The sequence below is a fragment of the Eptesicus fuscus genome, chromosome 10 (assembly GCF_027574615.1).
Source record: "Eptesicus fuscus isolate TK198812 chromosome 10, DD_ASM_mEF_20220401, whole genome shotgun sequence".
Classification (NCBI taxonomy): Eukaryota; Metazoa; Chordata; class Mammalia; order Chiroptera; family Vespertilionidae; genus Eptesicus; species Eptesicus fuscus.
Window position 1 is genome coordinate 72935251 of NC_072482.1, and position 72089 is coordinate 73007339.

Below are 72089 nucleotides of genomic sequence, written 5' to 3' on the forward strand. Positions count from 1 at the left end.
TTTTTTTTTTGTTTTGTTTGTCAAATGGGGATAATACTTAACTAATAATGTATTGTCAGGATTAAATAAGAGGTTTTCTTTTTAAGCCTATCTCATGGGCTGCCATATAATAAGTATGCAATATGTGTGATTTTTATGATTATTATTAAAATATCATACTATAATTGAGAAGAGTTCTTTAAAAATAAACAGAAATAGGAATTACAATCCATCTTTGGAAATGAAATATGCTGAAGTGATATTAAATTAGTGCTACATTATTTATAATATTATTCCCCAATTTGAGGAATACGTTTTATCCAAATAACTCAAAATAATTGTTGCACAGCATCGAAACGTTCTCACAGCCCATTTTATAGGGGGCATTTACATGTCACTTGCATTTTGTCCATTATATTAGGCTTGATTACTAAGATTATGGGTCTTCAGACGGCAGGCATTGAAGATCATTCATATTAATGTACACTTCCATCAAAAGAAGATAAAGGAGAAAAGGGAGGTAAAGTTCAAAGAGGCGACTGTTAGGCGACAGGTCTGAGCAGACTTGGCTGAGAAGTGCCGCCTTAAATTACACAAGGATTTAGAGGCAGGCAGGGACCCAGCTCCTCCGGAGGTTACGGTTTTATGTGGGCACTCCATCTGCATGACATCACTTGATAAAATTATATCAAAGAGAATTGGTTTTACAGTCCCAGAGAAGTGGAATTGGGGTAGCTCCCACTGTCAAAAGTCAAACTACTTAAAAAAAAAAAAAAGTTACATTGCTAAAACTTCTGAAGACAGAATTTCCTCCAATCACAAGGAACCCAGACAAATATCACATTTCCTGGCTGCCCACTCAACTTACCACACCCCTCCCCCAGTTCCCCTTCAGCAACAGAGAAAAATCACAGTAGTGAATTAATAATCCTGTGAGGCAGACTTTCCTGTGTGATTCAGCCCCACAGCCAGAGGAGGGACAGGCAGCGAGTTCTTTAACTCTGCACACTCTGGACTGGCTTTCAATATTAGACATCCGGAGTTTTTCAAAATTAACACTGGAACAAAAGTGACTATCATACTCCATGTTCCCTTCACCCGCCCTCAGTCAAAACTTTATTTTAGACTTCTTTGGGGCATTTAAAGAAAAAAAAAAAAAACCCGAATGGGAAACACTATCTAGAAATGTAGAAATCAAACCAATATGAAAAGTGTGTTGTAGTAATTACAACCACCTATGATTGATTTTACTACAAACTAAAGGAAAAATGTGCTTTACCGTAAATGACACTGCTTCAGCTCTGTACTCAGCCCCTTCCTCTGTCTTTCCAGCATGTCTATTTAATCATGCATGACTGCAGCAAGGTGATGCAACAGTTTCAATATCACTGCCTTATCTCCGCCTGAAGGACAGACCTGTGTGACTGAGGACCTGTAGACAACCCAGCCCCTTGGGCATAAGAATAGCAGTGAGACTTTTTCCACTGTGGCCTTGCCCAGGTATCTGTAGCACCTGAACCCCCTAGGAAGTGCCCCCAAATAATCCACAGACCAAATGGGAACTCCAGGGCACTGCTGACTTTCCTGCCCTACACCTTTCTATGATAAAGGTCTAATAATAAATTCAATTTCCAGTCCCTTTGTCTACTTTCTGGGTTTTCAGAAAGCAAAATATTTGCCCAAAACCACATACACGTCCAGAGGAAATCCTGTTTGCCTATAGTGGGATCCAGGACTCTGAGATGTCCCATTGACTCTTACTTTTCAGTCATCCACTGACATTCTCAGGAAGACATCCACTAGAGGTGTTTCCAGTAGGCGGGCTTCCCACTAACAGGCAGCGTGAATTCTCCCAGACACTAGAGTGAAATCAATACCTTACCCTAAAACCTCACAGGACTCCCGAAGCTGGGGAGGCTGAATTATTATCCAGACAATTCAGGTGTATGGACAATTACAGGGAATGGTTGTCTACCAAAGCAGAGAATGAGAGAATCCCCCAAACTTGACTCTCTGAGACTACTCGAAATTCACTATTATTATTCTCCAGCACATGATAGAACATTCTAGAAAGTGCCCAAAGGCTGCTCCCTCACAAAGGAATAAAAAATCCCAGATATGAAAGGTGTTTGGACAACTGCCCTCCTCTGAGGAGGAGTGCTGGGGACATCTCACCCACTTCCTACCTACTTTGGGAAACCGCTGCCTTGGATTTTGACATCACAAATCAATATGATCCCACTCATTAAATGCATTTCACAGAAGCTACATGTAAAATACTTGAATATAGACTCTATTTTTCAGGTACAAGTATATTCCCACTGTTAACAACACTTAGCCTCGACCTTTTCTTAACAATGTTAACATGTACTTGAAGAAAAAACTGAGCTCTAACCTTTGTGCATTTGATTCTTTCCCACAGCCTTCCCTGAAATTGGGGCAGATGGACAAATAAGTCTTAGGATTTAATACTGCATTTAAAAGTAGATACTCCACAAAACTTTGCTGTTGTATATAACTTCAGTGCCTTTTGTGAGGGATGTATGCTGGTAACAAGGTACTTTTGTCGAGCAACATGAAATACAGTCTGGGTTTAAGACTTTGAAAGGAAGAGTTGGAGGGGACTATAATTGTTTATCAAATTTGTCAACATTTGCTTTTCCTTTTGGATAGTGTATTTGGTCTCATTTAAGAAATTGTTTTCTATCCTCAAAGTCAGAAAAATATTCACCCTTATTTTTTTCTCAGATTTAAAGTCTGCTTCAGACACATAAATCCTTGCTCTATCTAGAATTGATTTTTGTGTGTGGTGTGAGCCAGGACTCCAACTTCAATTTGGTCCATAATTATATCCGGGTTGCTAACTACATGTATTAAAGGTTCCTTCCTTTTCTTACTACTCAGCTATGTCACCTCCATCATGTAATAATTTTTCATGTGTGCATGTATCATATGAAGTGATACTCAATCTCACTGAGGTTGATCAAGGAAATGCAAATCAAGACTATTGAGATACCATTTTATACCCATTTAATTGGCTTCTTTATTCTGTTTCACTGAAAATTTGTTTTGTTTTTGTGCCAATACCCAACTGTGTTATTTACTATCAATTGTTTTTCTAGGATAAATCCAGCTAGCTCATGGCATATTATCTTTCTATACATGGCTAGATTCTGTTTTCTAATAGTTTGTTTTACATTTATTGATTGAGTTGGGCCTATAATTTTCCTTTCTCATTCTATTGTTATCTAATTTTGGTTGTAAGTTCCTATTGAATTCATAAATGGACTTTGGAATGTTTCTTTTCTCTATGAATTGTGGGGCTAATATGAGGGATATGTTTTAACAAAACTTATTTTAAAGATTACAAAAGGAATACACATCAATTACCAGAAATTTTAAAACTACCCAAAATTATAAAATAAAAATAATAAAAATTTATAGCATTACTATCTAGGAAGTACTGCTAAGTATATTTTGGTACTTTTCCTTCTTGAACTTTCTGTCAATTTCTTCAGGATATGATCAATTTGCTCTCCATTAATCTCTCTACGTATCTATGGATATACACATAGAGAATTATGGTCATAGCAGCATATATTCTTTCACTACTTCATTATAATTTCCCCAGGCCATTACATCTTTTTCAAAAATAGGATTCTTAGTAGCTGAATGTGAAAGGTGATTGTTAAAATTAATTCATATTAAACTCCCTCTGGGTACCATAAAACAATTTTTATTTATTTTTAGATGAGTAGTTAATGTTTAAAAATTCAGCACAATAATAGAGTAATGTATATTTTCACTTCCTGTTAAGCTTCAGACACCTGCACCTTCATTCTTAGCCCCATCCTAGTCCTGACCCAGCTGCCCTGACCAAAACGTGAAATACATCAGGTGCCCCAACATTACCTATAGACGCCATCTTGAATTTGTGTTGGGGTGGGCTCTGATATCTTCAGCCCACTGAGACCCATCCTTTCTCTTCCTTCTGGACTACATAGAACTTGCTTGGCCCATGTCACTGGGCAGTTTGTCCCAATTAAAACCCAAATTCTCCATATGGGCCTGGAGTCAGGTCATGAACTTGACCTGGGACCTTGATAACATGCTATTCTATTGCCAGATGTTTATTCATTTATTTTGTTAGTCAGTTGGTCAAGTCAACAAAAATATATTGATTGCTTATTCTATGCCAAGCTACTATGTGGGGCCATGCTACTGCCTGGACTTTGATTTGCTGCTGAGATACCACTGCAAAAGAGATAGACCCCAGTCAACTCTGCCAAATGCCTGATTCTGGAAATTACATCTTCCTGGACAGTCCTGTTTTGCTCCAAATTGGATGTCTTAGATATTGATACTATATCAAATTTACTATATCTTTTTGGACACTTACCTTGAAAATCTGGCCACCCATGTTAGGACCCACTTCTATAGCCAGATTGTCCCCAATCAGTTCTGGCTTCCTCCCTCATCCTCATCTCAGTCTCGCCAAGGCCTTGGCAAACTTTTCAGGTAAGCTTTCTTGGGTTCTGAACTTCACAATATAGTTTACCAAATTTCTTCATATATGTTTCCCCACTCTAGTTTAAATCTTAAGATAACTCTGAAATAGAGTGGGAGGCTTGTTAAATTTCTATTGAACTGAAGAGGAAATTGGGTTTAAAAAGTCAAATGACTTATTTATGTTTATATAGTTAATAAATGGCCTCTTTTACGACTTGAATGAAGACCTTTTGTCTCTGACTTCAGTGTTCTTTCCACTTGATGAGGGCTGGAGATGACTAATCTCCACTTTGAATTGACCTTCAATTCATCTCAGGAGACAGCTAACTTTCCAGCATGAAAGATTAATGTATTAGTCCTCCCAAGACAACATTTTAACCCTAAAATAATTATTCAAAAGGTATAACTATCAGATACTGTTTAAGTTAGTAGGATAAAGACCACTGGATGTGAAGGACATTTGAGAAACATCCCTTAGAGTTCTCCTGATCTCTTGTATATAAGGGCCAGCACCCATGTGAGAATATAGTTCTTACTAGGCACACATCTATCAAGCTCTGGATAGCATTTTGGCAGATCCAAGCTGACTTGGCTATTTCAGAGTAGAGAAGTTATCTCCTAATATATACACTGAGTGGCCAGATTATTATGATCTCTGAACGCATAATAATCTGGCCACTCAGTATATATATGTATATTAGAGGCTTGGTGCATGAATTCGTGCATGGGTGGGGTCCAGCCAACCTGGCCAGGGGGAGGGGACATGGGTGGTTGGCTGGCCTGCCTGCTGGTCGAACTCCTGGTCGAAGGGAACAATTTGCATATTAGCCTTTTATTATATAGGATATACACTGAGTGGCCATATTTTTATGCGTTCAGAGATCATAATAATCTGGCCACTCAGTGTATATATACAGTCATGAGCCACAAAACAACGTTTCAATCAGTGATGATGGTCCCTATGATTATAATGGAGCCAAAAAAATTCTTTTGCCCAGTGATGTTGTAGTGCAATGCATTTCTCCTGTGTTTGTGATTATGCTGATGTAAACAAATCTACTGTACTGCCAGTCATATAACAATATGACACATACAATTATGTATAGTAAAATACTTGATAATAAATGACTGTTATTGGTTTATGGATTTACGATACTATATTTTTATCATTATTTTAGTGTGTACTATTTCTACTTTCCCCCAAACAATAATTTGCTGGAGAATAGTATACCGTGTTATGCCGGCAGTAGCCTAATACATCTCATGCTTACCACTTCTCTGGATTGCATCATTTTCTCTTGGGATTGATTAAATTTCTTGTTTTTTTTCTATAGGAATGGCTATCCCATATAGCCAAGGTCTACAGTAGGCTATACCATCTAGGCTTGTGTAAATGTAATTGATGATTGCTTAACAACAAAATCAACTATCCAGCATTTCTCAGCCTGTATTTCCATTGCGAAGCAGCACGTGACTCAAGTGTAGAGGCAGTGTTAGTTGCTACCACCTTTGCTGGCTCTTCCAAGGTCTCCTTTCTATATAGGGGCCGAAGGCCTGGAAACAACATTTCTCTGGCTATCTTTCTAGCAAGATTCTTGTTTAGAGCCCTGTTCTGGGAGGAACTCACCAGAGATTTAAAAGCAAAAGAAAAGAGAAAACCATTATCCTCTGGAGACAGCTGTAGGCAGCAAATATAAGCAGACTGAAAATACAAAAATTGCATTTTCCTTTTGAAAGTCAATGGCAATTTTTCCTGAGTGTCTCTCCCCCAACAATGCTATATGTTTGTTAGCATCACATTTCTTATATTAAATCCCTCCCTGCTTAGAATTTCTAGTGTTTCTATTTCCCGACCTAAGTGTGATTGATGACAGCATTTTCACCATGGTGGTGTAATGTTGGTATCCATGTTTGTTTCTTTCTCTGGATGGCAGCTCTTGTCTTATTTATCTTTATATGCCAGTGCTTGCAATACAGAAGGTGCCCAATAAATGTTGTTAAAAAATACACAAAGTATAAATTTGAGTGGGGGAAAATGTGAGATATTTTGGAGCAAGCCAAGAAATGTATATCCTGGATAGGGAAAAAATAAATCTTCAAAATGTTAACTTTAATCCAAACTTGTTTTGTGTGGGTCAATTAGCTGATGCACATTTATAGCACTGCCTTAAGAAACTCTATGCAAAGAAAGTCTCTTTATAATAAAGTTGGACCTCTTAAAATTACAAAAATATTTATACATTATGAAAATGATTAACATGTTCCTTAAGGTCTAATTTAATGGTGACATGCCAAAACATGAAATATTGACCCCTATAGACACATTAGATCTCAAACATTGTCTCAACATTTGCTTCCAGAGAAAGTCCAAACTGTGTCAGACATTGGGTTAAGCATCTGGGACATAGAAAAAGAATTTCTCTAGTTTAGGAAATGCACATTAGTGATAAACAAGTTAACAAATAATTACAAAATTGTGACAGAAAGTGCACCACGTTTAATGGGAACACCTAGAAAAAGCAGCTCAGACTGGAGAGTGTGAAACAGAGGTATTCTTGGATTAAAAGACTCTTGGGTTGAGTCATGAGAGCTGCACAGGAGTTGATGAGGGAATATTGGTGGTTCAGGTAGTGGAAATGACAGGCAGGCTCTGGGCTGTGGGCTCATAGCATGCCTGGATTCCATGTGGGTGAGCATGTATGCAGAGTGCCACAGGGCCTTGTTGGCCATGCTAAAGTGCTCGAATTTAGCTGAAAGTCCATGGTGGGCCATTAAAAAACCAACACTATGGTTCAGTGAAATTCTGCTCAAAGTTCAGAGACCTCCAACTTCAAGTCCTTGCCTCTGAAATCCTCCAACTCTAGGGTTTTCCACGGGCCCCAAGGTGGGGAGGGGACATAATTAGATGGACATTTAAAAAGATCCCACCAGCTGCCATGTAGCGGGTGGTTTGTAGCAGTCATAATTCAAAACCAGAAGATGAGTTAGAAAGCTGGTGTGGCAGTCCAGGGAAGAAGCAATCTGGTCAGTGGGCATGGGAGCCTAGAAGAGCTAATAGATTCTAAATGAATAGACTTTAACCATTCTTCTTTTCCTATAATGAAAAAAAGTTTTTATTTAAAAAATTCTGGCTCTTTATTTAATTTTAATTTGTATTAAATAATATTTTATAGTATAATTCTCTATTTACCTAATGTTTTAGAATATATGCCTATTACATTATTATTACATCTGTTAGCAAATTCTCTGACAATCAGATATTATCCTCATGTATTTGGGCGATGGAAGATATGTTAGTATATTTGTTTCTAAATTCTGTGGTTAAATAATTGTGGTACCTTGTCCACAGACTCACAAACTATCAGGGACAAGTTTAGCTTGGGCTGGGCCAATGGGGCTGATCTTTTGCTGATCCAGAAGCCTCTGCATCAACAATTTCCATTCCTCTCATCGAAACTATGTTTTTAATTCCGAAAAAGACCGTTTCTTTTTAATGTCTATGTATTAAGTGCATTTTTTTTTGTCAGCAGTAACTTTGCATGTTTTCCCTTCCAGTCTGTCCATGGTTATTGAAAGGCTGGAGGTCTCAGCCTCAGATTAAAAAAAAAAGCCAGTTTCCTATTTTGAAAATATTCTACATTTTGAATGTGGTGTCTAAAATCAATAGTAACTTCAGACATGAATTAGAAAACATAATACTTTGAAAACAGAGGAAACAGTAGCTAATAATGTGACAATTATTTTTACTTTAAAGTGACTGCTTTAAAACCACAAACCTGATGATGTCTTTAAAAATCTCAAGAAAGTGTAGAATCTAGGCTTCTATCTAGTCATTTTAAATTTAAGTTTTCTAAAGATTATCATGTATAGTGTGAAGTGCTACCTACTTCCTATTTTCTGACTCAATGTTCTATTGGAAAATCTAACTATAAAACTGGAATTCACAGATAAGCTAGTTCAACATTCAGTCAAAATGTTAATTGATTTCACCTTTGTAAAAATGTTGGTATGAGGGGATGTGGGGACAACCTGGACCTGGAAGATTTCAGGAGCAAGAACTTGAATAAAATTGGGTCCCTAAAACTTGAGCAGAGTTTCACTGATTCATAGGACTGAAAGACATTAGAATGCCCAGATAAATATATGAGTAGTGCTTTAAAGAAGGGGAGGGGAGAGGGATCCTGGGGGTGGAGGGAGAGGGGAGAAGGATTTATTCCACTCCTTTCATTAGACCTTACAGGGTTCCAGGTTTCATAATATTAAGGAATTCATGCTTGTGCTGGCTATGATTCCCCATGCTGTAAATAATATCTTCTCTTATTTTTATTCTTGTGTAGACTGACAGCTGGATGTCATTTTTTAAATATAATAAATATTATAGTAATATTTGAAAATATTATATCAAATCTCCTAACAAACTCTAAGGATTTCCCAAATTACTACCTTTGAACTCAAGGTTCTTAGGTAGTAACTGGAGGGAGTTGTAGCTTAGAAATAGGATTTTCCTCTGGGAGTTAAGTAATAAACTAGCTCAGGAAAGGACCAAGTTGCCAGAAGAGGCAGCCTGTGGCCTAATTGAAGATATTGACATGATTACAGGAAAGTGGGCCAATCAGGAGGTAGGGATGGTGTTACAAAGACTGGGCAGAGACTCAAAGACATTCATGGTCCATCCAAGCACCACATGTGGGAGACAGCATCCTGGAGTACTCCTGCTGTATAAAGAATGAAGTCTCCATCTGTTGGAACCTGGGGACAGGCTTATCCCAATATGCAGAAAACAATGTGTCCATCACATGAAGCCAGTCACTCGCTCCCCCGTCAGATTCCAGGCTCACCAGGTATCCTGATAATAGGGCTTCCTAGAGAGTGAGCCTCTGAGGAGGGTGGTACACTGACCAAAGGATGCAAGTGTTTGTACCTCTCTGGTACTAAGTTGTTCTCATGTAAATGATCAATACAGTAGCATATCTCTGACCTTAGTCCATAGGATATTGCCTCTGGAAGATGGAGCTTTTATGCCAAAGAAGACTCACAATAAATTCCACCTCGTGGGAGTGCAGATGGCAAGCTAGTCACCTAGAGAAGGCACCTGCCCTCTTCAAGTGCCCCAGGTGCATGCTGCAATTGTGTTCTCTTTCTCTTCATTGTTTCAGGGAATCTCTGGCCATTGGTTTGGTTTGAAAGCCTTCTGGGTGACTCTAATATGTCCCCAGGGTTTAGAACCATTAATTTGGTTATTAATAGAAAAGAACGTTTTCTGGTAGGATGAGAGGGAGCAGTTCCCCAATATATTTTTAAAAACATTCAATGAGCATTTTACAGATGAGGAACCTGAGACTAAGAGACATGAGGCAACTTGCTCAAGTCTGAATAATGAACAGGCAATGGGGCCAGGGTTGGAACCTGTAATTATTTCTTTTACAAAAATACCAAGTTCTTTCCATGATATCTGGGAGAATGCAGAACAGAAGGCAGGAACTCTGTCAGATTCTGGGGAAAGGAGAGGAGATAGGGGATTGGAAGCAGAAGGGGCATTCAAAAGACTTTCTGAGAAAAGGCAAAATGGTAGAGACATTGCAGACTGGTCTCTAGCCTCTGTCTCTAAAGTGTATGCAGATCAAACCTCAGAGGGAAGGTAGGGGAGGGTGGGGGTAAGGGGGAGAAATCAACCAAAGGACTTGTATGCATGCATATAAGCCTAACCAATGGACACAGACAACAGCGGGGTGAGGGCATGAGTGGGGGGGATGGGGGAGTCATGGAGAATAAGGACACATATGTAACTCCTTAATCAATAAAGAAATTAAAAAAAAATAAAGTGTGTGCAGAGGACTCACTGGGGCGTGGCAGGAAAATGGTGGAATTTCTTTTGTTTAATTTTTATCTCTTAATTTTTGGATGTTTTATAAAGCGTAGGATACATTGATATGGTAATATGTGTATATAATTTATAAAGAAATAAACATACATATAATGGGAGTACATGCTCAAAAAAGTTTTACTAGTAGGGACACAGTGAAAAAGCATAGAGTCGATGTTTAGAGAAGATCTTCTCAGCCAGGCCTGAGTGCAATCGAATCTACCCAGGCTCCTGATCTGCAACACACACTGAAGTTCTGGCTGGAGGCAGGGCACAGGCACAGGTGCTGGTTACTGGTGTGGTGATGGGCACCCTTCATTAGAATCATTGTTTTAGAGATTCTTTTTTATCTTTATTGTTGAAAGTATTACATATGTCCCCCTCCCCCCCCCTCCCATTGACCTCTCCTAGCCTGCCCCGTCCCCACCACAGGCCTTCACCATACTATTGTCCGTGATTCTTAAAGTGTGGCCTGGAGAAGTCTGGGACTCCACAAGGTCAAAAATATGTTCATAACAACACTAACATGTATTTGCCTTTCTTGCTCTCAGTGTCTCCTGCATGTACAGTGGGGTTTTCCAGAGGCTCCATGACATAGAATGATGTCATGTCATCATTCTGGAAGTTAATGGGATGTTTGCTGTGAGTTCTGTGTCTTGAATTTTTGTGTTTTTTTTACTTTTAAGTTCTAAAATGCTAGATACAAATAGATATAATACACATAAACAAAAGCTCTATGGGGTCCTTACTAATTTTTTAAGAGTATAAAGGGGTCCTGAATCTAAAACAATGTCCTATTCTAGAGGGTGCAGAAGAGTTCAGAAGAGAGTCTAGAAGGTCATGAGACAGAGATAATATAGCGGCAGGAGACATGAATGAAGACTTTAGTTGGTTAGAATTGTAAAGAGCATTGCATACATGTTGGAAATTGGACTCCAAAGGCTTTTGCTCTCATACCATCTTTACAAACATTTTTAAGTCTTGGCCAGTATAGCTCAGTTGGTATAGCATCGTCCTGTACACCGAAAGGTTTGATTCCAGGTCAGAGCACATACTCAGGCTTCAAATCCACAGTTGGGGTGCCCTCTCTCTCTAAATCAATAAAAACATGTATATTTTTAAAAACAACATTTTGCCTGGCTCAGTGGGTGAGCATCGACCTGTGAACCAGGAGGTTGCGGTTCAATTCCTGAGCAGGGCACATGCCCAGGTTGAAGGATCGATCCCCAGTGGGGGGCGTGCAGGAGGCAGCCAATCAATGATTCTCTCTCATCATTGATATTTCTATCTCTCTCTCCCTTACTCTCTGAAATTAATAAAAATATATTTTAAAAAGTGAGGTAAATGAACTCAGGAACTTCCTATTTTCTTCTTGCATATCCTAGCTGCATGCATCAAGCTTTGGGAGCAGTAGAAGCCATTAGAAAGTTTTAATTAGAGGAGAAGCATCACCAGGTCTATGATCTACAGGCATAGGTGACTAGCACAGTTACAGAGAAAGAGTAGACTAGAAAGGGAAGATTAGTGGAAAAAAGATAGGAGGTCAAGCTAGAGCAGCAGAAGGAGAGAGGGGAAGGAATGGATTCGAGGGACATTTTGTAGATACACATCATGGAAGTTTGGATGTGGTAGGAGTGGGGAAGACATCTAGAGGTGGGTAGAAAGATGAGATAATACCCTTCCCAGAGCATGGAAAGAAGAGGGCAGGGATAAAATATCATGAGTTCAATTTTGGGTGATATTGAACTTTCACCCCTATATGGTATAAAGGTGACATTCCACAGTTTTGGAAATAAAAATCTAGACAAACTGAAACAAAGCCAATTCTTTCCAAGTCTTATTTTTTAACCCTCTTATGTCTAGGTTCCTTGCTTTTGGGGAAGTCATCAATTTCTTTGAGACTCTGAAGAAAGCTATTGATTGGCCCCACTTCATAAAAATGATGTACATACCCCAACATAAAATTGTGCATGTGTTGCCGAAACCGGTTTGGCTCAGTGGATAGAGCGTCGGCCTGCGGACTGAAAGGTCCCGGGTTCGATTCCGGTCAAGGGCATGTACCTTGGTTGCGGGCACATCCCCGGTAGGGGTTGTGCAAGAGGCAGCTGATCGATGTTACTCTATCATCGATGTTTCTAACTTTCTATCCCTCTCCCTTCCTCTCTGTAAAAAATCAATAAAATATATATTAAAAAAAAATTGTGCATGTGCTTTATAGGGTTGCCAACTCCCACAAGTCCATGCAGGACTCCAGATTGAAACCCTGCCCTAATTGGCTCTAAACCTGCCCTAGTTCCCTGTCTAGGAGCCATTCATCTGAGTCAGAGATGATTTGCTAAATATTACTCACTTCCTTTTTTTTAGAAATCCTGATGACTTATGGTCAAATGCTTATGTCCATCATGCTGACTGAAGAATTGTAATTTTTAATGCTGGGTGAGAGCTCGGAAGAATGGAGAAAAAGAGGTCAATTTGAAGTTTTGTGATTCCTCAGGGTGTGGATTCAGACAGCTCATACAGGATGGGATGCAATGGCATACACAGTGCCACCTGAAATAATAGTTCTAATTGAACCAGAATCTAGTAAGATGTGTAGAAAAACAAGTAGAATGACACCATAAGAAAACAATCAGCCAAATTCAGAATGTGGGCTGTTCTACAGAACAAAGGACCTAGTTGCCCTAACAAATGAATAGCATGAGAAATTAAAAGGAAATGCTACAGGATAAATGAGACTTAGGACACGGTAGCAACCAAATGCAATAGGGTATTTGTGGAGTGGACAATCTGAGAGATTAGAATACAGTCTGAATGATATTGAAAATAATTTAGCTAGGTGTAATAATGGTGGTTATATAAATAGAACATATTCTTTAATTAATGATGACACAGATGTGTTTGTGGGTGTGAGGACACAATCTCTGGGATTTGCTTTGAAATAATCCAGGAAAAAGAGGGGGTGAGAAATGAAAGACATTTGGCAAAATGTTGGTAATTGTTGAAACTGGATGATGGATGTATGGGGCTTCATTATACTCCACTGTCTTGTAAATTAATCTTATTCCCCCCCCGTCCCCCCCCCCCAAAAAAAAGGGGTCCAGGAGCTTTCTGGTCCTCCTGAATCAATCCTTTATTGCCTTAGGTAGAAGAATGTGTCCTTTTATAATTGCCCAGCACACGGATGCTGCCAGTTTTCCTTCTTCTCCTCCTATTTCTCTTTCCTTCCTGCCTCCCTGATCCTCCCTCTGGTTTCCTCTTTCTGCACATTATTAAGGTTTAGGGCAGGAATCCTTGGAGGAGCACAGGGCCCTAGCACCTCCTGGGAACTGGCAGTGGCAGCCCTTTCCCACTCTCATCCGGGCCCTGGAGTCCTGCGGGTAAACCGGATGTCTTACCCTCACACAGTTATTATTTTTGCAAAGTTCCCTTATTATGCATGAGTGAGAGATGTATCCCCTGCCCAGTTATTCCTTGAAATAAAGATTTTTGGGAAGTGTAGTCTTAATATTTGGGCCTTTTCCTTTCATCACATATAAACAGAAAACATCAAAATTTACTCTTAAATAATTTATCTTTTAATATTGGCTTTTGTGAAAAGTTACAATTATTTAGGAAACTTTTAATAAACCCAACTGAGTAAACAGAAATCTACTTAAACAACTAAATGTGCAAATTCCAAATGTTTTACATAACAAGTATAAATAATTCCATGTTTTCACATTAAGAATGAGAATATCAATACACAAAATATTAAAATATGAACCTTAAAAGGAATAGATGAAAACACTGAAGACTAGGGGAGCACTAGTCCAGACCAAAAAAAATGGCAGCCTTTACCTCTGGGGACAATGTGTTTCCCCTGCCATTTTTTTCTAGAACAAGTATGACAGTGACACAAAGCACATATAGAAACCACAGGCAGAGGATAGACATTTCCTCATACTCACGAACAGGAGGTCACTGCCCTATGCCCCAGAAAGGCATTCACACAGCAAATAAAACCATCACTGAAGGCCACATCTTCCCTGTGACCTTCTCCAATCCCATCCCTGTTCCTTTCCAATCTTATCTCTAAGGAGGTAGAATAGTCAGAGACAATTCTATATTGTGGCTGGGAAGTGGCTCTGGCCAGTTTCATGAAGAAGAAGCATGAGATTTTAATAAACTGACTACTGATGGCAATTCCTTCTTTCCTTGGGAAGGCAAGGGAAGTGCATCAGTGGCCGACTCCCCTGCTGCAGTCAGGAACGTGCCTGGCTCCAGAACATGTCCCACAGCAAATATCTTTATCTCAAGAAGACACTAGGGCATTTTCCCCAGAGCATAAGAAACAACTTCATTTAAATAACCTTAAAGTTTGCAGTAAAATAAATAAAGTAAACTCCAAACATAGGACCTTTGACAAGGCAGCGGGTTGAGTTCATGAAAGCTGCTGTACGTACACGCGGTGGCCCAACAACAACCAGAAAATAGGTTATTATTGTTCAGTCTTCTTACACTTGGGCCTGGAGGCACTCTGTGTGGTTCGAGGCATGACTCTGTGCTGGCTCGTTCTTTTTTCAACACAATAAAAAAGAATCCCTCATACACAAGGGTGCATTGTATGTCCACATTTTTATACACACCTCGTTTCAAGATAGCATGTTTAGAAGCGAAGACCGTGATAACCAAGAGGCACACATCTTCCCACTAAGATATTCTGATTTCTACAAGGTGCATATTGTAAGGAGCAGCTGAATGCTTTGCAGTATGAACGTCGTCTCAGCAGCCTCGGAAGCACAGTCCGAGGGAAAGGAGTGAGGCAGGGAGGGAAACACCACCAACTACTGTCACTGAAGATGTCCCTTCTCCCTGAGCTTCTCAACCTCCTCACAGAGGCCCGTGGGCTGCGAGGACTCAGCTTCCCACCTCTGAGCAGTGCCGATGGAGGCAGGTGGAGTGGCTCTGACTGCGTCTTGTCTCTTTTCTTGAAAGATGACAAAGCAGTCCTGGCGCGCATTCCAAGTCCGTCAAGTTCCTGGCCTCTGCTTGCAGGAGAGGAGGCGGAGGAGGAGCCCCAGAAGGAATCCGACACCATCTGCTCCAAGGCCACCTGGGACTGTTCCTCGGTTACCAAACTCAAGGCCATGACCAAGAGCTTATCTTTCCTCTCCTGCTCAAAGACAACCGCGAGCCCCTGAGGCCCGGACCGACTCCAGTGGCACCAGAGTGTTTAGAGGATAGCACCATGTTGGCTAATGGCTGGGGCTGGCTCACCTGTTCGCATTAGCTGTACATCTGCTTGAACTGAAAGCACTCGTTACAGTAGCCATTGCACTTGGCGTTGCCAAAGTGATCACAGGCAGGGGCCCGGCAGCGCTGTTTGGGGGGCTCTTCGGGAACGGGCTCACCCCGGCCCACCCGCTGGCCGAGGTGCTGGCACTCCATGCAGAGTTCCTCGTTGCGACAGGCCAGGATGTTCTTGCAGGAGGCCCGGGCACACTTGGGCCTGGAGGCACTCGGTGTGGTTCGAGGCACGTCTCTGCGCTGGCTGGTTCTCTGAGGGGAAAGAGCAGAGAGAACTGTGGTTCACATTTCTCAGGGAGAGCACCAGGGGTCTTAGAGGACAGCGTGAATGCGACCAGGCTCTGGGGGTGAAGAGCATCTGCCTGAGCAATGAAACAGAGGCCCATGTGCAGCCGGTGAGCAGGAGCTCTCCCAGCACTGTTCCTTCAGCCCCACAAAAGCAGACCTGGCCCCAGACAGGCCTCCAATCCTAACCCGGAGGCCTGCAAATGCTGGCCAGTTCACCGCTGTTTAGGCAAATCAACTGCCATTGTTTATTTAGACAGATTCCTAAATAGGAGAAGCATCTATCAGTCCAAGTTTGCTTTTCTTCTATGCCATCCAGGAGGCACCTGGGTGCTCTGCCTCCTTCTCCCTCTCCTCTTGGTAAAGGATTATTTCAGAAAATCTGCTGACCACTTAGGTGTTTGTGCTTCTACTATAACTCCAAGAGCTCTGTGACAGCCACCTGGCTTTGGGAGGCGTTAAGAGGTTTTATTCTATGGCTAATCTTACTTGCTTTTTGAAATGAATTCTAAGATATACTATTATGTAGGCCATGCAAATCAATAGTAGTTGCTCCAGCAAGGAGAGAAGGGAGTATCTCAAAATGTCTTACCAGCTGCTCTTCAGTCCGTTTTGCTTCATGAAATCTCTGATTTTGAGCTTCAATAAAACACTTCTGGCAGTACCCTTCAAACACGGTGCTTCCGAGGGTGCCACACTCCCGCCCCAGGCAGGGGACTGCGTTCTGGAACCTGGAGGCTGTGGCACTTGCTTTCCCCGAGGCAGCAACAAAATCTGGAAGAGAGTTGATACCAGTCAGTACCACATGTGGGCCACCAAACAGAGAAACGATGACTTGAGAGAAAGAAACAGTGTCCAAATACAGAGTAGGCCAGCCTTCCATAGTTACATGAGAGCAGCCTTTTATAAATTCAACAAACTTTTAAGAGAATGATAATGCTGTCATTGAAACATTTTTGACTTTACAAATCTCTCACTTTGAACTTGCCCACTGGTCAGGGACAGTAACAGAACAGAGACACACTCACTGCCCATCCTTCTTTCTAATTAGCAGATGGTTTCTTACAATGTCAGTAGAGACGTCCCTGTCTCCAGCTGCTACTCTTCAGATTCGGAGTTTCCTCTGTTATACCAAAGTTTCAAGAAAAGTCTAGTTTAAACTCTACCTTATAAACACAACACTGACCAACCTGTGAAAGCTAATTCTATACACTCTCCCTACAGGATGCACTTGGAACATGGCATTCCATGCCTTCTGCTTCTGTGGGTGGCTGGCAGAGCCAGCGTGACGGTCCCTCTGTGTAACATTCTACCCCACTGCCCAGAGGGCCTCCTTTCTTGAAGTTCGAGAACAAAACCCTTCTACGTAGGGGTTTCAAAACAGGGGTTAGAAAAACCCAGCATTTCACTCACGTTTATTTTCTCTGTACTCGATGAAACACAGCGTGCAAAAGCCCTGGTTTTCGGGAGTCCCAAAATACATGCAGCCAGCTTTCCTGCACTTGCTCGTCCCCGTCCTGTCCCCAGGAGCGCGTGTGGCCTGAGAAGAGCAGCCAGAGGGGGCCTCGTTCCCAGCTCTGTGGCAAGAATGGGGGGAGAGACTCTGGATGAGCTGTGCTGGGTCGGACTTGGACCTCTGATGACAGGAAGGAGGGATGCTGGAGCTGAGGGTTGAGGCGGGCTCTGCCGTAGTCCTTTTGAAGCAAGTGCTGCAGATCCCATTAAATGTCCTGGTGACGTCCTGGAGGCAGGCTCGGCACTTACCGGGGTCTAAATGCCTCGTGCTGGCCGAGGTGTGGCCTGCATTCAGTTGCCGGGCATTGTGGCAGCGCTCACAGAATCCGTTGTGCTGCACGTTCAGCGTGAAAGGGCAGCCGGGGCTCCTGCACTTCATGGCCGTGGTCTCACTGAATAGGAAGAGGCTGGGTGCTGTCGGAGGGGCCGAATGAGGCCCCCCAGCTGGCTCCTCGGGGCTCCAGGCCGTGGGCTCGTAGGCCTCGCCCCGAGAGGCTCCAAGCACCACGTCCGGGCCTGGCTTGGGGTTCAGCTTGGGGGATTTGTGCTGGTTCTTTTGCCGCCTCTCTGCGCATTCATGGCATAGAGGCTGGGTGTTCACGGACATGAAGAAAGGACAGTTGGGTGTTTCACATTTTACATCCATGAGAGAGAGCTGGGGCATGGAGGGCTCCAAAGCGTGCTGGGCGTGCAGCTCTCTCCGCCCCTGCTCCGTGTTCTCCTGCCACTTCTTGTACTCGTGCTGGACAAGTTCAAAGTAATCATCGACCAGGTTTATTTCCTTTGGTAAGTTAGCTTCATCCAACCTAAAGACCGAAAGGAGAAATATGAGACTTCATACACATGCAAACACACACACGCACACACACACACACACACACACACACACACACACACACACACTCTTGTACGGCAATATAAGAGCAAACCTAGAATGTGGATTCTAGAACCAGACATTGAGATGCAAGCCTATCGTGAAGACTTCGCACATTACACAGTCCAACATTACACAGTCCAGTACTTAATGACTTCAGGAATCACAGTCTTCTTGAATCAGTGTATCCAGAATTGTGGATAACTCTAAAGAAAGGGCTCCTCCAGGGCTGCTGCTACACTTAATGGCTCTATGCCTCTTCTAAAAAGTCACGTTTTCTTTCTAACATCTCAGAGATCAAATTTCTAGTGAACGATTACTCAGGTGTTCTTTTGGGACTAGTCTACTTTATGGTACAAATGACTTTGCCACTCTGTGTTCTGTACTTTGCTGTTATTAATTTTAAACTGGCGCCTGGTCTCTGCTGGAATGAACGGCCATGAGCCGTACCCAGAGGCAGACAAACCCCTAGGCGTTATGTATGACTCTCTGTAATCTGTTACTCTCCACTTTGGGAAACACATTCTCTTGGGTCTTTGGAGGTCAACTCTTGTGCACTTCAGTTCTAAGAAGTAGGCACCACTTCAAGATAAAGCCAGTGTTTGGCATTTAGATACCTGTACGGCGTGCACTCGGAGTGTCCCCTCCCTTTTCCTTGTGGTGAAATCACGTGGCTGCTACATAAACACATTCTACTACTCAGTCTGAGTCTGGTGTGTCTGTCCTTACCGAGAAGTCAAGAAAAAAAGGCTCTTGTTTCTAAGAATTTTCACTTGCTAGTCTAGTACTAGAGGAATTAAGAAAAACAAGTATCCGTGATGTAAACAAACTTTTTTAAAAGCCACCATTCTGACTCTGAGCATCCCTATGTGTAGGAAAATCACGATAGGTAAATTACTTGTTCTCATTTGAAACCAGTTAGTAATGCCTCGGGTGAGCCTCTCTGACGCTGGCAAGCCTGAGTTTGTTTCACACTGGAGGAAACTGCATTCAAAAACTTGACTGTTGAGCTTTGGGGTGGCAGCAGCTTATGTGGCTGAATAACAAACGGTTAAAGAGGACAGAGGTTAGCGGTGAAGATAAAGTGCTTACTTTGCAGCATTAATCAAGTGGGTGGTGCCATGGTCCCAGCCTTGCACTGGGATTTCTATCACCATCAAGTACTCTTTCAAAAGCTTCTCCTTCATCTCGTTTTCAGGATCTGTCAAAAAGTGGACTTTCAAGTCTTCAAATCTTCCTCGCTCTCTGTTAACAAGTGGAACGGCTCGGATTTCTGAGGGGAAAAATAACACATAAGTCAAATATAATTCTGCTAAATGAGATGTGTGAGGCTATACACATAATGATTAAAATTTGAAAATGCAGAAAGGACACAATGATAGAGTGGAAAACTATGATCAAGCCACAAACTCAAATGGGAGAACAAACTCGGCTAAACTCTAATATAAAATGCATTGTTTCCAGGAAGCTTGCGGAATATAAAGCAGCGTGGAGGCAGCAGATCTTGCTGGCTAAATTCCCACACTTCAGAATCAGACTGACCTGAGTTCGAATCCTCACTCTGCCACTACCAAATTCGGTGACATTAGGCAAGTTATTTACCCTCTCTGAGCTTCAAGTGCCTCAATTGTAAAATAAGGCTACCAATGCTGACAACCCATAGAGATGCTGTGAGGATAAAATGAAATAAAGCAATATGCCTAAAGCACTTACAAAGTGCCTAGTGCACATTAAGCTGTTATACTAATACCAACCTGATAGACATTTACCAGCTCCATGCCAGGCACTGGATTAAGGGATCTGTGTGCCTTAATTGGTCACTTATTAATAGAAACTAGAGGCCCGGTGCATGAAATTTGTGTACAGGGAGGGGGTCCCTCAGCCTGGCCTGCACCCTCTCCAATCAGGGACTCCTTGGGGGATGTCCGACTGCTGGTTTAGGCCTGATCCCGTGGCAGTCGGACATCCCTCTCACAATCCAGGACCGCTGGCTCCTAACTGCTCGCTTGCCTGCCTGCCTGATCCCCCCGTAACTGCCCCCCTGCTGGCATAGTCACCCTCCAACTGCCCCCCTGCCGGCTTGGTCGCCCCCTAACTGTCCGGAAGGAAGTCAGACGTCCGGAAGATGTCCTGTCACCCAGTCTAATTAGCATATTATCCTTTCATTAGTATAGATGATAGTAGTAAGATATATACATGTATCTCCTACTTGCAACTAACATGCTGAAAGTAATCCTGAAGCCATACACAAAAGGTAAGGGAGAATCATGATTACTGCTATTGGAAACCTAGCAAAAGATAGCGTACTGTATTTAAATAAAAATACACTTCCACGAGACTAATTCAAGAAGGAGCAAAAGAGCAAACCCTGACATTCAGTTGGAACAGGGTGTACCGCTATCTACCAGTAGTTACAAATGTGAATGAATGCTCAGGTTTCTCACCAGGCCCACTGTCCTTCAAGGTCACCAGGGGTACAAAGTGTTGGCTGTCGTAGCCGAGAACAATGGGGTATCTGTAGCATTCCTGGGCGGGCCAATGGAGAGGCAAATAAATTCCGCCCACCTTCAAAGGAGCGAAATTGGAACCCGATTCCAAACTTCTCAGCATTTTGTCTGTTGAAAGAAAAAGAAAAAATAAGGCCCTCAGGTGACTCTCATCAAATTCCATTTAGCTACTGTTGCCTGTAACTTCGGCAGTGTAGATTTTTTTCCTAAGAGTAAAAGCATTAAAACTGAAAAGCACTTACATACAAATAAGCGATCTGTAGGCAACTCACCTGATATGACAATGATCGGCCTTCTGAGGATGTTGCAAAGGACAAATATGTGTACTTCTTCCAGTGAATTATACGGAAGGCCACTTCGGGCCCCTGGTGTGTCGGGGGATGCCATTTTGATAAGGTTGTCCCATTCATCAGTCCAATTCTGAAGGGAGAGGGGTCAGGAGGGGAACAATGTTTGAATGTACTCTGCATTAAAAAATCATTCTGACACACTCTATGGTTATTCATTTATATAACTCGGCTTGCTTTTCCCCTTTCTGGAAATCATCATTCAAATGATCACCCTTCCCCCCCCCCCCCATTTTGGTTTTCTTCCCTTACTATTTTCCATTACAAGGCAAGCTCAGAAGTGGGGGAGGATGACAGGGACAGCACCTGGTTTCAAAAAAATCCCTGATGAGGCATAACACTGAAGCCCCTCATCCAAATGTACGCAAAAATTCCAAACTTGTGACTGAGAATGGCGAGGTATGAATTTGACTGGCTGGCTCAGTAAAGCATGCAAAGGACAATCAAACTGAAAAACTACCAAAATGCCACAGGGAAGGCCAGGGATCAGAATGATCAACCTCAAGCTAAGAGACACACAGCTGGGAATCTGCTACCCTGGAGTCTCCCAACGGTGACAAAATCCTCAGTTGATCCCACAGGAGGTTTCCATTGACGATGTTTTGCTTAGCCAAGCTCATGTGACCTAGTAAATCATATGCTTCTGAGAGCAGGGTCGGGCCTAAGGTACTCTTTCCCCCACCAGGGAGTTCTGTCAGTGGAGGCTTAATGGGGGAATAAAACATACCCGGGTGTCATAGCAAAGCCCCGTTTCCACAAACTCCTGAGATTTCAGAGACTCCAGCTGCCAGCGGAATTTAAAGTTGCGTGTGTCTGTCTCCTTGAGAGTGCTGAAGAGTGCCTTCCTCAGGACCAAGTCCGTGTCCTGAACACCCCACATGTACTGAGAAGCAGCATGCATGAGGCAGTTTCCATCACCTGAGGACATTAAGAGAAGCAAATTCAAGCAATCCACATACAAACCCAGCAAAGCATCTCAGAATAAAGGAGTGCTCATGCTCTCCTGGGAGACCCCCTGGGGCATGGAGAAATGCAAATGGTTGATAACATTTCACAGATGATGACAGGAAAAAAAAAAAATCCTTAAAAGAGCAAAAGGAGCCAGGGACAGGTAATCACTGGACCTTGGTCCAGCCCAGCTCTGCCCTAACTCATTTAGGTGACTTGGGGGGAAATTCCTTAATCTCTCTGAGTCTTTTTCCTCTTTGTGAAATGAGGGCATTGGATTATGATCTCTCAAGTCTGGCTAAGACACTGGCAACATTTACTTGATGTTCTGGCTAATATTCCTTGATGTTCTGGCTAAGACACTGGCAATATTGCCTTCTGACTCTAGCAGAGTAGACCCAGCGCAACGTGCACAAACCAGGAAGCCACTTGTCTCCAGTCACTAGACAGGGACGGTCTGGCGATGACTCAGTGGTAAATGACTTGACCATTCCACTGTAGGCTTTGGGGCCTGGGAGTTTCCTCTCCTGGTTTGTAAAGTGGGATTGAGAACACAATTATCTACTGTCACTGGTAATTATTTCATCTACGTTTAAATGCCTTATGTGAACATGCTTGTTAGAAATTGCAGTCCTTTTCAAAAGTTAAAGGGTGCTTGGATGCCTACATTTAGAAAATAATAATAATTTAGGGCTGGCATTTTAAGAATTTTGAGCAAAAAACAGACCTAATTTTATTCCATTAATTTGTTACTTTTATGTAACAAATTTTATAGGCTAAAATCCACAATTTAAGAGACTGCATTTTTCCCCAACCTCCAAACATTTTGGAAGACTGTTTAATAATAAGAAATTTATTCCTTAATCTCTTTGGAGAGTGCACAATTGTTTTTAAAAAGAAAAATTCAACTCTTTGCTTTGTATAAGTAGGGCAATAAAGCTCTTTGACATTTTACCAAATTTTAATTACAGTCAAACTGTAAAACAACAACAACAACAACAACAACAAAACTCCTGAAATACATATCCACAGCCAGTATCCCTTCAATTTACACATTTAGAAAAACTAACTACATAAGCATTCAAACAAATGAACGAACAAGATCACTTGTGTCTTGGCAGGAGTGTGGCAACGACTTGCATTCTGTTGAAATTTCCCCTTTGCAAAATCTAGAGCAAAGATAAGGCCTTTTTTTCTTCTTGTTGTGCTTACTTTCAGTTCTTTATTGAGATGCACCAGTATAAAATTCCCTAAGTAACATCTGGAATTCCCCAGTGCTAAGTTATTTGACTAGCAATTGAGCAACAGCTATTGTACTTTTTGTTCTGGTGTGTAGACATTTAAACTGCGAAGTGCACCCTGGACTTTCCAAGTGGGTGTGGTCAGGGTGAGCTGGAATAGGGCTACTCATTATACAAGTGAAATCGCTGCAGCCAATAGACGCTGGAATTTTTCACATGAAGTTTCAACTTTATGCCACCTACTCCCTTCCTCATTCACCACAGTCTCATATCCTCAAATGCAAACTTGTGAATCACCCCCTCCCCAGACCACTGATTTTGTAGAACCCACCTATAGGACGAAGGCTGTTTAAAAAAGGTGCTAATAAAAATCAAAGAGGAAAAGTCATTGGCTTCCCCCATCCCCTAAATATCTTCCTTTTCCAGAATCTTAAGACATTTTCTTGAAATTGGAAAATAAAAGGATTCTGAGCCTAAAAATCCCTGTTTCCAGAAAAATGTTATCAAAATGCATTGGCTTTTGTAGTTTTCTTGTAGGGTGAATCCTCATTGATTTAAATGACAAATCTTTGCCAAACACATGTTTACTCTTTATATTCCATTATTTTCTTAAGGAAATAGAGCCAGTTAAACCTAAAATGTCAGTTAATGAAAATAAGGTTTTCCTCTTTCTGCCACATTTCTAATTTGGCAGAATCTCTGTTTCCAACTCTCCCCAAATTGACTCCATCTCTTTTTTTTTTTTTTTGTAACAAAAAGGGAGAGAGTTAAAACCACAAGCTGTCAGGAATATAAACCCCTTGATGATGACTTAACATAATTACCTACTTCTATGCATCACTTGATTTAATGCCAAGAACAATGGTAACACTAGCAATCCCCAGTTTTTTTTTTCTGTGTTTCTAAGAATCTATGCTTCAAAAATACAAGCAAGATGTTGAGATGATGTACAAGACCCTCCAGAAGCAAAGCAGAAAAACCCACAACCTCAGTCACACCAAGTTACCCCAGCCAAAAATGGCCAAGGCTAATGTATCAATTAAGTTACTTAAGTTAATGTTCCTATCCTCTCATCGTCCACCAGGATTTTCTGCATGTGGATGAATGTATTATTTGATTGGGATGGTTTAGGACTGTCTCTGACCTAAGGACCTGAGATTCCTGCCCTTACCTAAACAATAAGCATTTAATTGATCTTGGACCGTTTAGTGTAATAATTAGCTACGTCCATAAAGTGGAATTTTGTATCTGCATGAAACAGTATGGTTGGATGTTTCTGGGATGTGCACACTCTTGCTCAAAGGAAATAATTTAAAAAACCAAACAGTAAAGCTCAGAGCAGGAAACAGCTACGAATGGTAAAGGGCCATTGTGCAGATGGGCAGAGACTGTAAGAAATTCAGTACTATCCCTAAAAATAATGAAGCAGAGGTCCAAAATCAGTGTTAAAAATCTCAAATACCTTTCTAGTTCATATCATGGGATGATAAGCAACAGAACCTAGCTAAGGGAAGAGCAGACAACAGAGCCCCTTTTGTCCTCAACAGCCATTCATTGGTTAACCCATAAAAGGCCATCAAGCCAAGAAGTGTAAGACCATCATCATAAACGTTCTCTAATGACAGTGGGAAACAATAGTAATACCAGTTTTCACACCATGCTTTCCTCTTGAACTAAAGCCTTTTAATACTTCCATTACTGGCCAGGGAAGTGAATTCTACAGATGATTAAACAGTCACAAAAATTAGATGTGTAAGTCACCTAACAAGGGCCTGGTGTTTAGAAATGCACTCCCCAAGCCTTATTGCACTCTGCTGTCTAATTTACACAACTAGAAAATATCCTTAATAAAAATATTCACAAAACAAGCTTGCTTTCATCACATGCCCCCACAGAGTTCCTATACTAAGGTGTCAAAGGCCTCAAGAGATTTGTGTTTGGGCTAGTGCTATTAAAATGTAATGAATGGGGACGCAGCACTGTGGAAGCCACATACACACACACACACACACACACACACACACACACACACACACACACACCAGACAAAAGCATGTCTTACCATTCGTCTTCAAAGCTACAAGTTTCCTGACTTCTCGACACCAGTTGAGCTTCTTCTGACTTTCCAGGGAGGCCTGGATGTTTCTGTCTATGAGAGCTTTGTGGATGATCTCCCGAAATTGTGGACAAAACTGGCAAGTTCTAAACATTTCCAGCGTGTACCGGTGCATGGATTTTAAATGATGAATGATTCCATTGGTAGGTTTAAATATATCTTCTGGAGTTCTCTCTCTGATCTTCACAGCTTTCCGCATATTGCTCAAATACAAAGCTTGAGGAAGGAGTTGCTCAGCCATCATGTTCTTCCACAGCACCTGAAGGGGAGGAAGAAAACCCATTCCGTTAGCCCGACTTTGATACTATTCCTATATACCTGCCCGCAGGAATCCCCAGCATTTGATCTTGTCATTACCCTAATCTGTAGGCAAAAGATCTTAGTCACCTCTACTCCCAGGATACTAGCTGGCCTCAAAGATTAACTCACACTGGACTGTTTTAAATTACATCACTTTTAAAGATTAGTCTAAACAAGAGAAGGAAGGCGGAGAGTGGGTACTGTGAAGGAGGAGGAGGAGGTGGAGGAGGAGGAGGAGGAGGGGAATAACCCTGTATTGGAAAGACAGTAAATATTTTGTGAAAAATCCTGCAATTTTATGCTATCCCCTAGGCATCTGACTGGAGTTTCCTCTTTAGCCCCAAAGAGAAATATTTCAAAGAGTTTATTTATAAATTTATTATAATGTTTATAGAGGTAAAACTGAATGTTGTATAACCAACACAAAAGCCTATGTCCAGCAAGATGCTTTGTAATTTTAAGAGCAAATGATCAGCAAGCAGTCTTTCCAAACCTGATTACAGAACTTTAAACATCAGAATAAGAAATGAAATAACAACAACAGTAGGATAATAAATTCTACACTTCGAAGAGCAGACACTGGAGCTCAATTACTTCAATGCAACTGCCAACCAAATTTCATTCTCTTCCTCCAGGTACCAACGCTCAGATACATTTCCCACCCTGTCTTCACCCTAAAATCTTCAAACCTAATCAACAGGTGGAAGGAAATGAACAGCTGGAAGCAGATGAGGAAAGACATTACAGCCAGGTGGCCACTCAGGACATATGAAAGAGGAAGAGGGCAATACCCAGCATCCACAACCCATGCCAACAGTGTGGGATGGCGTGAACTGACGCAAGGTGGGATCTTGCAGCGTGGAGAGCTAGCTCTCACTCACTGGCCCTTAGTAGGGTGCCTCTAATTTCCAAGAGGAAGACAAACATGGTTTCAGAGAATGAAGATATTCCCTGGCAAGTTTCATAGTGATTGTGAATCCTACTCCTGCATCAGACTATTTGCCAGGCCTCTAGTAGATAAAGAAATTAAATCGATGTAAGAGGGAAAAGAAACCTAGATATTACGGAAGCCACTCCTGCGAAGCCATCGATAAGGGGGTCTAAATTCTGTGGTCCGTTCAAAAAAGAGATTTGGACTAGATGACCCCAAGGTTGCTTCAGAGGAGTTTTCTGGTGGTAGTTTTGCATCAGAATTCCTAATCTGATTGCCAGAGGAGGCCTGGGCGAAGTCACTCTCTGGGTCAGATAGCGATCTGTCCTCTGATGCCAACTGTTCTCTGCAGGTAGAAGTGGGCAGCATTACAGCAGGACTACAGACACCACGAAGGTACAAAAACATCACGAGGACTTCCCCTTTGTGGCATGGCAAAAGTCTCTTTTAGGATGTCATTTAGCCACCTGTCCATCACTCAACAAGCACTGTCCGCTCCGCTCATCTGCTAAAGGTCGTACTTGATTGCTGGGGTTAAAAACCAAAGACAACCTTACCGCCCCCTCTTGAAATCACACGGCCACCTTAGTCTGCAGCGAAGGCGACAGAAGCACAGGTCCTGCTCAGGTCCCACACGGTCCAGGGGCAGAACTGTGCCTAGAAGCCAGGTCTCCCAACACCTGCCCCTTGCTGTTCACACACCATCATGCCTGTGACTGCAATGCCTGCTGCTTCAGATGGAAACAGACGGGCAACAGGAAGATTTTAAAAAAGCTAGATGGAGCCCCTTTTTGCTTTTCTGACTCTTCTGTTATTTTCTTCTGAACCTAAAGCTCTTGCAAATAGTGAGAGCTGTAAACCATATGCAAGACTTGCAAATGTTAATATTGGCTAGCCCAGTGTCATCTCATTCATAGGTGTAGTCTTGCACAGCCCGCAGGATTGCCTCCTTAAATCAAAACCCACTGTCCAAGTTCCCAGTACGTGGACGTCTCCACGCTAAAGATCAAAGAATAAGTTTTTCTGACCTATGACTATACTGTCCTCATAGGCAAAGACATACAATATTACCTTCAACATTTCTATTATCTCACCTTTTATCAACAAATACCTCATGGAATTTTTGGAAAGTACCCCTCCAAATATTCAAAAAAATTGTACCAAGAATTGCAAGAACGAAAGAAGCACTTTAGATGACCAGAAAGGAGCCGTGATTGACTGCTCAATACCCGGGGCCATGAGGGCCCAATGAATGAAGAGTGTGGTTCTCCCAAAATGCTACCCGAGACACTTGACCAGGCCCGCGTTCCAAGGCAGAGAGAACTGAAAACAAAGCGGTCTCCAAGAGAGCTGAGCTCCTTCCTTACTTAATACCACTGCTTTCCTGAGAGGCCAGGTGGCAGGATGTGGAACGACCCCGGTTGACAAAGACTGTCTGACTGTGGGGTAGAGGCTGGGGCAGGGGCCTGCAGAGGGTTCTAAACTGGAGCCCCCCAAACGCAGGCCACGTCTACATGCACACTTGCCTTACAATGATGCAATTGAAAAAGATGGACCTCCGACTCCCTTGCACAGAACTCTCTGGAGTGTCTGCACACCCTCCCTGGAAAGGTTAGCTGACTGAGCCCCCTGCCCCGCACCGGGTTTTGTTGCCCCGGATGCATCACACCCCCGATGCGCTGGCTCTGCACAATCTGGAAGAAGCCACAGCATTCTGCAGGGTCTACGTGGCCATGGGCATGCAGCCCTTGGTTCCACAAAAAAAGAAAAAGAAAAAGACACGAAAAAGAGCAAAGCAACAACGACCACCCGACCAAGTGGCCTCAGGGGCGACTCTCCATCAGTCGGCTGCAGTTCTAAGTTCTCTGCATAATCTGAAAGGCACAGCCGGCTGGAGGAATCCAGGGCTGTCACCCCAACCTCTGGCGCGGTGACCTTAACTTCCAGCATTTCAAAACCTACAATGGGCACAAACGGCCGACAAGCTGCCCTCCAGGACCGCTGCAAAACCAGTGCCCAGGCCGACCGGTCCAGCCCGCGAGTCGCTGCCGCATGCGCACCCACAGCCCCGGCCCGGAGAAAGAAGCCGGGGCCGGCAGCACGGAGACGTGGCGGTTACCTCTCCAGGGCCGCGCGATCCTCTGCCGAAGTCCCAAGTCCAGGTCAGGGCAGGCGAACGCCGCAGGCAAGGGTCGGAGCCAGGCGGAGGCGGCGCCCCATAGACAGCCGGGCTCGGGTGCGCTCACTGGCTGGGCCGGCCGGGGGTGTGGATCGCGCCCGCCGCCGCCGCCGCCGCGCTCCCAGGGCCGCTCTCGCCGCTCCGCCCCCGCGGGTTCTGAGCACCCTGCACTCGCCGCCGCAGAGGCTGCAGACTGCCAGTTCTCTGTTCTCTCTTTCTGTTTAATCGCGGAGCCCGGTGGGGATTTCCACCTTTCCACCCGGGGACTTTCCAGACACGTGACGCAGCGCGGGGAGAGCGGCTGGCGGCCGGGCTGCTGGCCGGCAGAGGGCGCAGCAGGCCAGCGGTGCCCCGCCCCGCCCCGTCCACCCGCCCCGCACCGCCCGCGGGGTGGCCCCGCCCGCCGCGGGGTGTCCCCGCGTGAGTCACCTGGGCATTTCGGAAGCGGGGGCCAACGTCACATCCATGTGGAAATCGCTGTGATGGGAACTGGAAATGAAATAGGTTCTTTTTTCTCGGCCGTTTTTCTGCAGAAAATCAACTGTGGAGAACAAGAAGGGAAATAATAAAGAAAGAAAACCCTAAAAACCACCCGGCGGACCTCAGCCTCTGGGCCCGGTTTGAAGAGCTTTGGTTGTGCACGTGATCAGCTCATAGGGGAGCCCATGATTCTAGGCCCCCCGCGGGGATTTCGAGAAAAAAGAAGCAGTCACAGCCTCCCACCCCGCTCCCAGCGTTCCTGCCAGCCCCGGACCCCAGGCTGAGGGAGGCAGGTCCCAGGTGACATCAGGCCCCGTGGCCCTGCGACCTTGAAGTTCACAGGAACAAGGCCAGTCTAGATGGATTTCCCCTTGTTCATTTCTGCACACCAGGTGCCCAGGTGGCGTCACATTCAGGTAGAACTTCAGTGTAGCAATCACTTCGAGTCCATTACTGCCCTGGCTGTGTCCCCCTCAGACCTTATTAGGAGGCTTTTTAGGTCATCACTCCAAGGAAGATAACACTACGTATTAAATAACGTGGTCACCCACTGTCTTCATCCAGAGATGTCCACTGCCCAGGTGGAATAGGTTATCAGCCACCTGGGCAGTGGATATGCCTGAGCTGTGGAGGGAAGGGCAGCCTGGTCCCCACTTGGCCCGTTTCCTCGAAAGGTTAAAACGAGAAGCAGATTGAAATATTCTGCGCCATCATCCCCTTGTAGGCTTAAGTATACCTGTCAGGCCATGTAGCTCACATTTCAAATTAGGAAAATACGCTTCTTTCTCCAGTAAGAACCTGCAGAGACTGAGAGGGGGGTGGCGCTTTTTCAGCAAAGGGAAAGCAGAGTCAGTAGTGGCCAAGGTCCCAAAGCTGGTGCTGGTGGTTTGAAACCGAGGGCTGGAATTTTTTCCAAATCCAAACCTCCTGGTACGTGTACTCTTCTTATTCACAAATGTTTTTAGCAGCCAAAACCCAAACAATGGCTAGTCAAACTAGTAATATAATAATAATCAACTGAAGGACTTGTATGCATGCGTAAAAGCACAACTAATGGACACAAGACACTGGCGGGGGGGGGATGAGGGCATGTGCGAGGGGGTAGAGGAGGCTGGGGAAAGGTCAAGGGGAGGGGAAAAGGAGATATATGTACTACTATTTGTAATACTTTAAACAATAAAATAAAATTTAAAAAGAATCTATACTAATAAAAGCCTTGGGGGTGATCAGGCCAGCAGGGGAGGGTATTTGGGGGCAATCAGGCCCGCAGAGGAGCAGTTAGGGGTCAATCAGGCCAGCAAGGAAGCAGTTAGGGGGCAATCAGGCAGGTAGGTGAGCGGTTAGGAGCCAGCAGTCCCAGATTGTGAGAAGGATGTCCAACTGCAGGATTAGGCCTGTGGAATCGGGCCTAAACCTGCAGTTGGACATCCCCCGAGGGGTCCCATATTAGAGAGGGTGCAAGCCGGGCTGAGGGACACCCTCCCCAGTGCACGAATTTCATGCACCGGGCCTCTAGTAGTAATAATAATAACAATGCTTATTGAACCTTTACTACATGCCAGTCTCTAGGCTAGGTGTTTGAAATGCATCCTACCATTTCAACCTCAAAACAACTCCATTTGCAGTTTAAAAGCTTTGCAGTGTAAAAGCTTAAGTCATTTGCTCAGTGTCTGCGCAATGAGTAAGTGGCAGAGCCATGACTGGCACTGGGCCTGTCTTACTCCAAAGTTCACACCGTTAAGTTTTAACTATTACACCATTACTCTCAGGAAAGATTCTACAAGATTGAGTCCCAGGGCCCCTGTCTGTATCCCCCAGCCTCACAAACACATGGCAATCACCTGTCACTTAGCCAAACATGGGCCCCAGGCAGGGCCAGAATGTGGGCTTGGATGGCTCTCCCTTGGTGCTCCTTTGAAACAGAAATTGCCTGCTGTCTTTCATTTCTCAGGCTGTAACCCCCTCATCTCCTCCTGTAGCATCCATGACCCCTTTTCTGGTTGGAGTCTATCCCTGACTTGATGAGCTAGGAATGTAATAGTGGGAGAAACAAGTCTGAAAGACCACGCGTATATCTGCCCCTTCCGATTGTCCCAAGGTAGGTCCTATGCCATCCTGCCTACCAGCAACTGTGACAAGGTGGTAGCAGTCAGATGCAGGAGTCGTCGGTAGCCCTCAATTTTGCTCCACCCACATTTTCCCATAATTCTTCTATTGGAACGATGATCGCTCTGAGGAGGCATACTTAGTCTTGGCCTTCCCTAGTTTTTACTGTCCTTTCCACCTTCTAAATCAGGGCTCTGGCTGAATAATTTTCCCTTTCTCATACTTAACACATGGGCAAGACCAGTAAGAATTTTCTTGGTGGTGAATCAGAAGGAAGGAGTAGAAGAGGAGGGAAGGTGTAGAAGGAGAGACTCCGTGTGTTGAAAGGAGATAGAAAATGTGGGAAGATTTGTGGAATGAATTGAAGCTGAAGAGATAAGAGTGCCCAAAAGCTTGCAAGGGACTCTAATCTCTGCCATAGATCTTATCAAGATGAACATGATTCTGCAAAGAGGAAGGAATATTTATTAACATCTATCGGACACATAGGAGAAAAAAAAGCATGACTCATGAGAGGAAAGAGGAAATCTGGTTATGTGGAGTGTTTTGGAGCGTTTCTGAGTTATGTGCTGTTTTCACCATGGTGACAGCTTTCGCATATCAGGGACCACATTGCAAAGAGCACAGGTGACCTCTTGGAATTGGGGGGCCTGTGGGCCTGTGCCTCCGCCCATGTGCTTCGCCCACACAATGAAGAAGAGGGGCCGCCCAAGACAGTGGGGAGGGGGCAGGAGAAACCCGATTAAAGAGAGGCAGATGTGACAGTTGGGAAGGGGACCAACAGTTTATGAGCCTTAAGATCAAGCGACAGCCACGGTGTAATTCTGAGAGGGTATGGATTTCAGAGCATGGCAACCTTGGATCAAACTGAGATCGAACGTTCTGCGTCCGTCGCACCATTGTTCTTTTCCCGGCATTGTGCTCTGCTGAAAAGGAAAATCCTGTGAAACACATTTTGAAGCGGCCTTATGTTAAGTGTGGCAGTTCAGTCATTGCGGGGCAGCTTCGAATCCTGCCTCAAATTTTACAACCCTTGGCTGAGCTGTGAGATTACTGAAGAGTAGTGTTTGAACCTTCCAGGCTGCTCTCGGGGCCGGTTCTGAGAAGACACTGGAAACTGTGGGCTAAAACTACAAGGAGAATTAGGAGAATTTTGTCATAGATTTCATCATCATGTGAACGCCAAATTCTCCTAAAATGCTACTCCTTACCCAGATCTTTCATCCGTGTTATCAGGAATGAATGGAGAAACCAAGACCCACTTTGGTGAAGGGACTGAACTGAGGTAACCTAATGAGTCACTTGTAACTGGAACAAAGACCCTTCACTGGAAGGGAAGGAGTTGGTTTAATGCCAAATACAGCTCCTATTATCCTACTTTGCCTGAAAGCATGGGACGCTGAAATCTAAAACTTGTCAGAAAATTCAGTCCCCCAAGAATTTTGGTTTAATTTTCTGTCAACAGTTGGCTGAAACACTTGGCAAAGTAATTTTATTTTACGTCAGGAATATAAATATTCAATTAGTGGTTTCATTTCTCTTTTTGTGGAGGCTGCTTTTAAGGATCAAACATGAAAAATGATGAAAGATCTGAAATGGGTGTTATTAGGAACCAACTGGTATGCAGTGCTGGGTTTACCAGTAAGCCTGATGTTCACTGGAATACATTAGTTCCTGTTAGTTGGAATAGTGCGGGCCATTGTGAAAATTTGCCTTCAATGCACCCCTATTCTCTTAATTTGTCCCTCAATTTCATCAGTCCAGTTCGGGGTGCTCAGAATCCTGCTTCCTTGCCTTCCCCACCCTGTCCCTCTCCGCCCCCCATCTCCGTAAAAAAAAAAAAAGATTTCCTCTTTCATTCTCTCAGGCACTTGTTTTCTGGGATTGGCTAATCTTATCTGGTAATTTATTATCATTTAAAAAAAATAGACTCAAATGTGTCATTGTGTTATATTTCTCGAGAAACATTCCCATTGAAACCAGAACTCCCTAGAGCTTAAAGGTGGAAATTCCAAGCACCTAAGCAGGCTGGGTTAGAGCTGCTAGTTCCATGATTCTGAGAATCCGTGTTTGTAGGACATACCATGGATTTAATAAAAACCTGGGAGGTGGGGAAAACAATGTGATTATATTAAATGTACACACATTCCTTCTTTTTCCTCACTGACAATAGTCTACATCTATTTTTTAAATATATTTAATGAAATTTTTACAGAGAAGAAGGGAGAGGGATAGAGAGTTAGAAACATCGATGAGAGAGAAACATCGATCAGCTGCCTCCTGCACACTCCCTGCTGGGTATGTGCCTGCAACCAAGGTACATGCCCTTGACCGGAATCAAACCTGGGACCCTTGAGTCCACAGGCTGATGCTCTATCCACTGAGCCAAACCGGTTAGGGCTAGCCTACATCTATTGATGTAATTGTATTCTTCTGTCTTCTTGTAGAGGAGGAAGGACTCTCCCTGTACCCTCTCAGGTTCAATAGCTGAGTCTCTGTAATAAACTGACACCAGGCAAATTAACAGGAGAAAAGACATAGAAATGTATTTTTAAAATAATTTTTGTAAGTTTTTCAATTATAGTTGACATACAATATTGTATTAGTTTCAGGTGCACAACATAGTGATTAGACAGTTATATAACTTACAAAGTGATCACCCTGTTAAGTCTAGTACAAACTGACACCATACATAGTTATTACAACACTTATTGACTATGTTTTCTATGCTGCATTTTATATTGCCATAACTGTTTTTATAACTGCCAATTTGTACTTCTTAATCCCGTCACCTTTTTCAAGCAGTCCTTCAACCCCCCTCCAACCTGGCAACTAAGTGTTCGTTCTCTGTATCTATAAATTTGTTTCTGTTCAAGGTATACAAATGTGTTGCTTTTCAATACTATGTGCATTATTATGCACAGGAAAAAATGAACACTCAGAACACTGGCGAGATTTGACAGCTTGTGTACTGTCCTAAATAGAGGAAAAGGAAGGGGGGACGTAGGCAACTTAGGAGACAGCAATTGATTTTTAGGAAAGAGGAAGGGGCCCTTGGAAGCACAGATGGAAGGCATGATAGTTTCCTCTCCAGTGGTAAGATTTAATCTTCCCTGGTGGGTGAAACTCCTGGGAGGGGCTTGATGACAGTTGAGTTCCTTTAGGAGGCTCTGTCTTGAGTCAGATAAGGGAAAGTCAAAGAAAGCCTCTTTTTTTTTTTTTTTTTTGGCCCACCCAACTGCTCACAGGTCTTTTCATCAGAGAGGCCTTTCTGAATACCCCCTTTCCTGCTCTTTCTGTCTTGACCACCGTTGGAAATTATTTACTAGAAGCCTGGCCTTTCAAGGAAGAACTAAAACCTATCCTCTTCAGACTATTCCAAAAAATTCAAGAGGAAGGAACACTTCCAGGCTCCTTCTATGAAGCCAGCATCACCCTAATACCAAAACCAGATAAAGACAACACAATGAAAGAGAATTACAGGCCAATATCCCTCATGAACATAGATGTCAAAATCCTCAACAAAATTCTAGCAAATCGGCTCCAGCAGTACATCAGAAAGATCATACACCATGACCAAGTAGGATTTATCCCAGGAATGCAAGGATGGTACAATATCCGCAAATCAATAAACGTGATACATCACATAAACAAATTGAGAGATAAAAATCACATAGTCATATCAATAGATGCAGAAAAAGCATTTGACAAAATCCAACACCCTTTCTTGATAAAGGCCTGGCCTGTGGGGATCAGTGGACCTCTGCACCGCCGCAGCCAGGCCGTACCCGCCAGCTCATCCATCCCTCACAGCACGAAGTAGTGCAGAAGCTGCAGGCGGCCGGGGAGGAGCCAGAGCCGGGGCTGGGCCCCACACTGCTCCCACTCATCCCAACCCGCTGCACCTGCCACCGCTTCCACTTGTGCAGGCAGGGGGAGTGTCCTCGGGAGAGTGTCCTCAAGCCTTTACAGCTGAGCTCGCTAGCAGTGAGCCCAGAGTCTGGCACCCATCTATCAGCTGAGTGGCCCTCCCACTGTGGGAGTGCACTGACCACCAGGGGGCAGCTCCTGCATTGAGCACCTACCTCCTGGTGGTCAGTGCACGTCATAGCTACCAGCCCGTCTGGTCGTCCAGTCGGCTGGTAGCTTAGGCTTTTATATATATAAATTGGTCAAATTGTATATTATTTTCTCCCAATTGAATGAAACTCCATGAGAGCAGGATTGTCTCCTCTCATTGTTCATCTCTGAATCCCTTGTACCCAGAAGTTTGCCTGGCACATAGTAGGCATTCAATAAATAAGAATTTATCAGATGAATGAAACAATTGAGTGAATGCCTGGAAAACTTTTCTAACCACAGTTCTAAGCTTGCAAAAGCACAGGCAAAGACAACTGTGCCACTTCACTCCCCGGCGCTTAAGTCTTCTTACATGAAATTTTAAACCAATTGCTGTGTTAGAAATTCTAAAATATTTTTTAAAAATGTGTGTTAAAAAAATAAGGAAATAGAGTCATTTGGGAGTTCAAACACATCAATTCAGTTTACTGAGCCTGCTCTTTCATTTTGGCTTAGTTCTTTCAGGTTCATTGTTGTGTTAATCAAGTGATTTATCTTTTTACACATAAAGAGAAGGACCAGGAAAGAAGTGCCCCCTTTTAATTTTAAGTCCCCAAACATACTACTAAGGGACTCTAACTCACTGAAGAAGAAATAGCCTGGCTCTAAATAAGAGTGTGTGTTCCTGAGATGGATTAGCCATTCCTTTTTCTCTTTCTTATGTGAACAAGTGAACACCAGTCAGGCAGAGAAGCATTGCCCCTCTGCCAGTGCATTTAAAAAAATATATATATATTTTATTGATTTTTTTTTTTTTTACAGAGAGGAGGGGAGAGGGATAGTTAGAAATATCGATAAGGAGAAACATCGATCAGCTGCCTCCTGCACACTCCCTAATGGGGATATGCCCGCAACCAAGGTACATGCCCTTGACCGGAATTGAACCTGGGACCCTTAAGTCCACAGTCCGACCCTCTATCCCCTGAGCCAAACCGGTTAGGGCTGCCAGTGCATTTATTGTGTATGTTTCTGCATGCCTATCATTCTCTTGATTACACTGAGGGTAACTGTTTTTTTCATGTGGATGTTGGGAAGTTTTAAAACGGTTGTCTATGCATTTTATTTTTTTAAAAATTCATTTGTAAATGAGCTTATCTTATGCAAAAATACTAATTTTTTGTTTGTTTTATGCTACTGAGAAAAGCTCTCATTTTCTGAACTGGTTCTGTTCTTATAAAGTCTTAAGAATTTAGCCTTATTGATCCTTATCGATTCTAGTTTTTATTAGCAAGCATTTAGAAACTTAGATGCAAGTTTGGCAATTGCATATTTTAAATATATCCGTTGGGGGCTGCCTGGATATTTTATACTTGAAATATATTTGCCGAACCTGTCTTGAAACATGTTCAGTTCTAAAGAGAACAACTAGATAGGCATCATGCTTCATTTCTAGGATGAAATGTAGTTTTCTCTTGAAATAAGTGACTTTCATGTCTTATAAAAGTGTCCCCCACAAAAAACAAAAAACAAACACAAAAAACAAACCCTCAACTTGTTATATTTCAGCTGCAAAATAAACCCTTATGAGGAAATGCCTTGATTCTTGGTGCTTTCATGTTTGATTCTTGGCTTCTCTGGTTGAACCAGTCATTCTTTGGTTGGCCTCAATGATGTCAAATATCCAAACTTGAGAAATGTGAGATTTTAGATTTAGAAAACATTTTTTTAATGAAAGAAGTTAATTCATATGTACATTCCTGGCTTTGAACTTTAGGAATATTATTGTACTACTTGGGTGGCTAAAAATTTCTTGGCCCTGGGCATTTTAACTGTAATCTCCCAGAAATGTACAACCTGTTATGTCTTATTCCCTAACTACAGTAGTTTTCTTTATAATAACTGAACTATCCATGCGAACTCTAGATGCTTCCATTTTTTCAAAGTGCCTTTTTAAAGCTAAATCAGATGATTTGAATTTAAAACTCACCAGGAGAATATAAGTAACCACCTAAGCTAATGATCATTTACTCTAAGCCCTAAAGCATCTATTTGTCTGATGCTTTCTGAATCAATATTTATATTCATTTGCTTTAAATGTAAATCTTTCAATTGTAAATTCTGATAGAAATAATTTCGAGAAACTTTAGGAGAAATGGTAGAACTATCATCAGAGCCAAAAGATTGTTTTTTTCCCTTCTTAAATTGTTCTCATTTATAAACAGAAAGATTTGGATGTACTGGTCCCCAAGAGTTATTCTAACTCCAACATTTTACCCTTCTATGGTTCCATCAAGAAAATTGTACATCAGTTCATATTCCCCAGTGGGCTCTGTTTAATGCAGAAATCCGAGTTCAGGGCCTGAATCACTGCTCGGTTCAAAGCACAGCTCTGCCACTTACTATCTAAATGACCTTGGGCAAGTTACTTCACTTCTCTGCTTTTAGTTTTGCATTTGAAAAATGGAGATAATAGGATCTGGAGTTATTAGGAGGATTCAATAACCTGATAGATGTGATGTGCATGGAGCAATGACTGGCACATAGTAATGGTAGTTATTATTATTTCTTCACTTTAGTGACAGGACAAACCTTTTTATTCTAAGGTTTGCTTGGAATTAATCATATCAAAAGGTACAACAGACTTTTCATGGTTGTTTGATATTTTATTGGGAAAGTAGTATCTTTATTTTGCAAGGGAGTGCAAACATTTCTTTATATATTTACTTATTTATTTATTTTTTTTACAAATTTGGAATTAGAGAGCTATTAAATGTTAGCACGTGATGGAACTTTAGAAACCATCAAGACTGGTGATTTTTTTTCTTTTCCCTCTTTTGAACAGTGTTTTATTTCTTATGTAAACTTTTCCCTTCAGTTTTATTGAGGTATAATTGATAAAAGTTATATATACTTAAGGTATAGTATGTAATCATTTGATATATTTATACATTGTGAAATGATTAACACACCAAGCTAATTAACACATATATTCTCTCAACAGTTATTTTGTGTAAATTTGCTGAGAACATTTAAGTTCTACTCTCAAGTATCCAAATCAGTACTATTATTTTTAAGTAAAACATTTAAATTTTGAACCATTTGAAAAATAGCCCACTAAACCAATTGTATAAGCTGAGAGTAAATATACTCTTATTTTGAATTCACTGAATGTATTTTTTCAGGATCAATGTTATTACATAGATGGCTTGATGTATTGTCTACATCATAATGAACTTTAAAAATTAAAATTGTATATATTTAATGTGTACAACGTGTTTTGGTGTGTACATATAGAGTGAAATGATTTCTATAGTCAAGCTAGTTAACATAACCATCTCCTCACAGAGTTACCATTTTGTCTGCGTGTGTGTGTGAGAGTACCTGAAATCTACTCTCCTAGCAAATTTCCAGTATACAATATAATATTAATAAGTGTAGTCATCATACTGTAGAGTAGAGCACTGGAATTATTCATCTTATATAATCCCACTTGGTACCCTTTACCAACATCTCCTTGTTTTCCCACCTCCCCACCCCAGTGCAGTCATCATGCTGTACATCAGCTCCCCAGAACTTATTCATCTTATAACTGAAACTTTGTACCCTTTGACCAATACCTTCCCCTACATAGGAATTCTAGGATCCCCTGTGGTCGATTTGAAGGTAACCTCAAGGCTATGTAGGATGGGTCAGGAAGGATGAGCCTCTATGGTCTCTAGTCTAATTCCACCAGAATGGCTTTGCTTTCTTCTACTTTATATATTCCATTTCTTGAAAAGAATTTAACACAAATTTCCTCATTTTGCAGACGAAGAAACCAAGCCTCAGCGAGGTAAGTTGACATGGTCAGGGACACAAAGCAGGTGAGTAGCAGAGCAGAAATAAAACCCAGGTTTCCTGACTGCCAATAGAGCACATTCTGTACCATGCTACCATGGAAACTTTTAAACAGAGGAAATTAAAAACAAACCAACTCAACAACCAAAACAACAACAACAACCAAAAAACCCCACAGTATCTCTGGGAAGTATCAATGCATTTTTGTCAAGCCAGGTTTTCTTCCACTTGATAAAAGCGATAAAGACGACACCGAGGGAATTAAAACGTAGACGTTAAACAAGACACTAGAAATTGGGCCTTTAGATTGTTTTGTGAAATCTTCAGAACCTTAATCAAATGTAACTTTCCTATCTATAGAAAAATGAATAATTGCTTTTCTTAAGGAAGCCTCTCAAGGGCCAAGTAATTCATACGTGTCAAGTACCATGGATTCAAGGATGAAAAATCCCCTATGGCAGTAAAGTAAGCATTGTAATTTGAGGTTTCCTGACAGGTTTTTTTTTTTCTTTCTTTTTTTTTTCCAGAAAAGAAATACTAACCTTCTTTTCTGGGCCCAGTGCCAAGTTAGGTAATTACCCTTTGCCCACTTTCTTCCCCCAGGCTGTTTTAATTAGATAAGAATTCTGCCTTTCCTTTCGTGAACTGTGAAGTTGCCACACGCCTTTCAACAACTGCTAATGCCCTAGTGTGCTGAATGCCTTTCCCTTCAGAAGGGAAAAGGTTTTGCCCTAAGTACTTGGCTTTTTTCAGGTTAAATGCTTTCCAAGGAGCAGCGGGATTAGGGGCAAATATTCATGTTTCTCAACACCAGAGCGTTCAGCTTCAGGTCTGCGCCAGAGAGAAATCAATAAGCCATACCTTCCCCGCTAGTCCCAGAAACATCTGACAGATGCTAAGAGGAAAGCTTTAATAAAATGTTCAAGAAACAATTAAGTAGATCAAAGTCTTGCAGTCAATCTTCCACCATCCACCCTATCCCTTAACTCCTTGAAAAACTGCCCAAAGAAACAATGGATCCATAAAGTCACAGAACACAAGCAGCCCATTGACCTTCCCCATTTAATCAACAACATGGTTTTTCCACGCCAGCAGAACAGCAGGGCCCAGTGCCCATTGGAGCGGGACTTCGTACTCAGAAAGAGCTGAGTTCTAGCACCTACTACCCTACTTAACACATTGCGGACGGATCACGAGAATTCTTGCTTCATATTACACAGTGTTTTACAAAGTATCATACGTTAAAAAGATATTAGCTTGTAAGAACATGTACTAAATGATTTCAAAATGCAATGGGTATTTAATTTTAAAGCGTGCCTTGAACATTTATGTAAAAACGTTTTTGTACTCGTTCAATGGAAACTTATCTGGCCACTGGGTAAAGCTAGCCAACGACTAGTCCGCAATGTGCTAATAGCAATGCTATTTTAAGCAAGTTACTCAGCTTCTCAAAGCCTCTTTCCTCAGACTTACATAGTTTTTCACTTAAAGTATTTTGGAGCTGTCCATATCAGCACATGTGATCTAATTATTTTTTAATAGCTAGACAGCATTCCATTACATAGCTGTACCATTATCTGTTGATGGTCATTTGTTGTTCCTCTGGGAGGCAATGCCTCAGTGGGAGTGGGTCATTGCACACATGGGAATACGTCTCTGTGAGATACACGCTCATAAGTGGAATTGCTGGGTAGGAAGATCTGTGCATTTGAAAGTTGAATAGATTGTGCCAAAGTGTTCTTCATCCTGGTTGCCCCTTTATACTCTCACCCGTAGTGCCCCATGGGCAGTTTCCTCATGGAAATCATTGTTAAACCATTAGGTGAAAGTGGCATCTTCTAGTTTCATGTGCATTACTCTTGTTACCACTAAGGGTAAGCATCTTTTTCTCTAACTGCTCAAGTCTTTCATGTATTTTTTCTCTTGAGTGTTGGCTTTCTTATTAAAGTATAAGAACTATCTATATACATCAAAATTAGTCCTTTGTCTGCTGTATAAATTGTAAATTATGCACACACACACACACACACACACACACACACACATTTGTCTTTTAACTTTGTTTAGCTTAGTTTGCCAAGCAGAATTTCTAACAATCTTTTTTATGGATTTTGGGGTTTCATCATATTTAAAAATGTCTTTCTTATTCTGAAAGTAAAAAATAAAAATCTCCCAATTTTCTTCTGAATGTTTGTGACTCATTTTTCACATTTAAATATTTGATCCATATAAAATTTATTTTTTAAACTGTAAAGTAGGAGTTTAATTTAATTTTATTTTATTTTTCTAGAGGGCCACCTGGTTTTCCAATGCCATTGAATAATAAATCAATCTCCAACTGAATTGATCATATCCTGAGTTTCTGTGCATATCTTAATATATTGTTGGACTTTCTACACTGTTCTATAAATTTTTTCTCTGTTGTTATGCACAGAAACATTGTTTTAATAATTCAAATGTTATGATATACTTTAATATCTGATAGAATAGCTACTAATTTTTCAATAGTTTTCTTGGCTATCTTGATTCTTTACTTTTTCACATGAAGAAACCACTTATGTAGTTCCTGCTTCTCCAACAAAATCACTTAGTGTTTTTTTCTTTTTTGGAGTGGGGGAAGAATACATTAAATTCATAATTTTTTAAGGAAAACTACATATTTATGATGTTGAACCTTTTAATTCAAGAATATGTCTTTCCATGTAACTATTTTGGTACACAAGGATGTCATAAAGTGAAGATAATATAAAGAGGGATTAGAATGGTACCTACCTCAAAGAGTTATTGTAAGGATTAAATAAAGATAAAAAAAAAAAAACAGTACCTGGCCCTTAACCATGCTCAACAAATGTAATGTATGACAAATGCACACTTTATTGCCATATCCTAAAGTACATGTGACTAATCCAATATGGTAACTCAGTCTCTCAACAATTTGAAACTTCCATGATGTGACTCATTCTTGGCTCTACCCTGAAATAGAAACTATTTTCTTACCTTTGCCATTCTTCCTACACTCCCCCACCCCACACATCCCCCTCTGTGACCAGGGACATCTGTAGCATTCCAGTTGGACATAAGCATTAAATAGATAATGACTGCCCTGCGTATCAAGGGAGGTATCACCTCCCAGGAAGAGGTGACTGGATAAGACTCACATTTCGCATTTCTCTTGACACCTGTGGACAGCGTAAAGACAATATTGCCGGATACTATTCAGATTTCAAAGCTATTTTATTTCTGTTTGAAGTAGAGAGTCTCCCTCCATAGGATAGTAGGGGACTTGATTAACATTGCTCAGTTGTCAATCAAATAGAGAGTCCAGATTACCATCTTTTGATACTCAATGCCCCATATCCATATATTTTGCATACTCTTTATGGCATACTCACTGTGTGCTCATTATTGAGCTAAATGTTTTATTTGCTTTATTACATTTAATCTTCACAAGTAGGTATCATTCATTATTCCATTTTATAGATAAAATAACTGAGGGTCAAGGTCACAGATTTAAAAATGGACAATACTATTACTGGAGCTTTGCGTGTCTCCAAAGTCTGTGCTATTAACCACAATGCTTAATTTAGCAGATATTAAATAAGTTAAACATAATCATCTGTTTGACAGCATGTCAGAGCATGCTCCTTCATCTGTAATGGTAGCATTGCCATACTAGGCATTATTAGTGTAAATCTCCTTTTTGTTAATAAAATCATTCCTCAACTGAGAGCTATAGTTCCCAGTCCTCTTGAAAATCAGCCTGAAAAAGTCCTGAGAAAATTAAATATGTTTTCAGCTGCACTTTCAGTAAACAGGATTTACATTTTCATGTGATCTGAACTGCCATAGCAACAATACCAGGGGAGTAGTATATTCAGCTATTTGTCTTAATTTTTTAATGCCTTCATTTGATAGAAAACTTATTTGTGTCACGCCTCCATATGGACTTTCCCAGGTAATCTATCCAAACTCTAAGAAGTATTTCAGCAATTATGAAAGATGATGCAGCAAATTACTTACTCCCAAGGGAAAAAGCATGTGTCCAATGAATCAGGGGAAACTGACTGCCCAGGGAAGAGTATAGTCAGGGCATTTCAGTTTGAGTCACAGAACATAAGGACTATCCCATGATCGAGAAAGGTGAATGAATAAAGCCAGAGTTCCTTTTATAGTTTCCATTGATATGATGAGCGTGGGCTTGTTTCCACTCAGGCTGGTGAGGCCTGTTGTAGTAAGGAATGAGGGATTGTCACTAAAGCAGCTAAAGGGATTCTCTGTTAGAGAGGAGGCTCCAACCAGGAGGGCATGTGGCCTGGGAACCATCACTGAGTAAGTGGGACAGACATGTGAAAGGTCAGCATCGATGAGGTTCAACTGGGAGAAAGGCCTAGAATCTGGGAGCAGCGTGATGTAGAGACCCACAGAGTTATAGCATTGGCAGGAGATGCTGGCTGGACTAGGTATCAGATTATCTCAGTTTTAGAAGAACTGGGGAGAGCAAGTCTTGGACTGTCTTGGAAGAAGTGGAGTATTTGGTGTTTTAGCAAGACAGATATTCAGGGAGAGGACCGACTCAATGGGGTCTATATGGAAGGCTGGTTCCTAAGAACTATACATCTGTTTTGCTCATTGCTGTATTCTTCAGGATGCTCTCTTTTTAGCACAAAGGAATGCACTTCATTAAGTATTTGTTGAGTGAATATATGAAGCATAAAGCAGGCATCCAGTTTCTGAACATAGGACACATGGTGCCAGCAAGTCTCTGAGTGGAGTTGACTTGATGTTGAGTCACCTGAACACTGACTAAGGACATGGTTATCCCAGAGCCTAGGGTGGGGCTGAACCTGCAGGTGGTGCTCAAGGGCCCAAGGAGTGGGGAAGGAGGTGCAGAAGGGGAGGAATTAGGAGAATGAAGAGTAGGCAAGCAGCTCCTGACTCATTCTTTGACAGCTTTATATTATTATTAAGTCTTCACTTTAAAAAAATATTTTTATTGATTTCAAAGAGGAAGGGAAAGGGAGAGAGAGAGAGAGAAACATCATTGATGGAGAGACTCATTGATCGGGCTGCCTCCTACATGCCCCACACTGGGGATCGAGCCCACAACCTGGGCATGTGCCCTGTCTGGGAATCGAACCGTGACCTCCTGGTTCATAGGCTGACGCTCAACCACTGAGCCATGTCGGTTGGACAGGTCTTCACTTTTAATCTAACACACTGTCTTAGCTCATTCAGGGTGCTATAACAAAAATGCCAAAGACTGGTGTCTTGTAAACAACAAAAATGTATTTCTTATAGTTCTGGAGACTGGAAAGTCCAAGATAAAGTTGCTGACGGATTCAGTGTCTGATGAGAGGCTGCTTCCTGGTTCACCGATGTTTTTGCTGTTTCTCACGTGGTGGGAGGGGTAAGAGAGCTCTCTGAGCATCTTCTTTAAGGCACTACAAATCCCATTCGTGAGGGGGTTCATCCTCATGACCTAATCACCTCCCAAAGCCCCACCTCCTAATACCAACACATTGGGGATTAGGTTTCAACACATAGATCTGGTGGAGACAGAGACATTCAGGCTATGGCACACATAGAAATTATTCTTCACTTTTGATCAAACACACTGAAAAGTTTTGCTGGTTTCTTCAGTTTCCATGGAACCAAAATTGTAGACTCTTATTGGGAAAGTCACATGCCCCAAATGTCAACAGCCAGAGACAAACTATATATATAAAAGGTTAAGTGACCAGCCGACCGGGTGACCGGCTGGTAGATATGATGCACACTGACCACCAGGGGCTAGACGCTCAATGCAGGAGCTGCTGAGCGACAGCAACTTTGCAGAGTGTCCTCTTGCACTCCGGGACCCCTGCCAGTTTCGGCCCAATCCCTGCAGGCCAGGTCAAGGGATCCCACCTGCTGGAGGGACCCCGCTCACTCTGCAGATGCCCTTTGAGCCCGGGCACTGCCCCAGGTGTGGCCAGCCAGGGAGGGACCTCGGAAGGTTGGCTCCAGGCCGTGTCCGGCCCATCTTGCCTAGTTCCACTCCCCCGGCCACCTTCTAATTTCCTTTCAATGTGCATGAATCCGTGCACCAGGCCTTTAGTATGTAAATAAACGAGTGTGGCTATGTCCAATAAACTTTATTTATAATACTGAAACTTGAATTTCATATAATTTTTAAGTATCACAAGTTATCATTTTTCTTTTGATTTGTTTCCATTCATTTTAAAATGTAAAAGCCATTATCAGCTCATGGGCCATTGTTTCCTGGTGCTGGTCAAGTTATACATTCAGTGGCCTGGATATCACAGGGGTGAAGGACTTAAAAACGAATAGCAAAGGTGAGATTGCTACCAACCATGACAGTTGACAGACAGGTGCCTTGAGATGGGAGTCAGATTTGAGATGGGCCTTGGGTCAGATTTGCCTCCGTGAGAGGCTTTGTCACTTTCAGTGAAGACATGGGAAAGCCTTTTACTCTCTTAATGTCTTAGTTTCTTCAAGTGCAAAATGGGACTACAAAGAGTCCCTAACTCCTAGGTTTATTGTGAAGACAAAAAGAAATGAGACAATGCACATAAACCTTTGGTGACACCTGGCAGAGATGACTATAATGTTAAAATTATAATATTAGCATGAATGACTGGACAGGATGCAAGGACAAGAGCCCACCAGAAGCTGACTGGACCTCAGAGCCAGCCAGCTCAAAGATTCCGTGAGAGAATTTGCTGATCCTCACACTGTGGATGTAAACAACTGTCCAATTTTGAGGAAAACACTTTGAGGAAGTGAGAGCCATGTACAGCTATAGAGTGAGGACGAGGTCAATGCAGAGCACTTACAGAGATGTCTATTTGGGGCAGGCAAAGGAACACCTCAAGAGAACTCTTGGCATAGTTGATATTAATTTAATAGTAGCAATTAATAGCTGACCCAGCATTTAGCATCTGCTTGGCGATGTTCTACTGTATTATAAGCAGTAGTCTATTTAATCCTCACAATCACTTTATAAAGTAGATACTATTATCCCCAGTTGATAGATAAGGAAATTGAGACAAAGGGAGGGTGAATAACGTACCCCAGGCCACCCTTTCTTTAAGAGGCAGCACAATCTGGCTTTCAGGGACCTTGTTCTTAATCACCACACTGGAAGTTTTCAACTCAGGCTTTTTAGGTTCTAGGGCTAAATTACCTTGTCAGGGCATGGGGACTGCGGGGTGAGGGATTTTTTTCCCAGGGAGTAAATGGGACCCTGGGATTTTTCAAATTTTTTATGCACCTCTTTGGTGATGACAGACAGCAAATCTGATTCATATGGAAATGGAAGTAGGTTGGTGTTTTTTTTTTGTCTTTGAATTTCATATTCACTAAACACTCAAGCCAGAGTCCTGCCCTAGTCATACAGCACACAGTGCAAGTTCAGACTATACTCTGATTTTGATGTGGATGCATTTGCAGAAGCACACATATTTTTGTCTCTTTTCTGTGTGGGGGATGATTCTGGCCTCATATGTGGACTGGGCATAAAAAATATGAAACAGAAAGATGCCCGTTATGGATCAGAAGGAAATGCCACTTGAACAAGGTCTTCCAAAGTTAGTGCCTCTGATGATTTGGATCTTGTTAGTCTATAGAAAACTTTATGTGATTCCCCACATCATGACTATTGTTTTTCGCCATCAGTTATACTCTAACAATTTAACAGATCTTTTGAAGTTGAATTTGTGCCTGGCTGGTGTGAGTTGGTGGTTAGGCATCAACCTATGAACCACTGTTCAATTCCCGGTTGGGGCACATGCCTGTGTTGTGGGCTCCATCCTTAGTGGGGGGCTTGTAGGAGGCAACCTATCAATCATTCTCTCTCTCATCATTGATATTTCTATCTCTCTCTCTTCCTCTTCCTTCCTCTCTGAAATCAATGAAAATATATATTTTTAAAAAACATACAGAGGACACAGTGGTTGCATTAAAAAATTGAATTTGGAAAAAGAATTTTTAGTAAGGGCATTTCCAGCTCTATATACCTCAGAGAATTTGGGCAGGAAGATTATCTCACTGTGTGTGCCCATATTTGGTAGCTTCCTCATTAAGGAGATCATATTTCTCGGATATTCCAGAATTGTCCTTACTACTTTTTTTTTTTTAATTTTCCAGAGAAATACTGAACCTAGAAATGTTGTGTTACCTTTCCATGAGAGATGAAGAAGAATATGTGCACCGCATATCTTTGTGGCATATGAAAAACTGTATTTACAAGCCTTGACCATGATCTAGTATCAGCATTCCCAGTTAAAGCCAAACAATCTCAGAGTCTCCAAAGAATTCTTCCAGCTGATTAGTTCCTACTTCCTTTGCCCACCCTAAATAGACATCTCCGTAAGTGCCACTGTGTTATTTCCAGTAGAGTAACAGATGTATCTTGGATGCTGGCCCTGCACATAACTATTTTATTAATTTAATCTAGTTTTATATATTATTGTGATAATGATATTTTTTATGAATAGAATGACTTCACACAGACACATAACTGGCATTTGTGATGTAGCTTTCCTTTCAGTATCCTTTTTTACTGACTTAATACTCAGAGATTTTTTAAATAGAATCTGTTTGTTTTATAAGAAACATGACTTAAGTGGCTAAAAGGAGAGCCTGCCTAATTTTTCTGGAACACGCAGCCAAGTAAACATCAGAAAGAGTTGTTTAGTTAAGTGGGAGTCATAAAAAAAAGTCCTGAATTGCTTTAAAAATACTTCATAGCAGTTTCTTAACATGTTATGAGAGTCAGGGCAATCAATTAGAAAAATACACAGAATACCAGGAATTCCTATCCTCAGTGCAGACTCACTCATAAATACCATAAAACCTTTAGTAAGTGACTGGGACAGATCCCTATGGCAGTAAAGTGTTGATTTTGTGTTCTAGAAAGAGGTTGTTCATAATTAAACTCCCGGACACCTCTATTAATTAATATTTGCTTACATGAGACTAGGGGGTAAAAACAGGAAAATGGGTTGCTAAAATGCATTTTCTAAAAAATAAAAAAAATAGAAAAGAAATTCTTGAGGCACAATGATTTCTACAGGGAATTGGGCACTTAATTAATAAATAACCTGACCAACATAATAGTCATAGGCAATACAAAGGTAATATAGTTTATTTTTACATTTGGTTCCATTTGGTTCAGTAAGGAATTTATGCTGTATTAGGAAAGATTGAGATATGTGTAATTCCCAAGAATCAATATTGAACAATCCAGGAGAGTATTTTGTGGTTTAGATGATCAAATACCATAGAAATTCCAAGGAGGATGAATCAACAAGGCAAGAAGTGGCAGGAGCTTGAAGCTCCATGAAGAAACCGAGTGGAGCCAGATCTTAGACGACAGGGATCATGTCAGATGGGTTCTGGAGAAAGATGAGGGCCTTCCAGGAGAGGAAAGTCTAGTGCACCAAGCCACTGAGGTGGAAATGGGCCCAGAAGTCAATAGGAGAGAGAGGAAAATGGCCTGACTAGAGTAGAAAAAGACTGGGTTTGGCCACATTGCAGAGGCCACTGCAAGTCCCCAGAGGCCTGTAGTTTTGTCAGGGATGGAGAAAGGGAGCCTCAGAAGACTTTAAGCAGGGAAGTGCTTTGATGAAAATGGTGTTTAAAGAGGATTGATTTGGCAATGGGGTATGCTTAGAGAGACAGAAAGGTAGTTCTTTAGGTGGAAGCTTCTGATATTTTTATATACTACTAGAGGCCTGATGCACGAAATTCATGCAAAAGTAGGCCTTCCTTCCCCCGGCTGCCAGCACCAGCTTCTCTCTAGCACCCAGGACCCAGGCTTCCCTCACAGCCCCAGCTTCGTCTGGAAGGTCGTCTGGAAGGACGTCTGGTCTAATTAGCATGCTATGCTTTTATTATTATAGATAGTGTCTTAATTTGGGAGATTTTACTAACCAATGAACTATTTACATTCACATTCACTTAGACATTTTATCTAATATTTTAAATATATTTAATGCAATATTATATTTTACATCAAAATACTCCATACAGTTGTACTGTGCCACTTCTAGTATTTTGGACCAAGGGCAGGTGAAAATACCCAAATGGGTACTCTACCAGGGACAGAGTATTGGTAATAAGGCAGATATAGGTTTTGCCCTCAGAAAGTTTATCCATTGAGAGGGATTGGCTGTTAGCAAATTATGACAAAAATAATTAGTTACAATTGTGGTAGTGCTAAGCAGTAGTAGGTAATATGGGGAAGTCTAGCAGAGGGTCTAACGCAGACTTGTGGCCTGAGGATTTGGGGAAAGTCTCTCTGGGGAAGTGACATTCAAAAGGAGATCTGACTGGAGTGGAGGAAGGGAGAGTAGAAGGGAAGGGTGTTAGAAATTCTGAGAAGAGGAAATTAACACTTACGAGGGCCCTGAGGTGAAACAGAGTCCAGAGCATTCAAGGAACTGAAAGCAAGCCAGCTGGACGGGAGTGGCTGGTTGGCCTGAACAGTATGGAGAGAAACTGGGAGGAGTCAGATGGTGAGGTGCCTTGTCAACCACAGTGAGGCTTTCATGACACTTCTCCACCTTCCTGTGTGCCCTCAGTGACTTTAACATCCACGCTTACCAACAGGTCCTCACGCCAACTGCTTCACTATGATGTAAACAAGCTGAAGCTGTGCTTGGCCACCCCTTAGAATTCAAAGTCAAGTGAAAGTGCACCGTCTCTATAGCATTATACATTCTGAATTTCTCCATGTGACCACGGCCACTTATGCCTGCGCCTGCCACCAAACTTCCCTTTGACCTCAGAGCACTGTCTGCTCCTTTTACTATTCCTGATCTCTTAGTTCACTCATTAAGCTCTTGTCTGACTTCCATGTAGTATCCCAAAACAGAGTTCTCTTTCTGCTTGGCTATCTACCACCATCATGTCCCCCTACTTCCCTCCTAAGTGAGGATGAGCTTGTTTTCTCTGTTCCTCTCTTAATGCTGGGAAACTGGGGTCACTTCCAGGTAACTTTGCTACTGATTCATGCTGGTAGCTGCAACTTGACCCTCATGCCACTTGATAACCATTTTTTGGTTGATGGCTTACTTAATTTTTTCAGCTGTTTTCAAAGTTTATCATTCTAACCCTCAAGCCTATTCTTTCACCATATTTGCTTCCTGTCTCAGGGATTGGCACCCCATCTGTGAGCTGCCCATGCCAGGGATCCTCACATTCAGACGGTGGCCAACTTTGCTTTCTTATAAGTTTCCTTTTCATAGCTGTTGCCCATATTCAAACTATCACTTTTTGTGCCTTAATTGGTTTCCTTGCCTCTCATCTGGAATTCTTCCAATCATTCTTCCACATGACTTCAGAAGTGAATATAATCTTGTATTGCATTTTTTATAACTCTCCAATGACTGCCATTACCTACAGAAGGACAGTCCAACCTCTTTATTTACAGAGTAGAGCCCTCTATGGCCTGGCTTCTGCCCACTCCTCCAACCTTTCTGTTTAGGTGTGCCACCTCCTTCTTCTGCCCCATTCCACCCTTGGACCTGATATTCATTCTATTCATGCAAACTTGCCCTTGTTCCTCTAACCCTCCATGCTATTGCATGCCCTGGACATGGAGTCTCTCCCCACCCAGGTACTTTCCAGATACTTGCTAACCTTTGAGAATCAGTTTACAGGTTATAGGAAGCCTTTTCTGAACCCCTTTCTTCCCCTCCTCCAGTAGTCCTGTTCTCTCCTTTCTCCAGGCCCCCATTTCACTAGTACATCTTTCTATCAGAGCCCTTAGTGTATGTAGTGCAATAATTTGTTTTCACATCTCTGTTCTTTAAAATGGTTATAGGCAGACCTCAGAGATATTGCAGGTTTGATTCCAGACCATCGCAATGAAGAGAATATTGCAATAAAGTGAGTCACGAATTTTTGGCTTCCTGGTGCATATAAAAGTTATGTTTGCATTCCACTGTAATCTATTAAGTGTGCAATAGCAGCTAAAAATGTACAAAGCTTAGTTAAAAAAATACTTTATTGCTAAATTTACTAACCATCATCTGAGCCTTCAGTGAATGGGAATCTTTTTGCTGGTGGAGGGTCTTGCCTCAATATTCATGGCTGCTGACGGGTCAACATGGTGGTTGCAAAGGTTGGGGCTGTGGCAATTTAAAAAATAAGACAACTATGAAGTTTGCCTCATGGATTGACTCTTCCTTTCATAAATGCTTTCTCTGTAGCATGCGATGCTGTTTGACCCACAGAACTCCTTTCAAAATTGGAATCAATCCTCTCAAACCCTGCTGCTGCTTTACTAGGCTTAGGTAGTATTTGAAATCCTTTGTTGTCATTTCAACAATCTTTACAGCATCTTCAGCAGGAAAAATGGCACCAATAGACTTGCTCGACACAGGGTTGCCGCAGACCTTTAATTTGTAAAATACACAATGTCAGTGAAGTGTAATAAGGCAGGATGCGCCTGTATAAGCTCTGTGAAGACAGGAACTATGTATTCTTTGGCTTTGCATGCTTGGTGCCCAGTACAGTTCCTGACCTGTAGAAGGTCACCACATCAAAGGACAATCTCTCTGAATTGGCAAGTGATCTTACGGTCTAATTTACTGACATGAACGTCTCATGTGTGACCCTTCAATTTTCTTCCTCTTCCTTCTTTCCAGAGAAAAGCCTTTATGCTCCCTCTCTTTCCTCAGTCCTGTTTTGAGGAGGAAGTGTTCCTGATCCTTTCCAACATTCACTTCAAGTCCAGTGCCCTGGACCTAACACGATTCCATTTCTCCTGTACTTTGCTCTGTAAATTATTGCTCCTCTACCTTCCACATTTTGTTTCATTTTCAACTTTGACTTTTTCTCATGGCCTACAAATGGGTTCTCTCTCTCCAATTAAAATGAAACAACTCCAGCTCTCTCAATCCCTTCCATGATCATCCTGTCTATGGTAGTTTTTCTCCTCTATACCTCCCCTGACCTCACTCTCTCATACTTCATTATTTTCTTATTGCATTGATGAAAATAGTGTTATTTTAGTTTTTTGTTAACTCATGTTTTGTTTTGTTTTTTTCCCCTCACTAGAATGTAAGCTCTATGAGGCTCGAGATCTATCCTCAATATCTAGCACAGTGCCTTGTGCAGAGGCACAATTTATTTAATTTATCAATTGGATAAATTAATGCATGAGTGAATAAATGAATGAATGAAACTGCTATCTTCACTAACAAACCCCTTTGGATTCTGCACTTCCCTTGCTCTTTCTAATCCAGCCTGGCTTCTAGCCCATTGATCTATTGAAATTGCCCTTTTAAAGCTTGCCAATAACCCCTTTATTACCAAACCTAATAGTATGGACATTTCTGTGGCATTTGATAAACCTTCCTTGAAATTTCTCTGTTATTGGTTTCTAGGAGGATGAATTAACCTGGTTTTCTTCCTACACATCTGGTCACTCCTTCTCTGTCTCTTTCCCTTGCTCCTCTTACTTTATTTGACTTCTTTTTTGGGGGGAAGTAGTCTCTTTGAATACTACACAACCGATCCAGAGATTTCAACTGCGAACTCCAGGTGAATAAATGTAAACTTGCATTCTTATTCTCAGCTTCTTCCTGAGCTTCAGATTGACATGTTATATATTTCCAAATGGGGTTTTACTGTAACCTCAAATTCACTATGATTTAACAACAAATCTATAAACTTTCTTCTTCCTCAGTTCTATATTTCAGCCAATGAAGCATAGTCTGTCCATTAGCATAGACTTTCATCCTGAGAATCAGCTCTGTTTACTCTCTATGGCACCTCCCACTAATCATTCACTAAGTCTTGTCAATTCTTCTATTGCAAAATCTCTGTCTTTAATCTCCATACTCCTCCCCCTTTTTAACCCAGCCTTCACATGACCTCTAAAGCAATCTTCCTGAAATACCTGTTCTGATCACCTCAAACCTCAAGCCTCTACTCAAAAAACTATGACTGTTACTAGGAGAGTTAACAAGGAAATGTGCTCTTTGAGTTTTGTACCATGACTTAGTGTGATAATTTTATAAAAGTGTAATTTGGAATTCCTTTTATTGCCTAAGGAATAAAAGCCTCTCTACTAAACCTTTATGTCCATCCACAATATAGTTCCAACCTGACTTTCCACCTTTATTCTTCACTTATTCTATGTTCTAGCCAAAGAGATTATTCATTACATATTCCCATGTCTATATATTTTTGATTCATGGTTGAGCTGGTATAGTAGAAAATTTGTGGACTAAAGAGATGCCTTTTAAATGAATTATCTTAAAGCCTTGGTCTTCAATGAAGTTTACTTGCACATATACTAGTATAGCTCAGAAAAATAAACCCAAAGTATGTATCTGTAGATATATTCTGTATTGGAAACATCACATTTACAACTATGTCATAGCACAACTGAAGTTCCTTAAGAAATACTTAGCTCTGAGATGGATAGGCTGGTAGCCCTTCGGGGCCTCCATGCATGCCATTCCTCAGGAGCCTGGACGCCACCACAGCCACGATGATTCCTATCCAGCCAATTTACAGTTAGGCTACTGTTTTCCAAAATCACTAGATTCCAGGGTCCGGGATTTAGAGTATGAGGGATACCTTGCAGTCATTCATTCTACTTTTTCTTGCCATAGGTGCCAAGTCAGAGCAAACAGCTTCTTGTACCAGCCAACCATCTGGAATGTGGACGTGATCACTTGATTTTCTTTTTCTCTCCCTACTCTACTATACATACTCCCTAGTTTGTCAGGCTAGTTTTCCTGGCTATCCAGAGGCCAACCTTGATCCATATTTGTTCAGCTTTGCCCCATCACAAAGACAGCATTCATCTCCAAATTAGAAAAACAAGCTGTGTGTCTGCTCTTTTCCACTAGCGCTGGGTTTCAGCTGCTTACATCCCTAACTGTAATGTTATCAAAGGAAACAGAAGTGCCCATCCCCTCACATCCGGTGGACATCTCTCCCTTACTCTCCTGGGTTATCTATTACACATTCCTACCACAAGGATAAGCATTTTGAATACATTTTAAAATATTTAAAAATCATTTATAGTGAGGTTTTTTTTTGCCAGAGAAATTTATTAGAGAAACAATATGTTTTTATAAACACTACACAATTACTTTCTCTCTGTACAACTGCAATGGTATAGCAATAGAGTGTGTATTAAATAGGCTATTCCAGGAAAGCGAACAACCTTTAATAATTTTGTTTTTATAGGAAAACATATTTCAGGTTTCAAGCAACCAAATGTATGCAAACTTTTGCAACACACAATTATAGATGCTATGATTTCAACTTTCTAATATATATTCTAACATATGTATATTTTAATATACATAAATATGTATTTTACTAATATATCATATATTCATGTATATGTATATCTGTTATATATGGACAAAGACTGGATGGAAACATAGGAAAAGAAAAATTGTTAATGTGTAAAGAGTTGAAAAAAATGTTCTCCTTAATAACTTTGTATTATTTATATAATTAAAAATATAGCCTTAGCAATAGATAACTGCAAACATTTTTTCATCTCCTCTCTAAAGGTGACCCCTCCCCATACCCACAACACATTGTTTTATGTTATCTTAGCATCTTACATATACATCTTAATATAGTAATCATATTTTACTAAATGTGTATTTTTCCAATTAACTATAAGTTAGTTAAGGCTGAGGATTACCTCTTACTAGTTTTGTACACTAGCTCAAAGAATAACATGGAGCATAGATTAGAAATTTGTGTTTTGTAAATTATTAAATGAAAAAAATTGGTCAATTTCTTCATGTGGTCCCACATTGATGGAAGTAGCACATTCATATAGATAGCCAGTTATCATAAGAATACATAAATATCACCTACAACATCTGAAAACTTTGGTCAAGGCAGAAAATAACCTCCTTTGAAGTAGGAATGTGCAAATAATTTATAAGTGAGTCTAGATGAAGTGTGAATAAGAGATTTGTGGGTGTATTCCCTGCCTTCAGGCATCAGACATTTTTTGTTCCCCAAGGTTTTGGGTTTTGAGTGTTTTTTCCTTCTTTCACATTTTCCTGAAGTCCATTAAGATGATAAAATTGTTTTCTCTCTCCAACCTTTTAAAAGGTCTTGAATTGAACACATACTGCTTTGACCATTGGGATACTAATGGAATTATTATCAATGATGATTGTTTAAGTGAGGATGGGCTAGAGAGATTCAGCCTAGGGGTATAATTTGGGGCAGGGCTGCACAACCATCATTTAAGGAAGTAGATGAGACTCCAAGAGAGGAAACTGTAGGGAAGCAGAAGTGGTGACTAAAGAAAGGACCACTGGGAATGCTCATGATCAAAACAAAACAAAACAAAACAAAACAAAACAAAACCCCTCAATCAAACAAATAAAGTATCATAAACAGGGAGTGTGAATCAACTAGTTGGGTATGTCCTATGCCTGTTTGATAACAAGCATCACTAGGTGCTACCTGTTAACAATCAAGATTTTCTAGCCTTTCCTCAAAGTAGAATCTTCAGGACAGAGGCCTGGGTATTGGTACCTTTAAGACAAGGCCCCTTGAGATTCTTTTTCTTTTAAATCTAAACTTAAAAAAATATATATGTGTTTGTTTTGTTTCATTTTTTTTAAATCCTCACCTGAGGATATTTTTCCATTGATTTTTAGAGAGAGTGGGAGGGGGAGAGACAGAGAGAGAAATATGGATGTGAGAGAGACACATCGATTGGTTGCCTCCTGTATGTGCCCCGACCAGGGTCTGGGCCTGGGAGGAGCCTGCAACCAAGGTATGTGCCCTTGACTGGAATCCAACCCAGGACCCTTCAGTCCACAGGCTGACACTGTATCCACTGACCAAACTGGCTAGGGCTAAAAAATGTTTTTATTGATTTCAGAGAGGAAGGGAAAGGAAGAGAGAGATAGAAACATCAATGATGAGAATCACTGATCGGCTGCCCTGGGCATGCCCCCCACTGGGGGTGGAGTCCTGACTAGGAATCGAACCATGATCTCCTGGTTCATTGGTTGACACTCAGTCACTGAGCCACACCAGCCGGGCCCCTGGTGATTCTTATAAGCAGGAAGTTTAAAAAGCATTGAACTGGTTCATTATAATTTCATGATTGGGAATTTAGAAGATAAAAATTCATAAATCTTCATACCCACATACACACACATCTATGCCTATAGAGGTTTTTCTTTCATTCAAAATGCATATTTACTAAATGTGAATGTCTGTGATGGGAATAAGACTGCTCATCACTGTGAGGGGAATTAAAGGAAATAGAAAATTTAGTATCAAACTCAATATGCCCCTACTTGGTATAGTTTACAAATTTACAAACTTATGTGGGTGTTTTGAATAAATTACCTAATACATAATCAGGCAGTGTTATGTATGTGTGTGTGTGTGTATGTGTGTGTGTATTTCGTTTTTTGTGTTTACTTTTTAAACACTCATTGAACGAAGTTGGATAGTCAAGCTGAGTCATTTAGTCTCCTAAAAAAAGTCCCTGATTCCTCTTTCACTTGGGAATTTCGAATTTAGAAAGTTTAAGAACTTCATGTGTGATATACCTTTTCTAGAAAACTATTTGAACAAACCCCTACACTATTTCAATCTATACATTCAGGGTATTGACACTAAGGCATATCTGAGATATCATTGGCTTGAATTAATGCACTGATGATTTTCAGACCAGCACCCTTCTTTAACTTTTAGAAAGGCTCCCTTTTGATCCCAATTAGCTTTTTACTCTTTGAGAGTTAAGTTTCTGGGTTGAAAATAAATATGTTGTATTTTCTGGGATGCACACATTGTACTTACGCTATTATTAATAAATGAATATATCGTCACCTAAAATGGATTAAGAAAAATAAGTATACAATTTATTTTAAGAAAAATAAATGTCCACAAATGGACATTTGTGGTGAGGAGGTATATTGAACTTGGATTGTGTGAGGCCTTCACACGTCCCTGGGCCTTCTTATTTATTCATTCTCAGGACAGAGGTCTGACAATAAATATTAAAAGATTTGTGAATATAGTATGCTCTCCACTGGATAGTGAGCTTCTTGAAGAAAAGGCCTTACATTATAAACTCCCTAATACCTTTTAACACAAGGTGGCACATAGTAGGTATTTGTAAACACTGATCAGACTTGAATTTGATTAAGGAACATCTAGGAGTGATTGCTTTCTCTGTGTTTGATCCTAAGAAGTGAGATAATCAGTCCTTATTAAATTATAATCAGGTTATAAACTAATCCTCTCATCCTCTTCATTATAGTTTATAGATGAAAAGGAATAATAACAAAAATCTTTGGTTAATAAACTTTTCATAAAATTAATCCAATTTACTGCTTATGAAGCTTTTGTCTATCTCCCTTGCAACTTTTCCTAATATGGTAAACAATGGGTTTTAGAGAAAGTTTTCTTGACTTGGTTTTACTATTAGTTAATACTTCTAAAATGTCCCATTTTCACTACCAGAAGTTTCTCATTTCCTGTTGGGAGCTGTGGTTATTAAGGAAGGGGAGTTCCTTTAAGGCTGGTAATACTTTGGAATCCCCAGGGATGGTCCATGACAAAAGAGATTAGAATTCTGAAGTGATACCATGCAAACCACAACTAGTCAGTCTACCATCTATTATGTGAGTCACCAATCAGGTCAGCCTGAACATGAAGGGAAGCACAGAACAAAATCCTCATAAAAGTACAGTGTACCCAGTAGAAAATTATTCAGTCATGCTTCAGAATTTGAGATTTAACCCATTAAAATATTTCTAAACTTAAAATTCCAAAGAGGCTGCCATAAACTTTTCTATACTAGATGAAGTATTACTACTTTCATATATTTTATTGAACATATATTCTTTGAGTTGGTTATAACATTTTCCTCAGTGTTTTTCTTCAAAAGAGATTTTTGCCAAAACCCTAAGCTTCAAATTAATTAAGATACTTTTTAAAGATGTCTACATGTCCAATGTAATACAAAGAACTGAATTTATTCGGAAAACATAAGGCGTCAAATCATTTGTTAGAGGCTATCTGAGTGATAGGTCTGAATGGACATGCAGATACATCACTGCCATAGCACCTTAGTCACCAGAGAGTTTCTAGAAGGGGATCTCATGTTATCACAGACAGCAATAAAAGAAATGAGGAATAAGTAAATAATTTTTCATTCATAAATAGCTTAAGAATTAGGGTTTATGAAGATAGCTGAGTATTTCTGGCCATAACAGGAGAATCTTCTCTCCATTCTGCACTGTGGCCCTGTCTTGGCACAGGCACGTTGCCTAACCATGGTGCATCCATTTTTATTGCTGTCACTGACACTTGTGCCAAATGTAACTTTCTTTTTTTTTTTGTATTATCTTTTGCAAAAGTCCGTAACACCTAAAGAATTATAGTGTAATGCACAGAATTCAGGTCTGTGAGCCTGGGTTTGTTGTAAGCCAACTCTGTAGCTTCTTGGCAGTGGGGTTTGGGGCAAGTTACCTAATAGGCTGCCCCCCTCCTCCCCAAACCACACAAGGTCATCCTCATCTCTAAAATACAGGTAGTAAGGTTTATCTTCTAGAATTGTAAAGGGTAGGTGAGAAAACATAATGCTAAGTTCCCAGCAAAATGTTGGCACCTAGTAAACTAACAACTGTTAATGAGTTAGGAAGAAAAATCATGAAGAGGGCTCCCAAGACTCAACCTGAAGTCTTGGCTCCAACATTAACTAGCTGTCCACCTTGAGAATTCTCCTAATCACTCCCACCCTCTCAGCCTCAGTTTTCTCATTTGTAAAATGGGCAGAATATTTCTTAACCTTCCTCACTGACCTAAGTGGCTAAAAACAAACAATTTTTTAAAAATTACTTTATAAAAACTGTAAGACATTAAAATGTTATTAGTATGATTATAAGGTTTTTGGAAGTTAGTTTTCTTCCTTTTGGAAATAGCATTTTTTTTTTTTTTCCAACTGGAACTCAATGGTTTTTTCCTGCTGAAGGTTGTGGCACCTTTTTCTTCTTTTTTTTCCTGAATGACTCATAGACATTTGTTATGACCTATCTTGCACGTTGCTTTTGTTTTCTTTTCTTTTTTTATCCCTTTTTTCCCTCCTGTTGTCTCAACTCTGTTCTAATTGCTTCACAAGAGCAAGGACTCAATTTTAAACCTGTGAGCTGCAGTGCTCAGAGCGGAAGCTGAGGAGACATCTTCTCAGGGGCACTGATCTGAGTTTGGCAAGGACCAGGGCTGAGAGGTGGAGCAGCCCTGGTCTTCTGTGACAAGAGGACAGGAAATCAAAAACTTTGATGACAAGGAGAAACTCGGAGATGAAGAGGAACACTGATGGACTTCTATTGACTTGCTCTTACCTTCGTAAGGAAGGAAAAGACCACGAAATAAAGGAAATTGAGAGGGAGGTAGCTGGGACTGTCAGAGGGCAGATATCAAAGTGTGTCAACTCAAAGCATCCCAAATATCTGTCTCCTTTTGTCTTATTAATTTTTAAAAATCCCAGTTCCTGTCACAATAACTGGTATATACAGTAATTGGCACTGAGAAAACATTTTTTAACTCTGAAATGAGTAGAAAATAATACAGTTATTATTTTATTTTACTATTATTTATGTCACATAATAATAACATCATATCCTATCTAATAAAGAGGAAATATGCTAATTGACCATCACACCCTCACAAAGATGGCGGCACCCACAGCCAATAAGGAGGGAATATGCTAATTGACTGCCACGTCCTCAAAGATGGTGGCACCCACAGCCACAAGATGGTGGCGCCCAGTCCCCTCAGCCCCGCTGGGGTGTCAGGTGTGCGGCATGGCTGGGCCTACCCCCAGGTGGGTCTGGCCACTCCACACACCTGCCTCCAGAGTCCCCCAGTCCTCTCCGCCCCCCAGGCACCAAGGGCTGGCCCGAGGCATAGGCAACCAGGGCCAGCCGAGGCTTGTGCTACTGGCAGTGGCAGCAGCAAGGTGTGATGGGGGTGTCACCTTCCCCTGATTGCTGGGTCGCCTCCCACCCTTGAGGGCTCCTGGACTGTGAGAGGGGGCAGGCCGGGCTGAGGGACCCCCCCTCCAGTGCATGAATTTTCATGCGCTGGGCCTCTAGTATAATATATAATAGCATCCTATCTAATAAAGAGGGAATATGCTAATTGACCCTCACTCCATCGCAAAGATGGCAGTGCCCACAGCCAATAAGGAGGTAATATGCTAATTGACTGCCACACCCTCAAAGATGGTGGCGCCCACAGCCACAAGATGGCGCCTGCCTCCGGAGCCCCTCAGTCCCCTTAGCTTCCCAGCCACCCAGAGCCGGCCTGAGGTGCAGGCAAGCCTCGGATGGTAGCTGTCCAGTCACCCAGGGCTGCCCAAGGCTCAGGTAGCCAGGGCCGGCCAAGGCTTGTGCTGCCAGCAGTGACAGCAGCAGAGGTGTGATGGGGGCATCACACCTGATCGCCGGGTTGCCTCCTGCCCCTGAGGGCTCCTGGACTGTGAGGGGGTCAGGCTTGGCTGAGGAACGCCCTCTCCAGTGTATGAATTTTCATGCACCAGGCCTCTAGTATATTATAAATATATATAACGTAACATATAAAATAATATAAAATATAACAGCATTTTAGGTACTTAAGATACCATGGGTTAGGAACCTTATGTTCATTATTTCATTTAAAACTCAGAAGAGCCTTCCTAGGTAGTAGATGCTACAATTATCCCATTTTAGAGATGAGAAAACTGAAGTTTTGGAAGGAGGTTCTGAGATAGTGTTATGGGGCATAGGATAGCAAGTTAAGTAAGGAAAAATAAAACAATTATAGGGGAGCATTGAGGGTCCAACTGAGGATAGACCACAGGAGTTTGTGATGAAACTCTCAGCATAATCATTGTGTTTGTCTCAGTGATGCTCTGAAGCCAGAGCAGTTGATTGAGTTGATCTGGTCATAGAATCCAGTGGCTATGTAGACTTTATCCCCTTTGTGCTCCCTTGGACTTAATGGGTCACCTAATAAAGAAGAGACAAATTAATGACTGGAGATAAGAATAGCTGAGATGTGTTCTTCAGCCTGGTGGAGATGAGTGATTGTCATTGGCTCTTGAGTATTTGAGGGTGCACTTCACCCCATCATCTTAGCATATATATATATATATATAAATATATATATATATATATATATATATATATAAATTGATTTCAGAGAGGGAGAGAGAGATAGAAACATCAGTGATGAGAAAGAATCATTATTGCCTGCCTCCTGCATGCCCCACTGGGGATCCAGCCTGCAACCAGGGCATGTGCCCTGACCTGGAATTGAACTGTGACCTCCTGGTTCATAGGCTGACACACAGCCACTGACTGAGCCACTCTGGCCGGGCAGCAAGGAGGAATTTGATAGTATATCAACCCAGCACTTACAGGTATTTTTGCAATATGTTTGTAAAAACAACTTGTGCAAATTGTGCGATTAAGACTTACTTAAGTTTGGATCCAGACAAGGGAGCATTCAAAATAGTGTCAACTAAGGGTCCGGTAGAAGAAGAGGCTGTGTTTTCTGAGCAGGGAAGACTCTGGCTCAGGAACTCACTCTCAGCCCAGGTTGCACATTATATCTATCTGTGATCTTTTTAAAGGCCCCATCTACCTGGTTCCACTGGAGAGATACTGAATTATTAATATGAAATACAATTTTTACACCTGGAGTTTAAAAAGCTCCTCAGGTGATTCTAATACATAGATGAGCTAAGAACTGTTTATGGGGCAGCGGGCCTGGTTGTGAAATAAAAAGACCCTTCTGATGGAAAAGGACCTCCTTTCTTTAGCTCCTTTCTCTGGTTAGTGTGATAAGAAGTGATAGGGAGGCAGATCTGGGCTCCAAGGAAAGGAGAATGTTTAAAAACTTCAAGCTGAATTGAAAATGGAAGTGGATAGTGGTAAAAATTTGCTTACTGGATGTGATCAAGGAGAAGGTAGACAGACAACCATTAACTGGGAACATTGAACTAGGCCAGTGATGGTACAATTGTGCCTAGAGGACTAGAAGCCTCCTCAAGCCCCCTCACCCTTCACTCAGAGCTGCTTTGCTTTCTCTATTTTTCTATATTGGGTCTCCCCATAAGATTTCCTTTGAAGAAAAAGATCTGCTCAAAAAACAAAAGCTTTAAAATCACTTAACTAGTTGACTTCTATGGCTAAAATTCTATACTATTAAATCCTGTTTGATGTTTTCTAAAACATCAGTCTACTAATTGATCCACTCCTCCAAAGTCTGAGAGGAAAGGGAGAGCACCTGTGGGAGGGGGTATGTGGAAAGTGTGAGTAGAACAGGGAGGACTTCTTTTAGCTAAGGGCCAGATGCAGGAGACTTCAACACTGTCTAGTCTTGGAATTACCTGGGAGCTTTTAAACCAATTAAATCAGAATATCTGGGGATGGTGTCTGGTAAAAGGTATTCATAAAATGTCATGAAGTTGAGAGCCACTGCTTAATAGCTGAGCAGTGAGAACAGTTCTTTTGTGTACATTGAAAGAAAATGAATTAGATAACCTCTGACACAGTGGTTCTTAAATTTCAGGTGCTTCATAATAGCCTGTAAGACTTGTTTAAACACAGATTGCCAGGCCCCACACCCAGAGCTTCTGATTCAGCAGGTCTGTGACCAAGCCAAAAATGTGCATTTTTAACAAATTCCAGGTGATGCTGATACTACCAATCTGAGGACCATACTTTGAGAACCATTCCTCTAACAGAAGGGATTTACTTTAGACATGAACAAAAGCCTCCTAACAGTGGTTAGGCAATTCACAGTATGTATCCTTGATATGATGTGATAGTGGCACTTTAACTCTCTGGTCTTGCTTGCAAAAACACATTAACCTAGGTCCATGTTGTCACAAATGGACAAACGGTAAGATTTCTTTCTTTTTTTTTTAATGACCAAGTAATGGAATATATATATATATCTCCTATCTAATAAAAGAGTAATATGCAAATTGACCATACCTCCGCTGCACACACAAGCCACGTCCACCAGCCAATTAGGAGCAAGTATGCAAATTAACCCACCCAAGATGGCTGCGGCCATGGAGCGAACAGGAGGCTTGGGTTTCCCTGGCAATGGAGGAAGCCAAGCTTCCTGCACACCCTGGCCGGCCCAGGCCTCCACTCAAGGCTACAAAGTTTCAATTATAGAAGATAAATAAATCCCAACAAAAATGGCTGCGGCCACGGAGTGAACAGGAGGCTTGGGTTTCCCTGGCAATGGAGGAAGCCAAGCTTCCTACACACCCTGGCTGGCCCAGGTCTCTGCTCAAGGCTACAAATTTTCAATTATAGAAGATAAATAAATCCCAGATACCAGGGCCTCCACTTGGGTCGCCGGGGGGCATGGCTGGCCTGCAAACCACCACAGGCCCCTCGCCCAGGCCACCCCACACTCCAAGGGAATCCCCACCCTGATCCAGGACACCCTTCAGGGCAAACCAGCTGGCCCCCACCCGTGCACCAGGCCTCTATCCTATCTAATAAAAGAGTAATATGCAAATTGACCATCACTCCAACACATAAGATGGCTGCCCCCATGTGGTCAAAGATGGCTGCCCCCATGTGGACACAAGATGGCCACCACAAGATGGCCAGCAGGGGAGGGCAGTTGGAAGGGATCAGGCCAGCAGGGGAGGGCAGTTGTGGGCGATCAGGCCAGCAGGGAAGGGCAGTTGTGGGTGATCAGGCCAGAAGGGGAGGGCAGTTAGGGGTGACCAGACCTGTAGGAGAGGGCAATTAGGGGCAACTAGGCTGGCAGGGGAGCAGTTAGGCATCAATTAGGCTGGCAGGGGAGTGGTTAGGGGGTGATCAGGCTAGCAGGCAGAAGTGATTAGGGGCAATCAGGAAGGCAGGCAGGTGAGCAGTTGGGAGCCAGCAGTCCTGGATGGTGAGAGGGGTGTCCGACTGCCCATTTAGGCCTGATCTACCCGGTCCCAGATTGGAGAGGGTGCAGGCTGGGCTGAGGGACACCCCCACCCCCCGTGCACAAATTTCATGCACCAGGCCTCTAGTATACACACACACACACACACACACACACACACACACACACACACACAAACACACACACTAATAAAAGGGTAATATGCTAATTAGACCAGACATCTTCCGGGCAACCTTCCAGACAAAGCCATGGTGGTGGGGTTGAGGCAGAAGCAATTAGGAGTGGTCAGGTCAGCAGGGGAGAGCAGTTAGGGGGATCAGGCAGGCAGGCAGGTGAGCGGTTAGGAGCCAGTGGTCCCAAATTGCAAGAGGGATGTCCGACTGCCGGTTTAGGCCTGATGCCTGCGGGATCGGCAGTTGGACATCTCTCAAGGGGTCCCAGATTGAAGAGGGTGCAGGCTGGGCTGAGAGACACCCACCCTCCCCCGTACACGAATTTCGTGCACCGGGCCTCTAATATGTGTGTGTGTGTGTGTGTGTGTGTGTGTGTGTGTGTGTGTGTATCTCACAGCTTTTTTATCTACTGGTCCATTGATGGGCACTTGGGTTGCTTCCATATTTTGGTTATTATAAATAATGTTGCAATGAACATAGGGGTACATATATTGTTTCAAACTAGTGTTTTGGATTTTTTTCAGCTATATACCCAGAAGTGGAATCTCTGGGTCATAAGGCAGTTCCTTTTTTCATTTTTTGAGGACTCTCCATACTGTTTCCCACAGTGGCTACCCCAATCTGCGTTCCCACCAACAGTGCATGAGGGTACCCTTTTCTCCACATCCTCACCAATACTGCTAAGTGAAATAAGTCACCATTGCATTTTTTATAACTCTCCAATGACTGCCATTACCTACAGAAGGACAGTCCAACCTCCTTATTTACAGAGCAGGTAGCCTGGCTTCTCCCCACCTCTCCAACCTTTCTGTTTAGGTGTCCCACCTCCTTCTTCTGCCCCATTCCACCCTTGCACCTGGTATTCATTCTATTCATGCAAACTTGCCCTTGTTCCTCTAACCCTCCATGCTATTGCATGACCTGGACATAGTGTCTCTCCCCACCCAGGTTATTTCCCAGATACTTGGTATCATTTGAGAATCAGTTTACAGGTTATAGGAAGCCTTTTCTGAACCTCTTTCTTCCCCTCCTCCAGTAGTCCTGTTCTCTCCTTTCTCCAGGCCCCCACTTCTTGTAGTGCAGTCAGGATTCTAGTCTGGGTTGTCTGACACCAGAGCCCATGCTCTAAACAACTAGGCTTTCCTGCCTTTCTGGGAGAAGATATAAGGAAAAGTCTCACTCTTGACTAGCCTGGCTAGAGGGTCTACTCCAGGATCTGAACGAGCACCTCCCAGGGACCCCCACAATAGAGTAAGGTTTAGAAAGAGACCTTAGTTTCACCTGCTTTCTACTTCACTACTACCACCATTGCCACCAGCAATTGGTAAATATTGATTGAGCTCCTGTTCTACGCCAGGGACTATGGATACAAAGATGAAAAAGACACTGTAATCCTGCCCTCAGGAACTACAAAAGAGATAGCCATGCAAACAAGCCAACAAAATCCCCAACGGCCTCTAGTAAAATCCAAAAAAAGAGAACACTTTGAGCCAGAGGGGCAGGGACCCAGCTTCTCCTCTTGTTTGGTTTTCCTCCTCTTACTTCCCTGATTCCTTCTACTTAACAACTGACAAACCTAAACAACAGAAATTTGAATTTCTCCTACAAGGTGTTGGAATGTCCAGAAAGGAGATATTCTGTTCATCCGATAAAGAATTTATAGATGAATAGAGGCTCCAACTCAGCATATGCTTCTTTGCCTTCTTCCCTGAGGAAACAGAGAACATTTCTATTCGGTTCTTCTTCCAGGGCAGGAATCTCCCGGTTCCACTTGCAAGCCATTGTGGCAGCCTTGCCCAGTCTTTGTATCCCTGTCTACAGCAACAACAAATAGTTGTTGCTGAGGCGTTGTTGTTGACGTGTTACCTTTCAAAATTCCCTCCTGTCACAGGGATAAGCCTCTTCCTGATGATGGATCTGCATGATCTGGCTTGACAAGAGGCCCTGTTGCCATGGAGAGCTGATGGAATCAGGTGTGTTTTTCGCCAGCATCACTCATGCCGGGGGTGCCACGAGGACTCTTCTGTACGTCATGCGTGGCTGGCTTGTGGCTGGCTGTGGCCAGGCTTTTCCTGCGGGTAAAACCTAATCAACTAATCAGCTGCAGATAATATCAAGACATTTTGTTTGATGCGTTAATAGTGACAGACAGGCTTTTACAATTAATGACACAGTGCCCTTTGACAATAAAGTTGTTTTGGGGGAAGAAAACACTGTAGTCACCAGACTTGGAAATGGAAGGGCTTGTGTTCATATAAACATAACCTCACGTCAGTGCTTGTCACCGCAAACTGTTTGGTTCTCAAAGAGCATCTTTGAGCTCATCGTCTGATCTTGATTTCCTACATAACAAACGTTCTTGGCTTACATGCCCTTTGGCAAGTGCAACATGCCCCGCTTCCTGTTTCTAAACTTGCAGACAACCATCCGTACATCTCGTGCTGTCAGTTTTAACCAGATAACAGCAGCACCTTCTTGCTGCTTTTTATCTGGAGCTCATGTTAAGAGGATCCAAGAATTTGATTGATTTGGTAGAGTATTCTTAATTAATTTGGTTAAATTTCCATATGACTCAGAATGTAAAAAAGAAAGTAAGTAAAAATACAAGCTCCTTGGAGAGATCAACCAAAGGACTTGTATGCAGGAATATAAGCCTAACCAATGGACATGAACACCAGGGGGGTGAGGACACGAGTAGGGGAGGGGGTTTGGGGGGTTAATGGAGGGACGAGGACACATATGCAATACCTTAATCAATAAAGAAATTAAAATTTAAAAAAATACAAGCTCATTTCTTATAAGACTTAAAAAGTCAGTGGTGACATGACTAAAGACATGAAGATTTAATGCAATAAATTGCTTTCCAGAAAGTTTTATTCTCCTACCATTAGTGAATGAGATTTCCTATTTCATTGTGGTCTTATCAGCACTATTAGGAAAAGGAATTATTTTTGTTAACTTGATAATACGAAAGATTCTCTTCTGCTGTTTCAATTTTTGCCTTAGTTAAGTAGTGAGGTGGGCATTTTTTAATCTTGTTTGAATTCATTTATATTTGTTATATTGTGACTTGTCTTGGCATCCCTTGCCCATTTTTGTTCTGGAAATTTCATGTTTTTCTAATCAATTCTTTTAAGTTCTTTATGTTTTAAAGGTGTTAGGTTATTACCATTATATGCATCATAGATTTCCCCTTCTATTTTGATGTTTGCATTCTCATCTTTATCTTCCTTAAATTTAACACTTTTATGTGGTCAAGTCTGTCATTATTTCCCTTCTTCAGATGACTCTTAAACTTGAGTGCCCTTCACTACCAATGATCAAATAAATATTCAGTTACTTGTATACACTAAGGTTTCTTTGCCTGTGTGGTGTGTGGTGTGGTATGGTGGTGTGTGTGTGTGTGTGTGTGTGTGTGTGTACTTGTGTGGGTGTATTTATTCGCACATGTCCTTGGGCCTCAGCCATAAGGAATTTAATGGTAGGTGGGAAAAATCTTCTTTTGCCAAAAGGACTGGCCAATTATCTCAACATGATCTGTTGAATAATCTTTCCTTTCCTAAAGATTTACGATGTCTCTTTTTACTAATTTAAAAGCAATATTAGTCTCGCTCTGGCTGGTGTGACTGAGTTGGTTGGGCTTCATCCCATGTACTGAAAGGTTGCCAGTTAGATTCTGGGGGCGTGCATGAGGCAGCTGATTGATGTTTCCCTCTCACATAGATGTTTCTCTCCCCCCATCTTCCTCTCTCTCTCTCTAAAAGTCAATACAAATTATTTCAAAACAAAACAATATTAGTCTAGCCATACTATGTCATTCTGGAATAAGCCAGGTCCTTTTTTGTGATTCTCAGTTTTAGGGAGAGACTGAGAGGGAGCAAAGTATCCCCCTGTGTTTCATCTCCCCACTCATTTTCCCAGGCTCTGCCTACTGGGTACAGCAGTTACCTCACTGTGATAAATTCCAAGGCATCTGGGGAAAGTTGGGGTCGAGATCTGTAACTGGGAGAAGCACGATGCATTTGCATGAAAACCCACCAGACTAATTTAGTCATGTTTATGAATGTCTTATCAAAGCATAGTTTTAGTTTGTCTGGCTTTGGATTTAAAAACACAATCTAAGAACTGATGCCCACAAAAACGTACGTGCTATGGCAAGAGATAGAATGAATACTTGCAGCCGTTCCTAGTGTTAAAGAGACCCCAGTCTTATGGGGACGGCACAGCATCACATAGTTGTACAAAGGGGGGAATACCAATCTTAATTAAGACAAGAGTTGACAAAATGTTTCCTATACAGGAAACCACTAGCCACTGCACTCAGAAAGGTAGGTGGGAGTAGACATCTCTATATTAAGTTAATTTGCCATCTTTCTCCATTTTCATTTTTTCTTCCCTGCTTCCTTCCTTTCTCGCTTGTTGGCATTTGACTCAGTTGCACAATATCACAGTTCCTGCAAGTTTGTCCCTGAGACAAATTAGTCACAGAATTTCATGTCTCAAGTTCTGAAGCACTGTCAATATTACTTCATTGCATTTTTCATAAATCAAACATTGTAAACAGAGACAAGTGATTATTTTTGTGTTTCAAGAAGCAGGAACGATGGGAGTAAAAGAATCTTATTGCTTCAGGAAAGTGTTATAATTGATATCAAATGCTGCAGGATTTAAAGGAGAGTGTTTTAAGAGTCTCCTTACACCCTGCCCCAAAATGTGGATCTTTTTTTTTTTTTTTTTTTTTAATGAATTAGTTCAATCTTTATCCTGAATTCACATACAATTCCCCCCTCCTGAATCTTAGCCAAATCTAATTGACATTCGTTTTCCCCCAGCCTATTATAACTTCTACCCTGGGTGTGTGTTTGTGTGTGTGTTTGTGTGTGTGTATTGAGGGTGTTACAAGTATTTTAAATGTCCCAAGTTGTCGTTTTATTTGCAAGTAATAGACAGCAAGTAACGGAGAGACCCGACTTATACCACCTTAAATAATAGAGAACCTATTCTCCAGTTCCTACTTCCCCACTCTCCACCCCTACCTTGCTCTTCTTTTCCTTTCTTCCACAGCATTCATCACCCTCTAACATATTATCACTTTACTAGTTATGCTTATTGTTGGTCTCCTCTTTAGGACAGGGATACCTGTATGTTTTAGGCACTCATAAACTCTAAGTGCCTGCTACCATATCTGGCACATAAGTAGTCACTCACTAAATATTTGTTGAACTTAATTTAATTAGCTCAAGTCCCAGATTTTTGGCAAAGTGGGGTCCTTCAGTTCAATGATGGCATCCAAGACCCAGTTTTTCATTGTCTACTTTGTTTTTCTTAGTGTTGATTCTATCCTCAATTAGCGTCCTCTTGTGGTCCCCCATGGCTCCAGCTCCAGGGTTTCTTGTTCAAATACAATAGGAGTGCCCTAGCTGGTTTGGCTCAATGGATAGAGTGTTGGCCTGCTGACCAAAGGGTCCTGGGTTTGATTCTGGTCAAAGGTATGTACCTTGGTTGCAGGCTCTTTCCTGGCCCAGGCCCTGGTCGGGGCATGTGCAGGAGGCAACCAATCAATGTGTTTCTCTCGAATCTATGTTTCTCTCTTTCCCTCTCTCTTAAAAAAAATATCCTCTGGTGAGGATTCACAAATGCAAAAGGAGGGACACAGAGGATTTATCTTGCAGTCCCTGTAAAAGTCTTGAGAGTCACTGTGAACCAACTGGCTTAGGTCGCAGTCACTTACATCACAGCCAGGGGGATGGAGGTGCTGATGGCTGATCGTAGGCCATGTGTTTCCTCCTTCCCACCAAGATGGAATTAGCCTTTCAGGAATCACATGGGTCCTCAAACAGAAATTGAGGAGCTGCTGGAGGGGGGAAGTAGAGACTGGACGTTCCCGCTCTTCCACAAGAAGCAAGAACACGTTAACCAATAGGAGTTACCAGGACAAACAGACAGCATTGGGAAATCCCCACTCTGCTCTTCATGGTCTCTGTGACTAGAGTTGAGGTTAGACTCAGCTTATGTGGTTAAATTGAGTTCATCTTATCATCTTTTGGGCACATTTCCTAAGAGTTGCTGGAATCTTCTGAAAGGACTCAAGAGAGCAGGCAAGCAAAAAGCGAACTTGAAGGATTAAAAAGTTGCTTTTTTCACTCTTTCCATTGATATAACTTACAGGGTTTTTTTTTTGTTTTTTTTTTTTAAGCAGTCATTTCACCTGTTTGTGTGTTTTTTTCTTATTCCTCACTGGGTGCACCAGACAATAGTTCTTCATCTCCAAGACTTAGTGTCCAACTCACGTAGCATATAGAGAAACTAAGGTTGTATGTAGCCTGTGATCATGAACAACGGTGTCAGCCAGAGCTGCTCTTGGCAAGGCCGAACTCCTTGATGCCCAGAGAGGGCCACACTACTTAGTGTCTCCTACTGCCTGGGTTCAAGTTATTCCCTCATCACTTACTGACTGTGTGACAAGGACAAGCTGCCCTTCCTTAGCCCTCTATGCACTAACTCGGTATTCAAGCCCCAGTCGACCACTGTTGGATTTTGCCACCCATAATTCTGTAATGCAGGGTACAGGTTGCTACAGGTACCTACTTGGGAGATAGTACAATTTCCCAAGTTGTGTATCAAGTTAACATATGTGCTAGAAATAGTAATTCCATCTCCAGGATCTCAGTCTCTGTTATTCACAACGTAAGGGAAGCACTCTCATTCTTTAAAACCTCAGCTTACAAAAATAACTTAAGTGATAATTATTTGCATTACTACTGCTGGCTCCTCAGTCCAATATTGTTCCTTTGGAGTAGTGTTAACAATCAGGAATTACTCTGAGGATGAAACACGACCACATACCCACCCATGATCTAGTCCCTGCCTGCCTTGTCAACTGCATCTCATGCTGATTGCCCCTTTTTTCTTTCTGCTTCAGCCACATAGCCTTTAAATTACAGAAATAATCCAAAGTCTTTTTCTTCCTTAGTGTCTCCTACTGCCTGGGTTCAAGTTATTCCTTCGTCACTTACTAACTGTGTGACAAGGACAAGCTACTTAAACCTTTTCATGCTTCATTTTATTCATCTGGGAGGTAGGGCTAACTTCATAGGATTGTGTTAGGATTAAAATAGATCATGTGTGTAAAGTTCCTAGAATGTTCTGGCTCATAATAATTTAGAATGTTAGCTCCTTTCCCTCTTTCTGTTCCTATTCCCCCAGCCCTTTCCAATTTCCTCCCCTTCCTTTTGCCAAATCTGGATTTTTAATGTTTTAGTTGTTACATAACTGTCACTACTTCAGAGGCTTTTCAGAGGCCTTTTCTGACCTAAGTAGCTCATTTTTTATTTTCTCTCACACCGCTCTTTTTCCATCACTGTACCTATCTCAATTTGCAGTTGTACATTGATTTACTTTGATTACTTTTTCATTATCTTTTTCCATGAGTAAACTAAAAATTCCATAATAGCAGGGTCTTTGGTTGTTTTATTCAGCATCACATATATTATATGTGTCTGCGCAGAGCAGGTAGTCAATAAATAATTAAAGAATGAAAGCCTGAGTCCTCTGAACTGTAGGGGAAATAAAAAGGGAAACTGAAATTCTGAATCACTAATAATTTTCAATG

General features: G+C 41.8%; 1 protein-coding gene across 1 annotated transcript; it reads right to left on the minus strand.

Moving 5' to 3' along the window:
• Positions 1–13909: 13909 nt before the first annotated feature.
• TNFAIP3 (TNF alpha induced protein 3) lies at positions 13910–29064 on the minus strand. The gene is made up of 9 exons (XM_008162006.3): positions 28821–29064; positions 25417–25729; positions 21893–22083; positions 21091–21238; positions 20756–20926; positions 19404–19584; positions 17336–18243; positions 16515–16696; positions 13910–15889 (listed from the first exon to the last, which is right to left on the minus strand). The coding sequence occupies exons 2-9, from the start codon at positions 25712–25714 to the stop codon at positions 15617–15619; spliced, it is 2352 nt and encodes a 783-aa protein (XP_008160228.2). The 5' UTR covers positions 25715–25729; positions 28821–29064; the 3' UTR covers positions 13910–15616.
• Positions 29065–72089: the final 43025 nt, after the last annotated feature.

Coding starts and splice junctions, on each gene's coding strand:
- TNFAIP3 (XM_008162006.3), bottom strand. CDS start 25,714: ATGATGGCTGAGCAACTCCTTCCTCAAGCTTTGTATTTGAGCAATATG. Junction 21,239..21,892: donor GGCTTTGCTATGACACCCGG/GTATGTTTTATT, acceptor CTCTCCCTTCAG/AATTGGACTGATGAATGGGA. Junction 18,244..19,403: donor CACTTGATTAATGCTGCAAA/GTAAGCACTTTA, acceptor TTCGGTCTTTAG/GTTGGATGAAGCTAACTTAC.